Consider the following 72,089-nt stretch of genomic DNA (forward strand, 5'->3'; position numbering starts at 1 on the left):
TCATAACAAGATTGGATCGATTCTTGATGTTGTTGTTTGTTTTTGGATAAATTGCACATTGATTCGTGTTAAGTGTTGGTGGATCTTCATGAATGTGTGTTTAATTTTCATTTCTGGGCTTGTTGGATTTTTCTGGAGATTTCGCGCATGAAGATCATGAAGATCTTCATGCTTTTCATGAACTGCACATTACCTGCGGATTCACTTGCGGCCTTCATGAGCTGGCTGCGACTTTTCCTGCGGATTTCTGGACTAGGGTTTTTTGCACGAATTTGTTACTGTGCCATTGCCTCAACCAATCACAACATTTCCTTTCCCTGGCCAAAACGCTGCGTTTTGGTTAAGTGACCTGGGAATTACAAGTTTGCCATTCCCGTGCCCCCATGTCCCATTAAATTCATGTTGTTTTATTTATTTATTTCATTTGATTGCTCCATCTTGCAAAAATCATAACATCTTCATTTCAAATCCAAATTTCATGGGAATTTTTGCATTGTGTTCATTTGATCTCTACTTTTTTATCATGATTTTTGCTGATTTTTTGGATGAGTGGATTTTAAATGGTAGTAGGGTTTGTGACATGTATGCATATTTTGTACACTTTGCCAAAACATTTGTGAAATGGTGATACTTTATCCAATGGCTCCCAAATTTTTTGTGCTTAAACTAGACACACTCATGGTGATTTTGGTGTAGAGTTTGTGAATTTATCATTGCTGGTTTGTGAGTTATGATTTTTTGAATTAGGGTGTGACAATTTGTGTCACACCATTGATGTGCAACTTGTTGATTTTCATTACCATGCTTCTTGAACTCAAATTGGTTTGAATTTTTGCATGAATGTACTCTTGTATGTCTAGTTTACATATGAATTTTCTTGGATTTATTTGTGGCATTTCCTAATTGTTTGGGATTTTCTCCCCTGTTTGGTCTTATGTTGACTTTTTGTGATACATGTTCCCATATCCTTTGTGAAATTCTCATACTTTATTGGATGAACATGAAATTTGACATGTGATTAGTAGACATCTTAAGGTTCATCATGGTTTTAGTCCCATTCATTTCTCATTTGCCATCACTGATTTATGATTTATTCAAGTTGATGCATGTTTGGTTGACTTCTTTGAGCATGTTTAAACTTGCCTTGCCTTTCTGATTTTCATTGACTATCTTCTACTTGTCCAAATGAGATGAAATTTGACATGCTTACCATGCTGTGGGTTGTGATTGATCATGATTTATTTGATGATTTTTGGAAATGTTTGAGATTGGTTTTGATGCAAGTCTTGCTGTTGACTTCTTTGAGCTTCTAAATGCCATGTTTTGACCTAAATTGTTCATGAAATGATGATAGTGATTGATACGAATGTGAACCCAATTGGTATTGATTCTTGATTGCTTGAACATGATTTTGGTTGTTTGCCCTTTGCTGTTTTGACTTTTTCATCCCTTTTTGACCCTAGGCTTGTCCTAGTGGTCCTGTTACTCACCTTTGAGCTCATGTTTTCAGGTTGACCAACAAATGACCAATGAGACCAATTCTTTTGATTGAGCTTGCTTGAATATCATTGTTTAACTTGTTTGTTTTGTAGGTGGCTTGGCTCACATGCCCTAAGCCTTGTGCCTTGCACATCCATTTGCCTCTAATTAACTGTTGATGTCTGTTTCCTTTTACTTTGTCTTGAAGTTGCATACTAATGTCTGCTTGACTATTTCAGGTGCTTTTAGTTGCTCAGTTCCTTGTGAACTTTTGCTTTGCTTTGCTTGTATAAGCAATTTGCATTGAGGTATACTTCTAATCTTCATGTAGTCTGGAAGACCTGGCCTGTTACTTGGCCAGGCAACTGTCTGAAGTCCTCCTTAAGAGGCAATGTTTGTGACTGTTTGCATTTGTCCTTGTATAGAGTCAAAGACCTCCTAAGTGAAGAGGCAATTGGCAGAACCCAAGGGATATGCAATCTATCCCCTGCTATTCTGTGTGTCATCTGCTTTGCTCACACCACTGTGTTGATGCATTGCAGATACAAACCCAAGATCTTGTACAATGGTACAGTTGAGTCAGTATCAAATGTGTAGAAGGGTTCCCACTTTCTGAACCCACACATTCTTGTCTTAAGCTCTCCCAGGCCAGGGATAAGAGCTGTGAAGTCTCATCTTCACTCACCTTTCATCTGCTTCACCTTAGCCCCTCAATGGCAAGGTTAAGAGCACATTCACCCAGTTCCAGAGGTTTGTTTGTTGAGGTTGATATGACCCCTCGACTAAAACCTAGCCTTGTTTGAGCCCCCTTGTTTGTATATAGTGTGTGCTACCTGTGCTTGTATGTTTGTTTGACTTGCTTCCTGTGCAAGTTAGGTTTAGTTTAGACTTGCTTCCTGTGCAAGTTAGGTTTTGCTTGGCTTGCTTCCTGTGCAAGTTAAGTATAGGTGTGGCTTGCTTCCTGTGCAAGTCATGATTAGGATAGGCTTGCTTCCCGTGCAAGTTAGTTAGAAACCTTAACTTAGGGATGATTTTGCATGACAACATCTAGGCTCGAGTCGTAGTCTCCCTAGTTGTGTCCCCCTCTGTTATCTGGTTAGGCTAGTCCTTTATCCCTCCGTAGGGGAACTACGTCGCCCTGATCCTCATACCAGATGAGGTACGTAGGCAGGAGATGAGCTGATCTCTCCGGGCGCCTGTGTCTTTGTTTTGTCTTGTTGTGTGCTTGGAAGCTGATGTAAGTCCATCGAGTGGCATTTGGGTTCCAGTGTGGGTTTGTTGGTTCGGATGCTGATGTAAGTCCAGTGATTGGCATTCAGGCTCCACGTTTGCCTCTTTGTGTGTGTTTTGGTTCGGATGCTGATGTAAGTCCAGTGATTGGCATTCAGGCTCCACGTTTGCCTTCGCCAGTGTTTGTTTGTGTGCGTGTCAGCCGAGCTACGAATGCTCTGATTCTCTTTCGTCCAAGGAGATACGTATGCATAGGATGCGATATCCTAGCGAGCATGTGCCGTTTCCCCAGTCCGAACTACTTCGACTCTGATGTCTATGCCTGATAGACTAAGTAGGCCCAGGATGCGATATCCTGCCGAGTCAGTTTCAGTCTTGTTTGTTTTCTTGTGTCTCTTTCAGCCAGTGTGTGTGTTTGAGCAGTGTTTAGCAACCATTTTCCTTCCTATTGTGCGTGGATCCCGTCGAGTACGACGGATGCGTAGGGGTGCTAATACCTTCCCTTCGCATAACCGACTCTCGATCCCATTCTCTTTGGTCGCGAGACCATGTTCTTTCCAGGTTTACTCTGAGCGTTTCCTTTCCCTCTTTTGGGATAAATAACGCACGGTGGCGGCTCTGTTGTTCTTGTTTTCCCGCCGGTTTTTCGCGTGATGCGACAACCCCCTGTGCAAGTTAGCTAGCAACCTTGACTTAGGGATGATTATGCATGATAACATCTAGGCTTGAGTCGTAGTCTCCCTAGTTGTGTCTCCCTCTGTTATCTGGTTAGGCTAATCCTGTGTCCCTTCGTAGGGGAACTACGTCGCCCTGATCCTCATACCAGATGAGGTACGTAGGCAGGAGATGAGCTGATCTCTCCGAGCGCCCGTTTTGTTTTGTCTTTGCGTGTGTTAGGAGATGGATGTAAGCCCAGCGATTGGCATTCCGTATCCTCTTGTTGTGTGCTTGGAGTCCGGTATAAGTCCATCAAGTGGAATCTGGTTTCCAGTGTGCGTGTGTTTGGTTCGGAGTCTGATGTAAGTCCAACGATTGGCATTCGGATTCCATGTTTGCCTGGTTGTGTGGAGTTTGACGTAAGTCCAGCGATTGGCAGTCGATTTCCCGTGTTTGTTTGTTTGGCGTGCGTTAGCCGAGCTACGGATGCTCTGATTCTTCTTAGTCCAAGAAGATACGTATGCATAGAATGCGACATCCTAGCGAGCATGTTTTCCCCCAGTCCGAACTACTTTGACTCTGATGTCTATGCTTGATAGACTAAGTAGGCCCAGGATGCGATATCCTGCCGAGTCAGTCTTGTTTGTTTTCTTGTGTCTCTTTCAGCCAGTATTTGTTTGTTTGTGAGCAGTGTTTTAGCAACCATTTTTCCTTCCTATTGTGCGTGGATCCCGTCGAGTACGACGGATGCGTAGGGGTGCTAATACCTTCCCTTCGCATAACCGACTCCCGATCCCATTCTCTTTGGTCGCGAGACCATGTCTTTTCCAGGTTTACTTCGAGCGTTTCCTTTCCCTCTTTGGGATAAATAACGCACGGTGGCGGCTCTGTTGTTCTTGTTTTCCCGTCGGTTTTTCGCGTAATGCGACAGTTGGAGACTCTGCTGGGGACTAAGAGAAGTTGACCTCTTGCTGGTCCATCTTCCCTAAGCGAGTCTCTCCTAGCGCTCTCTAGGTTAGGGCTGTGGTTGCTTTGTGCTGCTTTATTTATTGCATTCATTTGTATATATGTGCATTTATTGTTTGCATTTATGTGTGCATTAATGTTTGCATTCATTCATATTCATTTGCTGGCTGTGCTGTGTTTCTCTGTTTGGGGTGGGAGTTACTCGAGGTAAAAGGCCCAATACCCAGGCTATGAGTGAAATCTAGGAAACCTAGGGATAGAGTGATTCATGGGAAGCGGGTGGTATGCGCCACTTAGCGGAACATTGATATCACGAGCAGTTCAGACTCTGATGGGGTATTATCGGTGCATACATCGGGTGTGCACAGGATGATATTCTTGAAAGGGTTGTTTGTCATGCGTTTCTCTTGACCTTACCCTGGCCTAGACGACACCCGTGAGAGGGGAGGGAATGATCATTTTAACAGGTACAGTTGGTGACCGGTTGGTGACTAGTTGGTGACTTGTGGTCCTATTGGTGACTCAGTTCTTCCGGTTCAGATGACAGTTGATCAGATGACTTTGGGTTTCAGATGGATTGTGGTTCTGAGTTCGAGCCGAAGCTTCGATCCTGTGTTCTGAGATGCACAACTGGCCAGTCGTGTCTGCATCATGTGCATCATAGCATGTTTATTTCTCAAAAGAAATGCAATAAAAAATTGTAAAAAAAAAAAAAAAAAAAAAAAAGAAGAAAAAGAAAAAACTAATCTCTGCATGCATATCATTTCTCAGGTACATTCCATAGTCTGTTCATTGATAGAGATGGCAACAGTCCCAGAGCCGAAGCGGAAGACTTGTTCCTACATTTTTCACCGTGAGCCTTTGACATCGCTGATAGAGTTGAGTAACCTGGTGACCAGTGATCATCTGAGGGGGTTCGTGGATCAGTATGGGGACATTCTGACACTGTTAAAGATGGTAGTTGACCCAGTGCCGTTGCAGACTCTTCTTCAGTTCTACGACCCAGAGCTTCGTTGTTTCACTTTCCAGGATTATCAGTTGGCGCCTACTCTCGAGGAGTACTCCATCTTACTGAGTGTCCCGATTCGGCATCAGGTTCCTTTCTTGGACGTACCGAAGGATGTTGATTTCAGGGTTATTGCTAGAGCTTTGCATCTGGGTATCAAGGAGGTCAGTAATAATTGGAAGTCCAGTTGGGATGTTGTGGGTATACCTTTGAAGTTTCTGATGAGGGTAGCTAGAGAAGAAGCCAAGAAGGGGAATTGGAAAGCGTTTCATGCCCAGTTAGCTGTTATGATCTATGGGATCGTCCTGTTTCCGAGTATGCCCAACTTTGTTGACTACGCTGCAGTCAGTATCTTTATTGGAGGGAATCCGGTTCCTACTCTGTTAGCTGACACTTACTATGCTATCCACAGTAGGCATGGTAAGGGTGGAGCTATCAGATGTTGTCTCCCACTCTTGCTCAGATGGTTCATGTCTCTCCTGCCAGTCACTGGACCTTTTGTTGATGCTCAGAGCACTTATAGGTGGACTCAGAGGGTCATGTCTCTTACTTCATATGATATCAGATGGCAGTCATACCGGATGGATGTGCGTGATGTTATTATGAGTTGTGGAGAATTCCGGAACGTGCCACTTGTGGGGACTAGGGGTTGCATCAATTACAACCCAGTTCTTTCTCTTCGCCAGTTGGGGTTCGTGATGAATGGAAGACCACTTGAAGCTGAGATAGCTGAGAGTGTGTATTTTGAGAAGCGAAGCGACCCTGTTAGATTGGAGAAGATAGGGAGAGCTTGGAAGTCCATTGGTGTCAGAGATGGAGCTGTCTTGGGGAAGAAGTTCGCCATCGCTATGCCTGATTACACTGATTGGGTGAAGAAGAGAGTGGAGACTTTGTTGTTGCCCTATGATAGGATGAACCCGTTGCAAGTGCAACCACCCTTGATTCTTGCTGAGAGTGTACCTACTAAGCAGTACAAGCAAGCCCTGATGGAGAATCGCCGATTGAAGGAGAAAGAGCAAGATGCCCAGATGGAATTGTATCAAGCCAAAGCTGATAGGTTGAACTTGACTCATCAACTCAGAGGTGCCCAGAGTGCAGATGTTGGTGGAGTAAGGAGCAAGAAGAGATCTTATGCAGAGATGGAGAACTTGCTAGATGCAGAGCACCGAGAGTGTTTGAGATTGCAGAGGGCTGAAGCCAGTTATCTAAAGAAGATCAGAGACTTGGAGAAACAACTCAGAGACAAAGATATCCTGTTGAAGAAGGAAGTCGACCAAAGACTGGCATCAGAAGATCAACTTGGAGCAGAAGTTGTCGAGCTTAGAAGACAGTTGAAGGAGAAGATTACTCCCTTGCCAGAATGTTCAGAGTGTGAACTGTTGATAGACCAGTGTCATTACTTGAAGACGCTCATTCCTGGAAGTCATTTGTCTTAGCTTATATTTTCTGATGTTTATGTTGAGAATCACCCCCAGGCTTGTTGGGTGGGATTCGTTTGTTGTACTTCGTTGGATCTTTGAATCATTGTTGTATGATCTTGTTGCTCATTTATAGATGAGATTGTTGGCTTTACTCTGTACCCTTTGCTCTTGTATGTTGTTTTTGTGCTTCCTGCGTTGTTCTTGTTGCAGGTTGTCATCTTTTGAAGATGAGTCAAGCTCTTTGAATGCCTGAGAAATGAACATTTCATGTGCATCATATGCATTAGCATCATACTCATATCATTTTGCATAACAGGTATTCTTGAGCACGACTTCTCACTCTGGTTCCTGTGTCAGGCAGGATAGCTGATCGAAGACCGCACCGGTATTCTACCAGACTTAATCAACAGAGAAGTATGGATCAGGTCCAGACTGAGTTGGCTGAGATGAGGGCGAACATGGCCCAGTTTATGACAATGATGCAAGGGGTTGCTCAAGGTCAGGAGGAGCTTCGAGATTTGGTTCAGAGACAAGAGACGGTTATTCAGGCGTCTAACCGTGGTTCACCTGCTGGTATTCCTGTGATAGAGAATGTTGTTGCTGCTCCCGTTCATAACTATGCTGTGGGGGATGAACTCAGAGGAATAAGAATTAATGGACAGTGTCATACCCCAAAATTTGCCCATTAATATTTCAAGGCATTTTTCAGGGCACTCCGACTCATTTTTATGACACTGACCTTAAAGGAACGAAGGCCCAGCTCACGAATGACCCAAACTGGCCTGTTCGCTACACGCTCGCCTAGTGATAACATGAAATTATGTCATATTTTAGGACTTAATTCAATTAAATTTTATCATTATTTATTTCAGTTCACTTTATATTATTAGATATTACGCGGTATTTTCTTCCTATTTGTCTCAGGTGGCTTATTTGGAAGCACAAGTAAAAATGGAGGAAAAGAGGTGCAAAAAGGAGAGAAAACGAACCAAATAGCAAAGCCCAGCCCAAAGTACAACACCGGTGTTGCACCTGTGACGAGCGTCACAGAGGCTGTGACGAGCGTCACGCCTTGCACACCCCTGTGACGGACGTCACACATGGTGTGACGAACGTCACACCATCCCCCTACTTTTTGGGCGCAAGTAACGCCTCAGAGACTTGAAGAGACGTTGAGGAGTGTTGGGCCCTATATCCACGCCATGCAATTAGCCACGTTGAAGACCTTTTGGCAGCAGGCAGTTACTTAATGACACCAATATAAATAGCCACTTTGAAAACCTAAAGCGGGAGAGGCTTTTCCACATTTTTTTTTTCTTTGCCGTTTTCACTTTTGCATATTTTCCTTTCCAGCAGCTCAGGCATCGTTTTTCCTACGAGTTCTACACTATTTCCCTTGCAATTTCCTATTTCCTTTTAGCATTTAGTTAATTCCTTTTCGCACAATAGTTTCTACAACGGAAACTATTGTGTACCTTTTTACCGGATCTAACCTTACGTTAGGATCTAGTTTATTTCCTTCGTTTTAATTTGTTGTTTAGTTGAAGAATCCAGGAACAAACCCTACCGGCTTGTGGTGGAGTGTTCAGGACTACTGTTTAACTTATTCCAAGTAACCCTAAAGGAAACCCTGAAGGAAAAGCCGGCGGCACCGCTCAATTCGATCCGATCGGCCAATTCAAGATTGCAATTCAATTGCAAACAGGTTTGCGTTACTATCGCCGCTTTATGTTCCGAATTCACATGTGATACCATAATTGAATGCATAAATATATTTGAGGTTTTGCATGTGGACTTAAGTATGCCTGGATACCTTGAATTGTTGTAATGGATGCCGTTGTTTTTTCGCTCTGTTTTGATCTTTGCCCAACTGACCTGTTTTATCATAACCATGCTCTGTTTACCTGATACTATTACTGCTTTGGTGCAACTCTTGATTGCATCCTGATTGGTATTCTAACCCGTTTGCTGAATTTTGTAAAGGCTCACATATCCCAGGAAAAGATTGCTGTTTAGGTCTTCCACTTTATTTGTGGGATACCCTTATGAAGATCCACCCTAAATTGCTTAATTAATTTTAATGTATTAATTTTAATGTATTAATTTTAATGTATTGATTTTAATGTGGAGATTCATCCTAATCACCTAATTGACTTTAAAATATGACCTTTAAATATGTGATCTTGGACCTCTCTTTTGCCTTACGATATTACGGTATTACGGTCATGTCCCGCGAATGTGGGGATACCCTTAGCAAAGACCCCTCGATTAAATCATCATGTCCCTTTAAAATAAATCATAGTCCCTCGGATGTTGCCTTCGAATATATGATTTTGTCCCTCGATGACCCTTCGGTGTAGCCTACGGTTAAATGATGATCGTCCCTTCGAATGCTAAGGTATCCTTACAACTGTTGCCTTCAATGACCTATCGATGACCCTACGATGACCCTTTTACATCCAAAGGATAAAACTACTTACTTCTCAATAGTGTCGCGGCGCGAAAAATACCCAAGCGTAAGGAACGCTCGAAATATAAACAAAACAGAGTCGCCACCGAACTTTATTTATTCCCAAAGAGGGAAAGGGGAAATATCGATAAAACCCACAAAATCAAAAAGAAATGGTCGTCGCAACCAAATCGGGTTCGGGAGTCGGTTATGCAAGGGGAAGGTATTAGCACCCCTCACATCCATCGTACTCGATGGGACCCATCTAGTTAGTTTCGTGTTAGAGTGTTAGCGTGATATCGTTTGCGATCTTCTACTTATCGGGTGAGGAAAGAGAAAGAAAGAAAGAAAGGAAAGACTTAGGGTTTTTAATGTTAATGTGCCTGACAAGATTTCGCAATCCTGCTCCTACGTATCTCCAGGTGCTATGAAGAACTCAAGGCATACGTAGTTCTACCCAAAGAGAACTACTGGGTGGATTGCTTTTAAAGAGAGTGATGCTTGGATCATATTTGAGCGATTAAACCTTTACTTGTTGCTCGCTCTTGGAGGCTGAAGTCTTTGTTTGTTTCGCATCAAAATGGATGTTGCATACTCTTTTCTGAAAATGTTTTCGGAGTCGCACAAGGGCGGAAAATAAGTTTGATGAGTTTGAGTTGATTTTAAGCGGAGACAAGCATCTAAGCAGGGAGCTCTACTGCAGTACTCAGAATGCCCGAAAAGGAAAAGGCCTAAGCCTAATCACTCTCTTTTCATCCAAAAGTTTATTTATGAAAATGTGTGGCAAATTAGGTCAAAGTTCATTAACGGAAGACGATTAATCAGACATAGAGCTCTACAGCAGTGTCCAAATAATCAGGAAAGAGAAGGTCGATACCCAATCAGTCTTTTTCTTCTATAAGAGAAATGACCTAATTCTAGTAATTATTGTATTTTAATATGGAAGACGAATGTTTGAACATTGAGCTCTACAGCAGTATCCTAACATCCGAAACAGAGAAAGTCTAAACTTAATCAGTTTCTTCCATTTTTATTGTGAAAAGCTTTTGAAAATAGGGGGACGACTTGACATTGGATCAAGTGTCAGAAGTTGACTTGTGAAAATAATTTGGATGTGGCGGGGGTAGTGCTCGACTTTGCAATCAATTTGGATTTGATTTAGGAAAGAAAAGACTCGACGTTGGATCGAGTGTTTATTTTTTGTTCTTTTCTGAAAGGGTTGATTTTAATCTTTTATTATTAATCAACTGATACAGTAAAGTAAATGAAAGCGGTAAATTTATTACACATTTTTGGGACTGGGGGTACAGTTTGTCGAATGGGGATACAATACGATAATTAAATGATATAAGTTTTGAAAGACAGTTAAAAATAAATAAATAAAAGAATCTCGTTGTAAGAAGGCCCAAGAGAAAGCCAAGGGACTCGAAGTAAAACTCAGAAATTGAACTACATAATTTAGCGTAATGTTAATCAATCGTAAAGTGATTCATGTAGGAATCATCCTATCTGAGGCCGGTCAACAAAACTCTATCTATGTGTGTAAGCATTTTTGAATTTTAAATTGAATTTTTAACTTCAAAATTGCTACGCATATGTGGAAAACCAATCGGGACAAAGTAAATCGAATTTTTCTCTATTTAATAATTAAAAAGTAATAATTAATCAATCAATAAGTAAATATCACAAATAATAAACAATAATCGTAATTATCAATAATAATCAATATTAGTAATGACAATAATTACAAATGACAATAATAAAAAAAAAATAATGATAAAAAAAATGTAAAATGTAAATATTTAATTAACCATAATAATAAACAATAATAATAATAATCAATAAAATAATTAATAATAATAATCAACAAAATAAATAATAATAATAATTAGTGAATAAATAATAATCAATAATAATAATAAACAAGGGTGAATTAGAAGGTAATAATAAAAATAATAGTAATAATAACAAATGATAATTGATTAAAAACAATAACGACAATAAATAATATTGATATTAATAAATGATAATAACTATTAGTGATAGTACATAATAATATATAATAACATAATATTAATAGTTATAGTAATAATTAATAATAATAATAATAATAATAATATAATAAACATAATTAAAATAAAATAAAAAAAATAAGAATAAGAAAAAGAAAAAAAAGACGTGATCCTGACATAATAGAGAAAGGATATATATATATTTTTTATTTATATAAAAGAAATCCTCCACCCCTTGCCTGACACGTGGCAGGGGTTTAAAAATAATATAAATATAAAAAAAATCTTTCATGTCATATTAGTATTAAAAGGAACATCTATCATGTGCTATCTTCAATTTCTCTCACTCATAAGCTTCAAATAAAGAAAATAGCAACCACTAAAACTCATTCTTCATAGCCATTTCAGCAAACAACAGTGAAAAATAAAAGTGAAACAAAACTTGATGCACTTATTTATTTACTACTTAAACACAAATTCAAACAACAATTAAACGAGGAATAAATCCTGACATAAACTTGTCTCTCTCACATTAATACACCAACATATACATGCATATACTGAATTTAAATGCAAATTAAAATGAAATTCATGATGAAAACAATCAATGCATAACTCAATGAAAAATTTAACTAAGCATGCGACAAAAATATATACAATCCATTAACGGTAGTCTATCCGAACTCAAGTCCATCGATTACCAACAACCGTTCGGCTCAAATCGCATACTCATGGAATTATAACAAAACGAAGTGAAAGCTAAACTTGTCATCAATGAATCAACAACACACAATAACACACCGTTAAAGAATCAATACAAGTTATGGAAAATGAAAATGATGGATTTGTACCTTTTGCCGAAGGAAGAACTTTGAATCACAACACAACAATATGAATACATAAAGGTAGCAGCACAAGATAATGAAACAACGCCGCTCAAACCGAAATAGCTTTGGACCGGTGGTTCGTTGTTGGAGTGGAAGAAGAAGTGGAGTAAGGTTTGTGAGTGTGGGAGTATGGTGAAGTTTTTTAGAGAGGAAAAAGAGAGTTTTTTTTTCTTAAGATGGATGGGAGTGTTGTCCTTTAATGAGTTATGATGAGTGATGATATATTGGGTGAAGTGTTGTTTTGACAATATGTGAAAGGTGATGAAGCATTGTCCTTTTTTGTTATTGGGAAAGAGTGATGAGGAAGATGATGATGGTCCTAGTTCGTTTTGGACTTTCTGTACTTGGGAAAGAATATACAGAACTATGTTAAAAGTGTATTTTCTTTCATTATGTAGTAAAGAGAGGATTGGTTTTCAAGTGAAGAAAAAGTTGAGATGGTGACGTTTCTTTTTTTCTCTCTGTCACAAATCATGAGAAAATCTTCCTTCTTAGAAGAAAACTAAAACTCTTATTATCTTTCTTTTTTTATTAAAAACCCAAACATGAGAAGTACATCTCCATAAGAGGCGCCACATGTGCTTTAGTGAATCAGTACACTTAATCTCTTCATCAGTCTAAACATAAATAATTTACAAATAAGGGTTAATTGGAATTAAACTAAGGTCCAAAAAAAAATGTCCTTTGTGGTTTTGAAATGTAATAAAAATGAGATAAATGTACATAACTAACAAAAAAATTAAATAGTCAAAATTAACACAAAATGAAACCATAGATAATTTTAAATATTTATTTCAAATTTTTTGACAAAGAAATAAAAAATAAAAAGATTTTAGATGAATAATAAAAAAAATGGGTGAAAAAATGCTCGAAAAAAACAAATTGACCGTACTAAAATTATCAATGTGAAATAAACTTCTAAAAAATATACAGTTTTTTTTTTGATAAAAATTTTGAAATAAAAATTGACCGGTTAAAAGGCTCAAGCTGATTGGAATGCGTCCGAAAAAATAGTAAAAATAAAATATAAAATAAAATGAGTTATCAAGGTTGAACTATGCGAAACATAGATTAATTAAACTGACGTCTGCAAGTTCAATTTTGAAATTCTTCATCCGCTAATTGGATGCACAGTTGAGAAACGATTTGACCGGTCTGTCTGTAGATCTGAAAAATTTATCTAGCGATATTTTAAGCACTACACTGAATGAAATACATGTCATGATAAGTATAAAAATGCAGATATCTTGTAAATGAATTAAATTGCTGATTGAAGAATCATTAACAGATAACCAGATGCAAATGAATCGCTCTTGTACAATTTGCTGTTGATTCTCAAGCACAAACAAAACCTACAAAGATTCAGACGACGACAATTACTCTTGATTATCACATTCCGAACCTCTAAAATACGATGCAATAAAAGTAAGCGATGCAACGAGATTGAGAAATCAAGTCCTTTGACTTCTTAATCAACAGACGACTGAATGAGTATTATCAAAGTCAGATAAAATGTCAGAATTCCTGACTTTTTACCTGAACCCTGATGAATGCTTTAAACTGATGAAATACACGACAAAAATGGATTGATTTATGCTGGTGATGCGAGTGAAAACTCAGGGTAAAATTTAGGGTATGACAGCTGCCCCTATTTAAATATCTTTAACAGGAGGATATGAAGAACTCTTGTCTTCAAATTATCATGGTGAAAGATAGTTTAAATACCAAGACAGACCCAAATTTTGCCCTTCTATGCGAAAGAAAGATATGTTTATGGTTATGACCGAATGCACTTGGACTTAAGAAGTACTCTTAATTTCTTAATTAGCAGATGGTAATGCAAATGAAAGCAAGGATATTTAGAAAATACTCTTGATTTCCTAATCATATGGTGATATGGTTGCAATGAAGGTTTAAGAAGTACTCTTGATTTCTTAATATGAATGCAAATGAATTAAGAAATTCTCTTGATCTCTTAATCATCATATGGCTGAATGAAAATGCAGATGAATTGAGAAATGCTCTTGATCTCTTAATCATCGGATGATAAATGATATGAGAAATGCTCATGTTTTCTTAAATTCTATGAAGATGAGTTAAGAAATACTCTTGATTCCTTAATCGTGAATGAAAATGAATTGAGAAATGCTCTTGATTTCTCAAATTCTATGAAGATGAGTTAAGAAATACTCTTGATTCCTTAATCATGAATGAAAATGAATTGAGAAATGCTCTTGATTTCTTAGATGACATGCAGATGAGTTAAGAAATACTCTTGATTCCTTAATCACGAATATAAATGAATTGAGAAATGCTCTTGACTTCTCGGATGACATACAAATGAATTAAGAAATACTATTGATTCCTTAATCATGAATGTGAATGAATTTAGAAATGATCTTGACTTCTGCAATGATATGCAGATAAATTAAGAAATACTCTTGATTCCTTAATCATGACTATAAATGAACTGAGAAGTGCTCTTGATTTCTCAGATGATATGAATGTGAGTTAAGAAATACTCTTGATTTCTTAATCATGAATGTAAATGAAATATGAATAAGTTAAGAAATACTCTTGATTTCTTAATCATGAATGTAAATGAACTGGGAAATACTCTTGATTTCTCAGATGACATGCAAATGAGTTAAGAAATACTCTTGATTCCTTAATCACGAATATAAATGAATTGAGAAATGCTCTTGACTTCTCGGATGACATACAAATGAATTAAGAAATACTCTTGATTCCTTAATCATGAATGTGAATGAATTTAGAAATGATCTTGACTTCTGCAATGATATGCAGATAAATTAAGAAATACTCTTGATTCCTTAATCATGATTATAAATGAACTGAGAAGTGCTCTTGATTTCTCAGATGATATGAATGTGAGTTAAGAAATACTCTTGATTTCTTAATCATGAATGTAAATGAAATATGAATAAGTTAAGAAATACTCTTGATTTCTCAGATGACATGCAAATGTCTGGGGATGAGAGCATCATGTTCAGTTGCTCTTGACTGACATTTGGTCTCTGGGATGGATCTGTTATAAGGTAACATGCTCGACTGGTCTTCAGACGTTCTTCGTTGAAGGCAGACACTCCTGGGGGAATAAATGATCATATTCAGCTGCTTTTGGCTAAAGATGTCATATTCAACAACTCTTGGCTGAAACTGATGCATTCAATGACTCTTGGTTGAAGCAAAAACTGTAAAATAAAATAGTGTTCAACTGCTCTTGGCTGAAACTACTGCACAGAATAAAATGGTGTCCAACTGCTCTTGGCTTAAACTAATGCATTCAACTGCTCTTGGTTGAAGCAAATTGCTGGGAAATACACAAAATGCTTCCTTTGGGGAATAACTGCATGTTCAACTGCTCTTGGCTGACAGAAGACTCTTTTGGGGAATGAGAAGATCCTAGAGACTTGCTGGGGAGTTCATGAAATTTTGCTGGAGAAAATACAATGTTGGAGAAACTTTGTGTGGAGTTATCTACTGGGGAAACCAAGCAGAAGTTCCGTTGACACCAGAGTTCCAATGGGAGAACATCAATCACCTTACATCTTGGTCTGTTGAGGATTACACTGAACTTTCTTGAGAGGTTGCTGAATCCGGCTGAGGTTTCTGCATGATCTGTTTTTGTACATGATATGCAAAATGAATGTGAATGCATGAATATATTAGTTTATGCATTTTGTGGGTATCAAGCTCGGATTCCCCAACACCTTGTCTTGGATAGTTTTGACACCATGAAATAATAAATTTTATTTGTTGTGAAAAAAACCTGATTTCTGCTTTTCCGCCAAGCGGGCTTCAATGAGGACTTCTTGCTTCTGGAAGAAAATCCATTTCAAACTTGCCTTAGATTACAATGATCCAGAAAATGCCCCACGTCTTGTGAACCAGATGCATTATTGTAAACCAACAAAAATTCCTTTTATACTTTCAAAATCAAAACAAATTAAGGTTTTCAAAAGCTTTGTCGTTTCCATTTATTTTAATGTTTTTATCTTATCAAAAATAAAAAGCGACATTAAGCAGAAAAACAGAAACAATTGGCAAAGCAATGTTCAACTGAACAATTTTATTTGATGAGAAGAATAACTCATACATGGTGAAGATGTAAACCCCTCTAAGAGGAGATTACTGAGAAAGAAAGCAAGTAAATGGCAACAAAAATTTTAACTGATTTTCCAACGAAATACAACTTTGCTACTTTCCCCTATGTCCTCTAGTCCTTATTACTTTGCTTCTAGAGATGGTAATTGGACTGTTTTCTTCCATCTGAGCTTTGTTGTAGTGTTGACTTGTGTCGCTGCAATATTATGCCTTTGAATATTCCCTAATTTTTGCGTGAACTGCTCCTTAAGAGTTTCAGTTCACCGGGAGATTTTACCCTTTTTTGCTTAAATCGCCCTTTCGGGTTTTCGACTTACCGGGCTTAATTTTTTTGGTTATCCCTAATTTTTGCCTGAGCCGCCCTTTCGGGTTTTCAACTCACCGGGATGCTCATCATTTTTTTTGCCTAAGTCGCCCTTTCGGGTTTTCAACTTAGCGAGCTTTTATTATCCATCTCTTTTTCTTAGGCATAATACTTTCTGACTGCATCAGAATTGACGGGGTGTATCAACTCTTCTCCGTCCATGTTCGTGAGAACTAAAGCTCCACCAGAGAAAGCTTTCTTCACCACAAATGGTCCTTCATAGTTTGGAATCCACTTGCCACGTGAATCCTTATGGAGGGAGATTATCTTTTTCAAAACTAGTTCACCTACATTAAACTCTCGAGGTCGAACCTTCTTGTCAAATGCCCGCTTGAGCCTCCTCTGATATAACTGACCATGACACAACGCTGTCATCCTCTTTTCTTCGATTAGATTGAGCTGGTCAAATCTGGTTTGGATCCATTCCGCTTCTTCTAATTCTGTCTCCATCAGGACCCTCAACGAGGGGATCTCCACTTCTATCGGTAGCACAGCCTCCATGCCATAGACTAGTGAGAAAGGGGTTGCCCCTGTTGAAGTGCGAACAGCTGTTCGATATCCGTACAAAGCAAAGGGTAGCATCTCATGCCAATCTTTATAAGTTTTCACCATCTTCTGAATGATCTTCTTGATATTCTTGTTAGCTGCCTCTACAGCTCCGTTCATCTTTGGCCTATAAGGTGACGAGTTATGATGTTCAATCTTGAAATTCTCGCACAACTCCTTCATCATCTTATTATTCAGATTTGATCCATTATCAGTGATAATCTTGCTAGGAGTTCCGTAGCGACAAATGATCTCTTTCTTGATAAACCGAGTGACGACTTGCTTTGTCACATTGGCATAAGAAGCTGCTTCTACCCACTTAGTGAAGTAGTCAATGGCAACCAGAATGAACCGATGTCCGTTTCCAGCTTTAGGCTCAATCATACCAATCATGTCTATTCCCCACATTGAGAATGGCCATGGAGCTGATAAAACATTCAAAGGAGTAGGTGGCATGTGCACCTTGTCAGCATAAATTTGGCACTTGTAGCATTTCCTAGCATAGTGGTAACAGTCTGTTTCCATTGTCAACCAATAATAACCAGCTCTAAGGATTTTCTTCGCCATTGCATGTCCGTTTGCATGAATGCCGAAAGAACCTTCATGGATTTCTTTGATGAGTAGGTCGGCTTCGTGTCTATCCACGCATCTGAGCAGAACTAAATCAAAGTTTCTTTTGTATAGAACACCACCACTTAGGAAGAAATTGGCTGATAACTTTCTTAAGGTCTTTTTGTCTGTGATGGATACATCATTTGGATACTCGTGCTTCTCAAGATATCGTTTGATGTCATAAAACCATGGCTTGCCATCTGTTTCTGCTTCAACTGCCAAGCAATGTACTGGCTCGTCTAGACGTTGAATTGTAATAACAGGTGATTCATTAGCCCACTTGACCTTGAACATAGATGACAGAGTAGCCAAGGCATCGGCTAGCTGATTCTCCTCCCTAGGAATATGATGGAAATTAATCTCATCAAAGTAGGGGATTAGCTTCATGACATGCTCTCGGTATGGGATCAAATTGGGATGCCGGGTCTCCCAATCTCCTTTGATTTGATAGATGACAAGTGCTGAGTCTCCATACACCTCAAGAATCTTGATTCGTAGGTCAATAGCTGCTTCAATTCCCAAGATACATGCTTCATACTCCGCCATGTTATTGGTGCATTGGAAACATAACCTTGCCGTGAAGGGAAGATGAAAATCCTTTGGAGAAGTTATAACAGCCCCAATTCCGTTACCCAATGCATTTGAGGCACCATCGAACACGAGCGTCCACCGCGATCCTGGTTCGGGTCCTTCTTTCGAGCCTGGAATCTCGTAGTCTCTTATGTACATGACGTCTTCATCTGGGAAGTCAAGTCTCATCGATTGATAATCCTCCACTGGCTGGTGCGCAAGGTACTCTGATAACACACTACCCTTAATGGCCTTCTGAGTTACATATTGAATGTCATATTCTGATAACAACATTTGCCAGCGAGCGATTCTGCCAGTTAATCCAGGTTTCTCGAAGATGTACTTGATGGGATCCATCTTGGATATTAACATTGTTGTATGACAAATCATATACTGTCTCAGACGACGAGCAGCCCATGCTAATGCGCAACAAGTCTTTTCTGGCGTGGAGTACCTGATTTCACATTCTGTAAACTTCTTGCTCAGGTAGTAGATAGCATGCTCTTTTCTACCTGTCTCATCGTGTTGCCCCAGTACACATCCCATGGATTCGTCGAGTACTGTCAAATACATAATGAGAGGCCTTCCTGGAACTGGTGGCACTAATATTGGTGGTTCTTGCAGATACTGTTTGATTTTATCGAATGCACTCTGGCAATCATCGTTCCACTTAACGGCTTGATCTTTTCTTAACAACTTGAATATTGGCTCGCAAGTGGATGTCAGATGCGAGATGAATCTGGAAATATAGTTCAATCTGCCCAAGAAACCACGGACTTGCTTCTCTGTCCGAGGTGCTGGCATCTCTTGAATAGCTTTGACTTTGTCAGGATCAACTTCTATGCCTCTCTGGCTCACAATAAATCCTAGAAGCTTTCCAGATCTGACTCCAAAAGTGCATTTAGCAGGGTTTAAGCGCAATCTGTATTTCCTCAATCTTACAAACAACTTCTTCAGATGAATAACATGCTCCTCTTCTGTCTGAGACTTAGCAATCATGTCATCCACATAGACTTCAATCTCCTTGTGCATCATATCATGGAAAAGAGTTACCATGGCCCTTTGATAGGTTGCCCCGGCATTTTTCAGGCCGAAAGGCATTACCTTATAACAGAAAGTGCCCCATGGTGTAATGAAAGTTGTTTTCTCCATATCTTCGGGAGACATTTTAATCTGATTATATCCTGAGAATCCGTCCATGAAGGAGAATACAGAGAACTGAGCTGTGTTATCTACCAATACATCAATGTGAGGTAAAGGAAAATCATCTTTGGGACTAGCTCTATTCAGGTCTCTGTAGTCTACACACATTCGAACTTTTCCATCTTTCTTCGGAACTGGCACAATATTAGCAATCCACTGCGGATAAGTTGCAACAGCTAGAAAACCTGCATCAAACTACTTCTTGACCTCTTCTCTGATCTTGACAGCCATGTCTGGTCGAGTTCTTCTCAACTTCTGCTTGATGGGCGGGCATTCCGGCTTTAACGGCAGCTTGTGCACAACTATGTCGGTGTCGAGTCCTGGCATATCCTGATATGACCAAGCAAACACATCCACATATTCATGTAGTAGCTTGACTAGTTCTTCCTTCACATTTTTTTTCAAAGCAGTTCCGACCTTGACTTCCTTTCTATCCTCCTCAGTCCCCAGATTGATCACATCCATTGGTTCCTGATGAGGCTGAATCATCTTTTCCTCTTGTTTCAAAAGTCTGGTCAACTCTTCTGGGAGTTCGCAGTCTTCCTTACCATCCTCTTCAGCTTGGTTAATCGGGAGGTCGAAGTCATAGGGAATTATAGCATTGTCGTGTTCAATGGATCCAGTTATTAATGATCTGCATGGAAATGATTTTTCTTTTTAGAGGAAGATTTTGAAAAATGAAAGTGATGTGAAATAAAAATTGCCATTTTTTTTGTTGTTTATTTGTTTGTAAAAAAAATAAATAAATTAAAAAGATGAAAGACAGGGATCTCAAAAAATGTGCTTTGTATTGATGATAAGGCTTAAATATTGACACAAAATGGGCCCTACAAAGCTATCCATATGCCTTGGGAATGACATTGGATGTTTTAGAAAACAGTAAATTACTTTGAACAAGAAACTATATCCGGAACATCTGTTGCCTTCCAGTTAGTGAGAGCAGCATCCGGAGGTCCACAAAATACCATTTTGGACAAATCTAGATCTTCATCTTCAAGAGCATTCACTTGATCATCACTTCGGAAACCAGCTTTGGAGAATATTTCCTGGATGCTAGGAACCTTCCCCTGATGTATATTCTGATCTTTGAAAAGTTCAATAGACGGCTGATATCCTAATCCACACTTGTCTTTCTTCTCTGGTAGTTCAATCACTGTTCCCCAACTTCCAGGGCAACCAGCTTCAATTGCAGCTTTCACACTCTTCCACGAGGTCATGACCCCCTTGGGTTCTTCAACAAGTTTCGGCTTAGTCTGGACCACATTGACCACTTCAAGGGCTTGGAGAGGAGTTTCAACAATGTCTTCACCTACTTCAATGTATCTGAAAGAAGTCAAATGGCTGACGAAAATATCTTCCTCTCCGGATACTGATATCAGCTTACCAGAAGTAACAAACTTCAGCTTCTGGTGAAGTGTCGAGGTGACAGCTCCAGCAGCATGAATCCAAGGTCTACCTAATAGACAACTATAGGCAGGCTTAATATCCATTACCTGAAAGGTAATACGGAAAGTTTGAGGGCCAATCAGGATTGGGAGGTCAATCTCCCCAATAACTGTTCGCTTAGACCCATCAAAAGCTTTAACTATCAAAGCACTGGGTCTCATCTGCACCCCTTCAATATTCAATTGTGCCAGGGTAGTCTTAGGTAACACATTCAAGGATGAACCTGTATCCACAAGTACTCGAGCCAAAGTGACATCTGTACACTGAACGGAGATATGAAGCGCCATATTATGTTCTCGCCCATTAGGGGGTAAATCATCATCAGTGAACATCAAACAACTAGTAGCATTGAGATTAGCAACCACATTATCAAACTGAATAACACTGATGTCTTCTGCCACATAAGCTTCGTTCAAGAACTTCAATAGAGCAGTCCTATGAGCCTCAGAACTCATAAGTAGAGAAAGAATTGAGATTTTTGAAGGAGTCTGGTTGAGCTGATCTACGACCTTGTAATCACTCTTCTTGATAATCTTCAAGAATTCTCTATCCTCTTCAGTAGTCACTGCTTTCTTAGATGAGCCTTCTCCTTCTTCTGGAGGATTTACCTCTTTCCCCTTTGTTGGTTCAACTGTTGGTGCACTTTCTTTGTTTGGGATCACTTCAGGAGCGAAAACCCTTCCACTTCGAGTCACACCACTAGCTCCAGCGATGTTAGTCACGTCTGGCTCTTTCAAGATTACTGGTTTGTTACCCACATAAACTACAGGCTCATAGTTCCAAGGCACGGCTTTGGTACTGTCAAATGAGAATGGAGCAGGAGCATGGATAACCATATGCTCAATCTTTTTCACTGGCTCTAGGTCAACATTTCTCTGATAAGGGACCACAAAAGGCTTTGGAAGCCTCTCTTGATCAAATATAGGCACAATCACAGCAACATCCTCATCAATCTTTGCTCTGGTGAACTGAATAACCCTCTGATCCATCAAACGTTGAAGACAAATTTTGAATTCAACACACTGATCAGGGTTGGACGAACACACCACACAATTATCATGTACTCCATTCATCATTTCTGCTTCCATTAATCTAGCATGGACCACTGTTAAAAGAGTCTTCAACTTGGACACATCCTTTATCAATCCATCATCAGTTGAACTTTCTATAGCATTGACACCTGAACCATCATGCTTAGGCAAAGGATTGTTCCCCACATTTGGAACATCAGCAAAAGACAATATTTTCTGATCTATCAACTCTTGGACCCGGAGCTTGAACACTTTGCAGTTCTCTGTTGTATGACCCTCTGAATTAGCATGAAAGGCACATCTAGCATTCTCATCATACCAAGGCTTATGCGGCTTCGGCATTGGAGGTAGTGCCCTTGGCACGACAGTCCCATTCTGAATCAGATACGGTAGCAATTGAGTGTAAGTCATTGGGATAGGAGTGGTGTTCACATTATTGTACTGTTGATATGGCCTCTGTTGATTTGGCCGTTGCTGTTGAACTGGACGTGGTTGATTATTCTGTTGATTTCTCTGTTGATGTTGAGGTGGAGGAGCCTGGAACTGAGGTTGTGGAGCTTGATATTGAGGAACTGGAACTTGATAGTGAGGTACCGGAGCTGGAATAGGAACAGGAGAAATTGGACGGTAAGGCATGGTTGGATATTGGACAGCCGCTACGTAAGGGTACTGATAATAAGGCAGAGGAGCAGGAGCCCTGGGTGGTACCCTCCGCTGAGAAGAAATGGCACTAGTCTCACCCTCCTTCCTCTTGAATCCGTTGAAAGGCTTCTTCAAGATTGGTTGACTGCTGGAACCTCCCTGGATTTTACCACTCTTCAGTCCTTCTTCTACTCTTTCTCCCACGATCACCATGTCAGAAAATCCTGTGGACACACTACTTATCAATCTTTCATAATATTGGCCCTGCAAGGTTCCCATGAAAATGTCAATTAATTCACGATCAACCAGCGGCGGGTGCACCCTTGCAGCCAATTCTCTCCAGCGTTGTGCGTATTCTTTAAAAGATTCATTGTCTTTTGGGCCATACTCTGAAGCTGAGTACGGTTTGGTGCCATGTCAGTATTATATTTGTATTGCTTTGCGAATGCTTCAGCCAACTCATCCCAAGTGTGGATGTTGCTACATTCCAACTGCATGTACCAGTCCAAAGATGCCCCAGTTAGACTGTCTTGAAAGCAATGGATCATGAGTTTATCATCTCTGGCATAGGCAGCCATTTTTCTGCAATACATTTTCAAATGTATGTTAGGACATGTGAGTCCTTTGTATTTTTCAAATTCAGGCGCTTTGAATTTTGGAGGAATCACCACGTCTGGGACTAGACACATTTCCAAGGCACTTAAACGGGTTGAGTTATGTCCTTCCAAGATTCTTAGCTTTTCGGCCAGAGCACGACACATCAAGATAGCCTCAGAATCTTGGGCAGCAGTAGGCATGGCCACTGGAGTAGCTCCATTGTAATTCTGCATTTCAAACTCGTCCTGGAGCTCTTCATCAGTGCGGGGCATGACTACTTGATTGACTATCGGAGGTCCTTGCACAGGGACTCCATCGGCTACTCCAGAAGTATGCGCAGGTGGAGGCACATGATTTCTTTCAGGTGGTGGAACAAAGCCTGGGGGAAGACCATAGATAACGGGATTTGGAATAGGAACTGAAGGTCCGGACTGAAGAGCAACCCCTTGAACTAGAGCATCGTTCCTTGCAGCAGCGGCAACACGAGCCTCTTCTTCTCTTCTAGCCAGAGCTTGTATAGCCTCAAAGATCTGTTCGATCTTACTTTTGACAGAGTCCATCTCCTCTCTGAAGGCAACTTGTTCTTCTCTAACTACATCCATGATTCTTCTTGTGTTGGAGCGAGTAGCGTATGCACGTTGAGGAATCAGCTTGAACTACTGGACACGAGGAAAAATGGAATGAGTTTTTGTTCTGAGAAATGAAATGCATGATGCATATGTTAATGCACGTGGATTTAAAAATGTCTTTTATGCTTATGTTCAATTTTATTTTCAGGGAACCGTGTTAGATTCCTTGTAACTTAGCAAGCATTCAAAGAGATCACGGGGAATAAAACAAGAATGGAACCAAACTTTTTTGTACAAAAGAAACTCAAAAATCCTTCATTCATTCAATTCAAAATAGAGTACAAGGATTGAGTACAAAATATTCTTTCAAACATAAAGGAAAGTACAACATAAAAAAAAAGGTCAAACTGCAGGCTTCTGTTTGTTGAGATCTTCCAACTCTCCTTTGAACCTTTTTATCATGTCTTCACAAAGATAAATAAATTCAGTCACTGAACGAGGGATGTTGTCATTGTCTATGTCTTCCAAAGCACATCTTAGCATCAAAGGCACATTTGTAGCCATGCCATTACAGAAGTCTATCAAACTGGCAAACTTGTCTCGATACTCATTTCTTTGTTCATGTAAAAACTGGATGGTTTCCTCGAAGGCTGCCAAACTAGCATTCACATTTGCCCTTGCGTTCATCCAATCTTCACCTTCTTGTAGCAAAGAGTCATGTCGGCCTTTCCAGTATCGTTCCCACTCATTAGCATTTTCAGCCTCCTGGCACTTTCCATTCCATATTTCAGGTGTAACCTGAGTAGCAGCCATAGCACTCTCTTTACTGCGGCGTTCTCGTTCTTCCCTTTCTTTTGATTCACGGAGTGAAACACTGAGGTTGGCTATCTCAGCCTCAAGTGTCTCTCTTATCTCCTTCTTTTGTTTTGTGGCGAGCTTCCACCATTTCTCTTTCTCACGACAATCCCTCTCAGCCTCTTTCAGTTGGCTTTTGACGGTATTCAAACAGCTCTCAGCCTGATCTAACCCCTGTTTGACTCTTTTTCTCTTATATTCCTCCTTATCAGTCCTTTCCACATTTGCTTGAAGTTGTGTTTTCTTCCGCCCAAGCTCCCACTTATGATTATCCCTTTCTTCAGTAATCCGGAGAAGGTTCAACCGTAGCTCTTCATTCTCTTTTTCCAAACTTTGGATGACAACTTTGAGCTCTTTAGCTTCCTCCATAGTGACGTGAGTAGGTTCTGGAGGATTTATATGCATTGGAGGCTCATAAGGGTATGGTAGTTTGTCTTGAGAAGCTCTGGCTTGGACCCAACTTGTATATGGCCCTCTAGCTATACAATTCTTCTTTCCACGCTCCCTTTTTCCTTCTCTACGAACTTTAGTCCAGGCACGACCTATCCTCTTCACCAGATCAACGTCCTTCACTCCTTCTCCCAGCAAGAAACCTTCTAACAACTTGTCTTCTGGTTTGTCATTCATAGGAAACCCAAGTTGCCGCATAGCAAGCTCAGGATTGTAATTGATGCAACCTCGAGTTCCTATGAGTGGCACATTATGGAAGTTGCCACATTTGACGATTATGTCCATATCATCATAAACACGAGAGTACCAGGCGATGTCATTGGCAGTGAGAGACATGATTTTTTGAGACCACTTGAGGTTATCCTTGTTCTGAATAAAAGGCCCTTCGCTTGGTAAGTGAGATAAGAACCATTTATACAGTAAAGGAGCGCAACACTGGATCATCCCCCCCTTCTTCTCATTTCTCCAATGGATAGAGTGATAAACATCTGCAAGCAAGGTGGGAATGGGATTCTTGAGCAAGAAAATGCGTATAGCAGTCATGTCCACGAAGTCATCAATGTTCGGGAACAAGACAATCCCATAGAGTATCAAGGCTAACACAGCATTGAAAGCAACCCAATCTTCTTTACTTTTGAAATCTGAAGCTTTTCCCACTAAGAACTTCAAAGTGAAACCTGAAGTGCCTCCTTTTGGTCCAAGATTAGCTTTCACTTCCGCTTTATCTAGACGTATAGCTGAACCTATTTGTTGATGTGTAGGAAGTTCCCCTAGACCGGTGTAAGGGATTTCATCCTTGATACTAATGTTTGCTATATGTGAGAACTCTTCCAATGTTGGCGCCAACTGGAAGTCCTGGAATGTGAAACACCGCAAGGGAGGATCATAGAATTGTGCCAAAGTGAAAATGGCCCAAGCATCCACCTCGGTGTTCATGATAGTCAACAGGTCACCATACTCAACACAAAAGTTGTTCCTTCTGATTTTTTTCACATCTGAGATCAACCCCTTAATCAATCCTAGCTTTGGATTCCTGAACTTGAATGAATAAGTACTTTTTTGATTGCTACCCATGTCTTATGAATGCCTGCAATCAAACGAGTCTTTAGGTCCCTTGAAAATATGCACATGTCAAATGTGTTATGATTATGAAATGTTTTATGTTTATGTATGTATAGTTGGGTAGGTGATCATTGGAACATTCTGATTAATTACTTCGTGGAGGAAAGGTTCCAGGAATAGGAAAACCAAACACAGGTAGGCTCTAGGGTTTAAAAGGTTCCTAGAGTCATGGACCCAATTCAAGAATATTATTGCCAGAACGACTAACCGTAAGACAATAATATCTTAAAAAGGATCTATTCTAGGTGAGGTCTTTGTATTAACCCAATGAGTCCTAAGTCTCATAGGTCAATACTACACAACCATCGACTCCACGGTTCTAGACACGGTTCCCAGAGTCATGGATCACACCTGATAATATTATCGTCAGAACGACTACTCGCAAGACAATAATATCCTCAAAAATGATCTATTCTGAGTGAAGTCTTTGTATTAACCCAACGAGTCCTAAGTCTCATAGGTTAAAACTACACAACCATCGGTCCTAAAAGCCATAGGTTCAGGGTTCTACAAAAGGTCCTCAGAATCATAGATCGAGGTTGAAAGTATCACCGCCAAAACGACTAATCGTAAGACAATAATACTTTCAAGGGATCTCATCTGAGTGGGGTTCTCGCATCAACCTAACGAGTCCGATGTCTCGCAGGTCAATACTACACAACCACCATCCTAACTTAAGTTTTTCTCATAGCTCGGGTATAAAGCTTTTCCTCACATAAATGCCAATACTCCAGAAAGTTCCAATGATACCATATATCAATAATACAGTAATTGGAAATACAGATAATAAAGGCACATATAGATAAAATAAATAAGAAGTAAACAAACAGATAAAAGCAAAAACTCAAACACAAAACAAACTAAATTAGGGTTGACTCGCTTAGGAGAACTCTTACTCCCCAGCAGAGTCGCCAGCTGTCGCAGCGCGAAAAATACCCAAGCGTAAGGAACGCTCGAAATATAAACAAAACAGAGTCGCCACCGAACTTTATTTATTCCCAAAGAGGGAAAGGGGAAATATCGATAAAACCCACAAAATCAAAAAGAAATGGTCGTCGCAACCAAATCGGGTTCGGGAGTCGGTTATGCAAGGGGAAGGTATTAGCACCCCTCACATCCATCGTACTCGATGGGACCCATCTAGTTAGTTTCGTGTTAGAGTGTTAGCGTGATATCGTTTGCGATCTTCTACTTATCGGGTGAGGAAAGAGAAAGAAAGAAAGGAAAGACTTAGGGTTTTTAATGTTAATGTGCCTGACAAGATTTCGCAATCCTGCTCCTACGTATCTCCAGGTGCTATGAAGAACTCAAGGCATACGTAGTTCTACCCAAAGAGAACTACTGGGTGGATTGCTTTTAAAGAGAGTGATGCTTGGATCATATTTGAGCGATTAAACCTTTACTTGTTGCTCGCTCTTGGAGGCTGAAGTCTTTGTTTGTTTCGCATCAAAATGGATGTTGCATACTCTTTTCTGAAAATGTTTTCGGAGTCGCACAAGGGCGGAAAATAAGTTTGATGAGTTTGAGTTGATTTTAAGCGGAGACAAGCATCTAAGCAGGGAGCTCTACTGCAGTACTCAGAATGCCCGAAAAGGAAAAGGCCTAAGCCTAATCACTCTCTTTTCATCCAAAAGTTTATTTATGAAAATGTGTGGCAAATTAGGTCAAAGTTCATTAACGGAAGACGATTAATCAGACATAGAGCTCTACAGCAGTGTCCAAATAATCAGGAAAGAGAAGGTCGATACCCAATCAGTCTTTTTCTTCTATAAGAGAAATGACCTAATTCTAGTAATTATTGTATTTTAATATGGAAGACGAATGTTTGAACATTGAGCTCTACAGCAGTATCCTAACATCCGAAACAGAGAAAGTCTAAACTTAATCAGTTTCTTCCATTTTTATTGTGAAAAGCTTTTGAAAATAGGGGGACGACTTGACATTGGATCAAGTGTCAGAAGTTGACTTGTGAAAATAATTTGGATGTGGCGGGGGTAGTGCTCGACTTTGCAATCAATTTGGATTTGATTTAGGAAAGAAAAGACTCGACGTTGGATCGAGTGTTTATTTTTTGTTCTTTTCTGAAAGGGTTGATTTTAATCTTTTATTATTAATCAACTGATACAGTAAAGTAAATGAAAGCGGTAAATTTATTACACATTTTTGGGACTGGGGGTACAGTTTGTCGAATGGGGATACAATACGATAATTAAATGATATAAGTTTTGAAAGACAGTTAAAAATAAATAAATAAAAGAATCTCGTTGTAAGAAGGCCCAAGAGAAAGCCAAGGGACTCGAAGTAAAACTCAGAAATTGAACTACATAATTTAGCGTAATGTTAATCAATCGTAAAGTGATTCATGTAGGAATCATCCTATCTGAGGCCGGTCAACAAAACTCTATCTATGTGTGTAAGCATTTTTGAATTTTAAATTGAATTTTTAACTTCAAAATTGCTACGCATATGTGGAAAACCAATCGGGACAAAGTAAATCGAATTTTTCTCTATTTAATAATTAAAAAGTAATAATTAATCAATCAATAAGTAAATATCACAAATAATAAACAATAATCGTAATTATCAATAATAATCAATATTAGTAATGACAATAATTACAAATGACAATAATAAAAAAAAAATAATGATAAAAAAAATGTAAAATGTAAATATTTAATTAACCATAATAATAAACAATAATAATAATAATCAATAAAATAATTAATAATAATAATCAACAAAATAAATAATAATAATAATAATTAGTGAATAAATAATAATCAATAATAATAATAAACAAGGGTGAATTAGAAGGTAATAATAAAAATAATAGTAATAATAACAAATGATAATTGATTAAAAACAATAACGACAATAAATAATATTGATATTAATAAATGATAATAACTATTAGTGATAGTACATAATAATATATAATAACATAATATTAATAGTTATAGTAATAATTAATAATAATAATAATAATAATATAATAAACATAATTAAAATAAAATAAAAAAAATAAGAATAAGAAAAAGAAAAAAAAGACGTGATCCTGACATAATAGAGAAAGGATATATATATATTTTTTATTTATATAAAAGAAATCCTCCACCCCTTGCCTGACACGTGGCAGGGGTTTAAAAATAATATAAATATAAAAAAAATCTTTCATGTCATATTAGTATTAAAAGGAACATCTATCATGTGCTATCTTCAATTTCTCTCACTCATAAGCTTCAAATAAATAAAATAGCAACCACTAAAACTCATTCTTCATAGCCATTTCAGCAAACAACAGTGAAAAATAAAAGTGAAACAAAACTTGATGCACTTATTTATTTACTACTTAAACACAAATTCAAACAACAATTAAACGAGGAATAAATCCTGACATAAACTTGTCTCTCTCACATTAATACACCAACATATACATGCATATACTGAATTTAAATGCAAATTAAAATGAAATTCATGATGAAAACAATCAATGCATAACTCAATGAAAAATTTAACTAAGCATGCGACAAAAATATATACAATCCATTAACGGTAGTCTATCCGAACTCAAGTCCATCGATTACCAACAACCGTTCGGCTCAAATCGCATACTCATGGAATTATAACAAAACGAAGTGAAAGCTAAACTTGTCATCAATGAATCAACAACACACAATAACACACCGTTAAAGAATCAATACAAGTTATGGAAAATGAAAATGATGGATTTGTACCTTTTGCCGAAGGAAGAACTTTGAATCACAACACAACAATATGAATACATAAAGGTAGCAGCACAAGATAATGAAACAACGCCGCTCAAACCGAAATAGCTTTGGACCGGTGGTTCGTTGTTGGAGTGGAAGAAGAAGTGGAGTAAGGTTTGTGAGTGTGGGAGTATGGTGAAGTTTTTTAGAGAGGAAAAAGAGAGTTTTTTTTTCTTAAGATGGATGGGAGTGTTGTCCTTTAATGAGTTATGATGAGTGATGATATATTGGGTGAAGTGTTGTTTTGACAATATGTGAAAGGTGATGAAGCATTGTCCTTTTTTGTTATTGGGAAAGAGTGATGAGGAAGATGATGATGGTCCTAGTTCGTTTTGGACTTTCTGTACTTGGGAAAGAATATACAGAACTATGTTAAAAGTGTATTTTCTTTCATTATGTAGTAAAGAGAGGATTGGTTTTCAAGTGAAGAAAAAGTTGAGATGGTGACGTTTCTTTTTTTCTCTCTGTCACAAATCATGAGAAAATCTTCCTTCTTAGAAGAAAACTAAAACTCTTATTATCTTTCTTTTTTTATTAAAAACCCAAACATGAGAAGTACATCTCCATAAGAGGCGCCACATGTGCTTTAGTGAATCAGTACACTTAATCTCTTCATCAGTCTAAACATAAATAATTTACAAATAAGGGTTAATTGGAATTAAACTAAGGTCCAAAAAAAAATGTCCTTTGTGGTTTTGAAATGTAATAAAAATGAGATAAATGTACATAACTAACAAAAAAATTAAATAGTCAAAATTAACACAAAATGAAACCATAGATAATTTTAAATATTTATTTCAAATTTTTTGACAAAGAAATAAAAAATAAAAAGATTTTAGATGAATAATAAAAAAAAATGGGTGAAAAAATGCTCGAAAAAAACAAATTGACCGTACTAAAATTATCAATGTGAAATAAACTTCTAAAAAATATACAGTTTTTTTTTGATAAAAATTTTGAAATAAAAATTGACCGGTTAAAAGGCTCAAGCTGATTGGAATGCGTCCGAAAAAATAGTAAAAATAAAATATAAAATAAAATGAGTTATCAAGGTTGAACTATGCGAAACATAGATTAATTAAACTGACGTCTGCAAGTTCAATTTTGAAATTCTTCATCCGCTAATTGGATGCACAATTGAGAAACGATTTGACCGGTCTGTCTGTAGATCTGAAAAATTTATCTAGCGATATTTTAAGCACTACACTGAATGAAATACATGTCATGATAAGTATAAAAATGCAGATATCTTGTAAATGAATTAAATTGTTGATTGAAGAATCATTAACAGATAACCAGATGCAAATGAATCGCTCTTGTACAATTTGCTGTTGATTCTCAAGCACAAACAAAACCTACAAAGATTCAGACGACGACAATTACTCTTGATTATCACATTCCGAACCTCTAAAATACGATGCAATAAAAGTAAGCGATGCAACGAGATTGAGAAATCAAGTCCTTTGACTTCTTAATCAACAGACGAGTGAATGAGTATTATCAAAGTCAGATAAAATGTCAGAATTCCTGACTTTTTACCTGAACCCTGATGAATGCTTTAAACTGATGAAATACACGACAAAAATGGATTGGTTTATGCTGGTGATGCGAGTGAAAACTCAGGGTAAAATTTAGGGTATGACAAATAGTAAGGACAGTTTTACCCTCACAAGGATAGGAAATGCCCATAACGACCTTAGGAAGGTATAACTCTCAATTACTGGATCATAACCTAAAACATTTTCCACCCTCACACTTTGCAAGTCCTAGAAAATCACCACTTGGTATACATTCATACTAGAATCATTACCAAGTTATATTTTTCTAAACTGTTTTCCAAAATCAAACGAGATAAATACTTTGTATACATTCATACGAGAATCATTACAAAGTTGAACTCTCTTTTCGAAACATTTTTAAACAATTCACCAACACTTTTCAGACAAAAATATAAGTGATCCAGCAATTAAGAGCCCATGGATAACCATGGATACAAAGGGTGCTAACACCTTCCCTTTGTATAATGTACCTCCCGAACCCAAAATCTTTTGAGGTCTTTCCTGTTCTTTTCCACCTTTCCTTATTGGATAAAAGAAAAGTCGGTGGCGACTCTTGCTATCCGCGACATTGCGATAAAAAGCAAAACACCCCAAGTCAGTTCACCGTATGACAGAACTGGCGACTCTGCTGGGGAGTACTTTAAAAAGAGAGGTTACCTTAAAAACAAGATCACTTATTTAAAACTGTCTGATTTACTTTCAAGGGATTGCTTGGGTATTTTTGAGTGAAAGATCCTACACCCGGATCTAGTGCACCTTAGGTAAGTAGCAATAGATCATCGCGACTATCCGGCGTATACTGGAATGGTTAAAATGATGGCTACGGTTAATGTGACACTTTGGTTGTCCTGATGTTCCTCATGTTACTTGAGGAAAAATTTGGCTTCCGCGTGGTGTCATTAAAGCATTAACCAGACCTTTAGAACCCTAATTGACTCATCCTGGCCATTAGAAAGTAGTGAGGTAACTGACTTCGGTTCCGACTGGGGTTGGTTGAGACTCGATACTACACTCCTTGAGATTGGACTTTAGGGAAGCTTCGGTCAACCACTTGGTGTTGCACTGAAGTGGACTTGAAGGAAGGTCAATGATTGGAGATCCTTTTAGAACCCGGTTACTATTCTAGGACAGATTGAACCAACCAAACTTCAGTGGGGAGGGTACTTACCTATGGAACTCATGCAAGCCTCAAAACTTAGGAATGATGGTTGTGTGACTTGTTTGTGCTTGTTATTTATTTAACCTCATAACATCATAACATCATGACATCATAACATTGTACTAACCATTTCAAGGACTTAGGGATTTAACTTTGCTCTGTTTTGTAAAGCTATGGCTCCCAGGAAGACCATCCGGATTAATCTTGTAGCAATCTCTCCTCAACTCAAGGATTTAGTGTCAGAACTTCCCGATCATGCGCAGTTCATCAAGAGACATGGTTCTCTTCTCAATTTAGTTACCACTGGGTTCAAAGATGATATGATGAGAGTTTTATTCCAGTTCTTCGACCCTAAACATCATTGCTTCACATTCCCAGATTATCAGTTGGTACCCACATTGGAAGAATTCTCCGGACTGCTTGGCATACCTATCCTTGAGCAACTACCGTTCAGTGGTTTAGAAAAGGTTCTGAAGTCTGAAGAAGTTGCCGCAGCTTTACACATGACGAAGTCCGACATTGAAGCTAATTGGGTAACAAGGAGTGGAGTTAAGGGTTTACTTGCCAAATTCCTGACAAATAAGGCCCAAGAATTCTTAAAAGTTATGAATGTCCGTGCTTTTGAAGACATCCTGGCATTGCTAATCTATGGCTTGGTGTTATTCCCTAATCCAGACCAATTCATAGACATGAATGCTATTAAGATATTTCTCACTCATAACCCTGTACCTACCTTGCTAGGAGACATTTTGCATTCCCTTCACACTCGTACTATGAAAAGGCAAGGGACTCTCATGTGCTGCATACCTTTGTTGTCTAGGTGGTTTATTTCGCACATTCCTCAATCAGTCTTGAAGAACGAGCAGAATTTGAAATGGTCTCAAAGGATAATGTCGCTCTCCCACCCAGACATCTGTTGGTGTCCTTAGTTCAAGGAAAATGATACCATCATTGACCGTTGTGGCGAGTTCCCTAATGTACCACTCCTAGGAATAAGAGGAGGTATTACTTATAATCCTGCTTTAGCTCTGCGACAGTTTGGTTGTGCTCGAAGAGATGGTCCACATGAAATGATCATCGAAGGCACTGTGTTTGACTATGACAACGATTCCCAAGGTCTTCGCCAAAGGTTTGTACGAGCTTGGGGCATGGTGAAAAGAAGTACTTTAGGACAGAAAAATTCCATTCCTATGGAACCTTATCTCAGATGGGTACGCGCCAGAGCTCGTGAACTTGTCATGCCATATCTTGCAATCGGACCTCAGATTGTCGAACCTGAAGCTGAAGGAGGTGCTCCTCAGATCATTCCTTATCCAGATATGCCTACCAACGTTGAGGAACTAAAGAGATCCTGGATCCAGTTGAGAGAAGAAAGGGATACTTTCGAGGCTCAGTTCGTCGCAGAAAGGAAGAAAGTGTTAGAACTTACCAGTCAGCTTAATGAGGAACGAAGACTCAATGCGTATCTTCGCCAAAAAAGAAGCCGCCCCTGGGAGACTTGAGCTTTCATTGTATTTTTATTATTATTCCTTTTGTAATGAACATTGATCAAAGAAATTAGCAATAAACATTTCTCTCTTGTTGGTGATTTACGCAAAGTTAAATTCCAAAAGTCCTTGAAAACATTTCATACATTGCATAGCATAACATAACACTGCATAACAGGTATTCTACAAGTTCAATGTTCTCACGGTCTTCATTGCAAACAGAAAAATGGATCTCGAACAAACTGTCAAAGATCTCCAGACTCAGAATGCTCAATTCAAGGAGATGATGCTAAGCTTATCCAAGGGGCAGGAGGAACTGAAGGCTTTTTTGCTCGAAAAGAAGAAAGACAAGAAAGCTGTGAGTTTCATTAACCCGGGAAGAAGGCGTAAAGGACAGGCCGCAGGAGTCAAGTTTGGAATCCCGAATGGTCCAGAAGAGGGGGCGGAGAATGACTCAGAGGAAGAAAATGCTGATTTCTCCAACCCTGAGGATGACGATGAGAACTATGAAAATGAACAGTACTCTCCGAGAGATGATAAGTACAAGTTGCTGGAGGAACGCATGCTAGCCATGGAGGGTCAGAAGGCGCCTGGTCTAGATTTCGAAAGTTTAGGTCTGGTCTCCGACGTGACCATTCCCCGCAAATTCAAAATCCCCACTTTCACTAAGTACGATGGTGCATCCTGTCCTCAGATGCATCTAAGGGCTTATGTGAGAAAGATTCAGCCGCATACCACTGATAAGAAACTGTGGATCCATTTCTTCCAAGAAAGTCTGTCTGGCACTCAATTGGAATGGTATTATCAGCTCGAGAGCTCTGACATCCGCACCTGGACTGATTTAGCAACGGCTTTCTATAAGCAGTACCAGTACAATTCTGAATTAGCGCCTACTCGGCTACAGTTGCAGAATATGACTATGGGATCTAAAGAAAGCTTTAAAGAATATGCTCAGAAGTGGAGAGATTTGGCTGGCAGAGTCAAACCCCCTATGACTGACAGAGAATTGGTGGATATGTTCATGGGCACACTGACCGGCCCATTCTACAGCCATTTACTGGGAAGTTCTTCATCAGGTTTCACTGAACTTATATTAACATGTGAACGTGTTGAAAGCGGCATCCGAAGTGGAAAGATACAGGCGGCTACCTCTGCAAGCACCAAAAGGTCCTATCAGGGGAGGAACGAATCAAATGCTGTGTACGGTCAAAAGGGTCGTAACAAGAAAAACCGTGACCACGACATTGGAGCAGTTACGATTGCAGCACCACCATCTCAAAACTTCCAGCCCAAACAAGACAGGCCAAGAAGGCAGTTCACCAGGATCAATATGACCTTGGCACAGGCACTGCAGGGAATGCTAAAGGCAAATTTGATCACCCTCAGAGATCCTCCTACGAATCCCAACACTACTTCTTCTCGTTATAACCCTAATGCCAGGTGTGCATATCACTCCGATAGCCCCGGGCATGATACAAACGATTGCTGGTCATTGAAGAATAAGATTCAGGATATGATCGAAGCTGGAGAAATTGAGTTTGAGCCTCCGGAGACTCCTAATGTCATCACTGCTCCTATGCCTAACCATGACAAGACTGTTAATGCTATGGATGACGACTCTCACATTTCCAATGTGGCGGACTTAACATCTCCTCTCCCGATCATAAAGAGGAATTTATGGCAAGCTGGTTTATTTCCAGGTTGTGCTGAAGATTGCAATCTCTGCATGCTCCAACCAGATGATTGTTGGGATTTGAAGAGTGGTATTCAACGGCTGATGGATGATCGTACAGTTCTCTTCGAAAGGATACCTAAGGCGGAAAACCCTATTGAAGAAATATCTGTGATTGCTAGGTCCAAAATGCCAGTGAAGATTACCGCTACCAGGGCGCCTGTGAAGATTACTGCCGAGCCCAGGGTTGCTCCCCTCATCATCACTGCACCTGGCCCGATCCCGTATTCCTCAAGCAAAGCTATTCCGTGGAATTATGGCGGTGATGTTTACGTCCATGGTGTGAAACAAGTGGATAATGCTGCTAATACTAGTGGCATTGTTGGGACTAGTAAAATTACTCGAAGCGGAAGGATATTCTCTCCAGAAATCTCACCTCCTGTCCTTGAAACTCGAGGAAAGGAACCAGTCAATCCTTCTCAGTCAGAGACACCGGTCGAAGTTACTCCCGAAGATGTTGCCAAACAAGAAATGGAAGAAGTGCTGAAAATCATTCGCAAGAGTGATTTTGATGTTGTAGAACAGTTGGGGCATACCCCGTCTAAGATCTCGATGTTATCCTTGCTGTTATCTTCTGAATCTCATGCCAATGCATTGATAAAATTCTTGAAGACTGCTCATGTGCCTCAGGAAACATCCGTCGATCAGTTCGAACATTATGTTGCTCACTTGGCTGTTGACAATGGCCTAGGCTTTTCCGACGCTGATCTGACACCAGCAGGAAAGAATCACAATAAAGCCCTGCATATCTCCATTGAGTGTAGGGGAATCACTTTGTCTCATGTGTTGATCGATAATGGCTCTTCCTTGAATGTGCTGCCGACAGCTGTGCTGGATAAGCTGGATTGTAAAAGCATTGAACTGAAACCTAGTGACATTGTGGTACGTGCTTACGATGGTGCGAAGAGTGTTGTCCATGGCGAAGTAGTCCTTCCTATCAAGATAGGACCTCAAGTCTTCAACACTACCTTCCATGTAATGAACATTCGTCCTGCCTATTCCTGCTTACTGGGACGCCCTTGGATTCATGGGGCAGGCGCTGTAGCCTCGTCTCTCCATCAAAAGTTGAGGTATCCCACAAAGGGCAAAATTGTCACCGTGTGTGGAGAAGAAGAGTACATTGTCAGTAGTGTGCATACCTTCAGATACGTCGAGATGGATGGTGAATTCATTGAGACTCCTTGTCAGTCATTTGAAGTAGTTCCTCCGACCAATCCTGTCCTTAAGCCAACTTCCGGTGTGCCCAAGGTTATTCGGACTCCTCCTGCTATGATTTCCCTGAAGGACGCTCAAGCTGTGGTTGAAGATGGTGGCTGTACTGGCTGGGGTCAACTGATCGACGTACCGTACAAGTCTGACAAATTTGGCCTGGGGTTTAGCTCTGAGAAGGTAGCCAAGAGTCAAATTAATGCTGTAGAAGACGCTGACAGCGATTGTGACCTGGATAGCTGGATTTTCCCAACAATTGGTGACGGACTCAATAATTGGAAGGCTGAAGACACTATCCCGATTTCCTTTAGTCAGGAGTAATTGTTATTGTCTATTTTGGTGTTGCAAATTTTTGTTTTTACAATTGAACTTCTCCAAGCGTTGTGTCTATGCCCGGGGCACAATAGCTAATTTGTTAAGGGTTTTTTCATTTTCATAAGCATATTCATATTCAATAAATCAATGGACTTTTTGCATTCAAATATTGCGCTCTTTATCTTTTCTGTCATCTTCCAAACGAGCTATGTTTTCTTACACACACTCACGTAACGAATTGCAGATCCATACCCACTCTGGATCCTGTTGACAATAGTTCTACTACTGTTCATTATGACTTTGAAAATCCGATCTACCAAGCCGAGGATGGAAGTGAGGAGGATTGTGAAGTACCTGGAGAACTTGCCAGACTGTTACTGCAGGAAGAAAGGACTATACAGCCACACGAGGAGTCAGTTGAGACTGTAAATCTGGGTACTGAAGTAGACAAGAAAGAAGTCAAAATAGGAGCAGATTTGGAAAACAGTGTAAAAGAAAGATTGATTCAGATGTTACACGACTATGTAGAGGTTTTCGCCTGGTCTTATGAAGACATGCCCGGGTTGGATACTGATATAGTGGTGCATCGGCTGCCTACGAAGGAAGACTGCCGTCCTGTCAAGCAAAAGGTTCGCCGCATGCGTCCCGAAATGTCTGAGAAAATCAAAGCCGAGGTTATGAAACAATTCAATGCCGGTTTCCTAGCCGTTACTTCTTATCCTCAATGGGTTGCTAATGTGGTGCCAGTGCCAAAGAAGGATGGTAAGGTGCGAATGTGCGTAGATTACAGAGATTTGAATAAAGCGAGTCCCAAAGATGACTTTCCACTCCCGCACATTGATGTTCTGGTAGATAACACCGCTCAACACAAAGTGTTCTCATTCATGGATGGATTCTCAGGTTACAACCAGATTAAGATGGCGCCTGAGGACATGGAGAAAACTACGTTTGTGACACAATGGGGCACGTTCTGTTATAAAGTAATGCCATTTGGTTTAAAGAATGCAGGGGCAACGTATCAGCGTGCTATGGTGGTTTTGTTCCATGATATGATTCATCATGAGATAGAAGTATATGTGGATGACATGATAGCTAGATCTCATACTGAAGAAGAACATCTCGATCATTTATACAAACTGTTCGAGAGGTTGAAGAAGTACAAGTTGAGATTGAATCCAAACAAATGCACTTTTGGAGTAAGATCCGGTAAACTCTTGGGCTTTATTGTCAGCGGTAAAGGAATTGAGGTTGACCCGGCTAAAGTGAGAGCTATTCAAGAAATGCCAGTTCCCCGTACGGAGAAAGAAGTCAGAGGTTTCTTGGGACGCTTGAACTACATTGCTCGATTTATCTCCCACTTGACCGCTACTTGCAAACCCATCTTCAAGCTACTGAGGAAAAATCAAGAGATGATATGGAATGAGGAATGTCAAGAAGCTTTTGACAAAATCAAGAAATATCTCCAAGAACCTCCAATTCTGGTACCGCCCGTTGAAGGAAGACCTCTAATCATGTATTTGACCGTGTTAGAAAATTCAATGGGGTGTGTGTTGGGGCAACATGACGAGTCTGGTCGAAAAGAGCATGCCATATACTACCTTAGCAAAAAGTTTACCGACTGTGAAACAAGATACTCACTGCTCGAGAGAACTTGCTGTGCTTTGGCCTGGGCTGCTCGCCGACTAAGACAGTATATGTTGAATCATACCACTTTGTTGATTTCTAAGATGGATCCCATCAAATACATATTCGAGAAACCTGCCCTCTCCGGAAGAATAGCAAGATGGCAGATGATCTTAACAGAGTACGATATCCAGTATACTACCCAGAAAGCAATCAAAGGAAGCGTGCTAGCTGATCATCTGGCTCATCAAGCGGTGGACGAGTACCAATCTATGAATTTTGAGTTTCCAGATGAGGATGTCATGCTTGTCACTGATTATGAAAAACCTAGACCGGATGAAGGACCCGAATGGGGATCCCGATGGACGATGGTTTTTGATGGGTCTTCTAATGCATTGGGCAATGGTGTTGGTGTGGTAATCATTTCTCCCGAGGGTTACCATACGCCTTTCACTGCTAGACTATGTTTTCATTGTACCAATAATATGGCTGAGTATGAAGCATGTATTTTGGGACTCAAGGCTGCTATAGACCGGCGGGTCAGATTTTTGAGTGTGTACGGAGACTCAGCATTAGTAATCAGTCAGATCAAAGGAGAATGGGACACTAAGCATCCGAATCTCATCCCTTACCGAGAACTGGTGATGACATTAATCCCATACTTTGAAGAGATAACATTCGAACATATCCCACGAGAAGAGAACCAGTTGGCAGACGCATTAGCTACCATGTCATCTATGTTCAGAGTCAGATGGGACAATGAAGCTCCCAGGATCACCATTGGACGGTTAGATGAACCAGCATACTGTTATGAACTTAACACTGAGAAGGTACCGGAGAAACCTTGGTTCCACGACGTAAGAAGATATTTAGAAGCTCAGGAATACCCTGAAGGGGCATCCATCAATGACAGAAAATTCCTGAGGAAGTTCTCCGCTAAATTCTTTCTGAGTAACGGAGTATTATACAAACGTAATCATGATTCGACTCTGCTTCGCTGTGTGGATAAAAAGGAAGCAGAAAGGATTATGGAAGACATGCATGACGGTATTTTTGGGACTCATTCTAATGGACATACAATGGCCAAGAAGATTCTGAGATCAGGGTATTATTGGTCTACCATGGAAGCGGATTGCCACCATCACTCCAGAACCTGTCACAAGTGTCAGATCTATGCGGACAAAGTACATGTGCCTCCTGCTCCATTGAACGTGTTGACAGCTCCTTGGCCCTTTGCAATGTGGGGCATCGATATGATCGGAGAGATTAAACCTACGGCTTCTAATGGACATCGCTTCATTCTCGTCGCTATTGATTACTTCACAAAGTGGGTAGAGGCAGCCTCATTCGCTTCTGTCACCAAGAATGTGGTGGCACGGTTCATCAAGAATAGTCTTATTTGTCGATATGGCATCCCTGAAAGAATTATCACTGATAATGGTACTAATTTGAACAACAAGATGATTACTGAACTCTGCACGCAGTTCAAAATTAAGCACCATAACTCCTCTCCGTACCGGCCAAAGATGAATGGCGCCGTAGAGGCTGCTAATAAGAACATCAAGAAGATCATACAAAAGATGACAGTAACGTACAAAGACTGGCATGAGATGTTACCGTTTGCTCTTCACGGTTATCGCACTTCAGTACGCACTTCGACAGGGGCAACTCCTTTCTCTTTAGTCTACGGAATGGAAACCGTTTTACCAGTGGAAGTTCAGATTCCCTCCCTAAGGATCATGAAAGAGGCGGGTTTAGGCGAGGATGAATGGATTCAGACTCGGCTCGATCAGATAAATTTGATTGATGAGAAGAGACTTGCGGCTGTTTGTCACGGGCAGATATATCAGAAACGCATGACCCAGGCGTTTAACAAAAGAGTCAAGAGACAGGTGTATCAAATTGGCGACTTGGTGGTAAAGCGCATCATTCTACCACAAGGTGATCCCAGAGGCAAATGGACTCCCACATACGAAGGGTCATTTGTAGTTAAGAAGGTATTCTCTGGTGGAGCCATGATACTTGCTACGATGGATGGCGAAGACTTCCCACATCCCGTGAACGCAGACATAGTTAAAAAATACTACGCATAAAAGAGACCCGCTAGGTCGACGTACCTAGGCAAAAGTAAGGGCATCCCGGCGAACCAAAAAGGTTCGGGCAAAAATTAGGGATAAACATATAAAAATGTACACCCGGCAAGTCGAAAACCTGAAAAGGCGGCTTGGGCAAAAAAGGGTATCCTGGTGGACTGAAAACCTGAAAAGGCGGTCCAGGCAAAAATTAGGGATTAAAGCGTATGACTATGTCCCATTCTCAGACAGCTTCATCCAAGTTCAAGGGGCTGAACAAGCCAATCACTTCTATCCGACAGCAGGAGATGAGATGCTTGAAGACATAATGACAGTAGTGGAATTAGAATCGATAGGACTTTTTCTGCATAGCTTTCTCTTTGTTTGCCTGACGATTTCCTCTTACTAGGATTTCTGTCTCCTTGTATACAAATTGCCTGTTTATAGGCCCTCTTTCAAATCAATATAATTTTGTTTCCAAAAAGATGATTTCATTTTTACTTTTCTGTTTTGTTTGCATAAGCGTCCATTGATTTAATTTGAATTGATTTATGCATTTGAATATGATCAAGGTTTACAAAAAAAAATGCGTGCATAAAATAGAAATAGCGATTACTATCAGGCTTCAGGATCGAGGAGAAGGTCTAATCATGCTTTCCAATGAATCTGTTGCTAATCCTATCCCCCAGCAAAGCCAGTCATTCCCAGAAGAGAGTGGCATTACTAGACAAATGGGTCATCTCTTCCACCCCCAGCCAGGCTTCTGTTGAACATTTCTGCCATCAGACAGAAATCAAGTATCCCCCCAGCTAAGAAAGGATCATCAATACAAATATCTCCGACCAGAAGACTGAGATTTATTTCCCCAATAGAGTCCCCTGGAAGAACGTTTCAGACACATAGTGCATTCATTACATCATTTCACATTGCATACCTACATACAATTTTCATTCCGCATCATATACATTACATCATTTCATAACATGCACATGTATACAATGCTCTCATTTATTCCAGACGCATAATTCACTCATTTCATCACTTCACAGCACACGCATGCATACAACATTTGCATCTCATGCATCATGACATGGCATGAAGCTAACTTTATTCTTCCAGGTTAATTATCCTCTTGATACAATCAAAACAAAGGTCCATTCAGACGGACATCTTTATCAATTACATTCAAGATTTAACTATATCCCTCAGATACTGCCTAGCGTACGGTATATTCCGAGGTGTAGTCTAGCATACGACTACTTTCTTCTTCAGATACATCTTTCAGATATACTCCATGTCAACATCCATTCTGACATCCTCCTAACAATGGCATCTGTGAGCCCATCCCAGACATTTATTGCAAATACAGCATACACAAATACTATCAGAGTCAGCCTAACGTACGGTTCATTCTGGTTCAGCTCAACATATAACTCCTTCCCCTCAGATACGATCTAACGGACGATCCATTCTGATCTTCAAATAACTCAAAGACAGTCTAATGTACGACCAAGTTAGACCTTCAAATCTTCAAATACCACTCAAAGACAGTCTAATGTACGACCAAGTTAGACCTTCAAATCCTCAGATTCTGCTTAGAGATAGTCTAATGTACGACCAAGTTAGACCTTCAAGTCAGATTCTGCAGTGACAGTCTAATGTACGACCAAGTTAGACCTTCAAGTCAGATTCTGCAAAGATAGTCTAATGTACGACCAAGTTAGACCTTCAAGTCAGATTCTGCAGTGACAGTCTAATGTACGACCAAGTTAGACCTTCAAGTCAGATTCTGCAAATACAGTCTAATGTACGACCAAGTTAGACCTTCCAGTCATCAAATACAGTCTAATGTACGACCAAGTTAGACCTTCCAGTCATCAAATACAGTCTAATGTACGACCAAGTTAGACCTTCCAGTCATCAAATACAGTCTAATGTACGACCAAGTTAGACCTTCCAGTCATCAGATACAGTCTAATGTACAACCAAGTTAGACCAGATTCTGCTCAGTGACAGTCTAATGTACGACCAAGTTAGACCGTCAAGTCTTCGGATTCTGCCCAGATACAGTCTAATGTACGACCAAGTTAGACCAGATTCTGCTCAGTGACAGTCTAATGTACGACCAAGTTAGACCGTTAAGTCCTTGGATTCTGCCCGAATACAGTACGACCAAGTTAGACCTTCATCTCCTCAGATGCTACCTAGTGACAGGTACATTTCTGAATTGTAGTCTAGCGTACGACTACCCCCCTTTTATCATCAAATTCAGCCTAATGGATGACTCATTCTGCTCAGATACAGTCTAATGTACGACCCAGTTAGATCTTCATCTCCTCAGATGCTACCTAGTGTACGGTACATTTCTGAAGTGTAGTCTAGCACACGACTACACCCTTTCATCATCAGACACAGCCTAACGGACGACTCATCCTACAACTCCAATACGGTCTAGCATAAGACCCATTTGGATCTTCAACTCAGATACGATCTAGCATACGATCCGGTCTGATCTTCCATCCCCAGTGAAATCACCCGCTTAATGGAGGCTCATTCCGCAACTTGGATAAGATCTAGTGTACGATCCATTCTGATCTTTCCTCCCCAGCAAGGTCATCCGCCTAATGAGCAACTCACTCTGGTATTCAGATACGGTCTAGCGTGTGATCCATTCTGATTCTTTATCCCCAGCAGCGTATAACACACTCTGACTCCCCGGCGAAGTCGACAGCATAATGGAGGACTCACTATACGGTCTAACATACGACCCGGTATGACACCCACGTCTTCAGATATCGTCTAATGAACGACGCACCCTGAAGTTCTCATCATCAAATTCCCTGGATGGCATCTTTAAGCCCATCTCCATCAAGACTAGCTCCTGATTGACAAGCGCAAATTTTTGGGCATTTTAGTGTTCAATAATCTTCCACCTCCAGACCACGAATGGCGTACATACCATTCTGACTCTCTCGGTTCAAGAATATTGAATAGGGGCAGCTGTCATACCCCAAAATTTGCCCATTAATATTTCAAGGCATTTTTCAGGGCACTCCGACTCATTTTTATGACACTGACCTTAAAGGAACGAAGGCCCAGCTCACGAATGACCCAAACTGGCCTGTTCGCTACACGCTCGCCTAGTGATAACATGAAATTATGTCATATTTTAGGACTTAATTCAATTAAATTTTATCATTATTTATTTCAGTTCACTTTATATTATTAGATATTACGCGGTATTTTCTTCCTATTTGTCTCAGGTGGCTTCTTTGGAAGCACAAGTAAAAATGGAGGAAAAGAGGTGCAAAAAGGAGAGAAAACGAACCAAATAGCAAAGTCCAGCCCAAAGTACAACACCGGTGTTGCACCTGTGACGAGCGTCACAGAGGCTGTGACGAGCGTCACGCCTTGCACACCCCTGTGACGGACGACACACATGGTGTGACGAACGTCACACCATCCCCCTACTTTTTGGGCGCAAGTAACGCCTCAGAGACTTGAAGAGACGTTGAGGAGTGTTGGGCCCTATATCCACGCCATGCAATTAGCCACGTTGAAGACCTTTTGGCAGCAGGCAGTTACTTAATGACACCAATATAAATAGCCACTTTGAAAACCTAAAGCGGGAGAGGCTTTTCCACATTTTTTTTTCTTTGCCGTTTTCACTTTTGCATATTTTCCTTTCCAGCAGCTCAGGCATCGTTTTTCCTACGAGTTCTACACTATTTCCCTTGCAATTTCCTATTTCCTTTTAGCATTTAGTTAATTCCTTTTCGCACAATAGTTTCTACAACGGAAACTATTGTGTACCTTTTTACCGGATCTAACCTTACGTTAGGATCTAGTTTATTTCCTTCGTTTTAATTTGTTGTTTAGTTGAAGAATCCAGGAACAAACCCTACCGGCTTGTGGTGGAGTGTTCAGGACTACTGTTTAACTTATTCCAAGTAACCCTAAAGGAAACCCTGAAGGAAAAGCCGGCGGCACCGCTCAATTCGATCCGATCGGCCAATTCAAGATTGCAATTCAATTGCAAACAGGTTTGCGTTACTATCGCCGCTTTATGTTCCGAATTCACATGTGATACCATAATTGAATGCATAAATATATTTGAGGTTTTCCATGTGGACTTAAGTATGCCTGGATACCTTGAATTGTTGTAATGGATGCCGTTGTTTTTTCGCTCTGTTTTGATCTTTGCCCAACTGACCTGTTTTATCATAACCATGCTCTGTTTACCTGATACTATTACTGCTTTGGTGCAACTCTTGATTGCATCCTGATTGGTATTCTAACCCGTTTGCTGAATTTTGTAAAGGCTCACATATCCCAGGAAAAGATTGTTGTTTAGGTCTTCCACTTTATTTGTGGGATACCCTTATGAAGATCCACCCTAAATTGCTTAATTAATTTTAATGTATTAATTTTAATGTATTAATTTTAATGTATTGATTTTAATGTGGAGATTCATCCTAATCACCTAATTGACTTTAAAATATGACCTTTAAATATGTGATCTTGGACCTCTCTTTTGCCTTACGATATTACGGTATTACGGTCATGTCCCGCGAATGTGGGGATACCCTTAGCAAAGACCCCTCGATTAAATCATCATGTCCCTTTAAAATAAATCATAGTCCCTCGGATGTTGCCTTCGAATATATGATTTTGTCCCTCGATGACCCTTCGGTGTAGCCTACGGTTAAATGATGATCGTCCCTTCGAATGCTAAGGTATCCTTACAACTGTTGCCTTCAATGACCTATCGATGACCCTACGATGACCCTTTTACATCCAAAGGATAAAACTACTTACTTCTCAATAGTAAGGACAGTTTTACCCTCACAAGGATAGGAAATGCCCATAACGACCTTAGGAAGGTATAACTCTCAATTACTGGATCATAACCTAAAACATTTTCCACCCTCACACTTTGCAAGTCCTAGAAAATCACCACTTGGTATACATTCATACTAGAATCATTACCAAGTTATATTTTTCTAAACTGTTTTCCAAAATCAAACGAGATAAATACTTTGTATACATTCATACGAGAATCATTACAAAGTTGAACTCTCTTTTCGAAACATTTTTAAACAATTCACCAACACTTTTCAGACAAAAATATAAGTGATCCAGCAATTAAGAGCCCATGGATAACCATGGATACAAAGGGTGCTAACACCTTCCCTTTGTATAATGTACCTCCCGAACCCAAAATCTTTTGAGGTCTTTCCTGTTCTTTTCCACCTTTCCTTATTGGATAAAAGAAAAGTCGGTGGCGACTCTTGCTATCCGCGACATTGCGATAAAAAGCAAAACACCCCAAGTCAGTTCACCGTATGACAGACAGCCTCTTGCTGCAGAGACTGTCAATGTTAGAGCTACCCGGGCTCCGGTTTGTCATCCAGCTCCGATTGTCGACAGACAAGAGGACATGTTCACGTTGCTGAGTGAAGATGATGGGGATGTTGGTAGAGTTGAGGATAGGGATCGTAAGGTTGATGCCCTGGCTGAGAAGATAAGAGCAATGGAGTGCCAGAATTCCCTTGGGTTCGATGTGACAAATATGGGGTTAGTTGAAGGTTTGAGAATCCCATACAAATTCAAAGCACCATCCTTCGACAAGTATAATGGTACTTCCTGCCCTCGCACCCACGTGCAGGCGTATTATCGGAAAATCTCTGCGTACACTGATGATGAAAAGATGTGGATGTACTTTTTCCAAGATAGTCTATCTGGGGCTTCTTTGGATTGGTATATGGAATTGAAGAGAGATTCTATCCGCTGTTGGAGGGATCTGGGAGAAGCCTTCTTGAGGCAATATAAGCATAACATGGGTATGGCACCGAGCCGGACTCAGCTGCAGAGTCTTTGTCAGAAATCCGGTGAAAGTTTCAAGGAGTACGCCCAGAGGTGGCGCGAGCTGGCTGCGAGAGTCCAACCCTCTATGCTGGAAAGGGAGTTGACTGACATGTTTATCAGTACTCTTCAAGGTGTGTTTATGGACCGAATGGGGAGTTGCCCATTTGGAAGCTTCTCTGATGTAGTCATTTGCGGAGAGAGGACTGAGAGTTTGATCAAGGCTGGCAAGATCAATGATGCTGGTTCCTCTTCTTCAAAGAAACCGTTCTCTGGGGCACCTCGCCGAAGAGAGGGTGATACTAATGTTGTTCAACACCGTCGAGGTCAGAACAGAAGTCAGTACCGTCAGGTTGCCGCAATGACCATTCCTGCACCTCAACAACATCAACCACCGCAACAACAGAGGGTTCAACAACAAATGCCACAACAACAACAACAGCAACGTCCGTATCAGCCGAGGCAGAGGATGCCTGATAGACGTTTCGATCCCCTACCCATGACCTATGCTGAATTACTGCCGGAGTTACTCAGACTAGGATTTGTTGAATTGAGGACGATGGCGCCATTGACAAAAATACCACCTGGGTATGATGCCAATGTGCGTTGTGACTTTCATTCTGGTGCGCCTGGCCACCATATAGAGAATTGCAGGGCTTTCCACCATAAAGTCCAGGACTTGATTGATGCTAAGACAATCAATTTCGCTCCTGTACCGAATGTGGTGAATAACCCTATGCCTGCGCATGGTGCTCACCGGGTGAACTGTATTGAAGGGGGAGAAGCTGAAGATTTGGTTGTCAGGGTTGATGATGTTCAGACTTCTCTGTTGGTTGTCAAGGGCCGTTTGTTAGATGAGGGTGTCTGCCCGGGTTGTGATAAAGACTGTGTTGCATGTGCAGAATCAGACAATGGTTGTATGTAGTTGCGGGCCGGTATTCAGAAGTTGATAGATGAGGGTTGTGTCCAGTTTGGTCGGGCTGATAATAGAGATCATGGGGCAGTGTCAACTGTCACTATATTTTTCAAACCGTCTGAAGGACGTGGGCCGAGGACTGTCAGTAGTGCGCCTACAACAAGTGGTAATCCAGTTACCATCTCTGCACCAGTTTCTGCCAACAATCCAACTACAAGCATCGCTCCGGTCAGAAGGGCTGAGAATAGTAAGGTTGTGCCTTGGAGATACGACAATGCCTACCGGAATAACAGAAGGGCTGAGAATCGGGTCAGGCCGACCAATCAAGCACCTGTAACTATTGCGGCACCTAGTAGAGTTCCGGCAGTTGTGAGTCCAGTTGTGGACAATGTCGGTGGACCGGGAGGCTTTACTAGAAGTGGACGGTTGTTTGCGCCTCAACCGTTGAGGGATGCCAATGCTGAGGCATCTGCCAGAGCGAAGGGTAAACAGGCAGTGGTTGAAGAGGAACCTGCTCAGACAAATGTGCCTGGTGGCTCGTTTGAAAAGGACGTGGAGGAATTCATGAGAATCATTAAGAAGAGTGACTACAAGATCGTAGATCAACTCAACCAGACTCCATCCAAGATCTCGATACTCTCTTTGCTATTGTGTTCTGAGGAACATCGCAACGCCTTGTTGAAAATGTTGAATATGGCGTATGTACCTCAGGAGATCTCTGTCAACCAGCTTGAAGGGGTGATTGCTAATGTGAGCACCAGGCATGGCTTGGGGTTCACTGATCTCGATTTGACACCAGAGGGGCGAAACCATAATAAGGCCTTGCACATCACCATGGAGTGCAAGGGGGCTGTTTTGTCACATGTGCTGGTCGACACCGGGTCTTCTCTGAATGTCTTGCCGAAGCAAATTCTAAAGAAGATATCTGTTGAAGGGGTTGTGCTTACTCCTAGTGACCTGATAGTTCGTGCATTTGACGGATCCAAACGTTCTGTGTTTGGTGAAGTTACTTTGCCTGTGAAGATAGGTCCTGAGGTGTTTGAGATCATCTTCTACGTGATGGACATTCAGCCCGCCTACAGTTGTCTGTTGGGGCGTCCATGGATTCATGCAGCAGGGGCAGTCTCGTCGACTCTCCATCAGAAGCTCAAGTATGTCTGGAACGGTAAGATTGTGACCGTGTGTGGCGAAGAGGATATTCTGGTGAGTCACCTATCCTCGTTCAAGTATGTCGAGGTGGATGGCGAGATCCATGAAACTTTATGTCAGGCATTTGAGACTGTTGCTCTCGAGGGGGTGGCATGTGCTGATCAGAGAAGGTCGGGTGCTTCGATTGCTTCATACAAGCAGGCCAAAGAGGTTGTTGACTCGGGCAAAGCTGAAGGCTGGGGCAAGATGGTGGACTTGCCGGTCAAAGAAGATAAATTTGGCATTGGTTATAAGCCTCTCCAAGCAGAGCAGGGTATGCAGACAGGTCCTAGTATCTTTACCAGCGCTGGGCTGATGAATCACGGTGATGTCTTCGCAGCTGATGTTGAAGATAGTGAGAGTGATTATGATCTCGACTGCTGGGTTCGCCCGTGTGCGCCAGGGGAGATTATCAACAACTGGACAGCAGAGGATGTAGTCCAAGTTACTCTTCAAACAGAGTAATTTTCTTTTGTTTTTTTCATTCTGCACAAAACCCTACGTTCTGCCCAAGACGTAGTGGTTCATTGTAGGGCCACATCATGTTTTACAATTTTTATCATTAATAAAGGACGTTTTGCAAACAATTTTGTGATCCCTGTCTTTCTTTTTTGTCTTTCATTTTTCAAAAATAAAAATGGCAATGTTTTTGTTTTGTGACTTTATTGAAATCTTTTTCTAAAACAAAGCATTAAACATGAAGAAGTGATCTTATGGCATCCACTATGAACAAATCTGTTATGGCTCAGTATGATTTCGACAATCCCATCTACCAAGCTGAAGAGGAGAGTGAGGAAAACGGTGAACTCCCGAAAGAATTGGTTAGATTGTTGAAGCAGGAGGAAAGGGTCATCCAACCTCATCAGGAGGAGTTGGAGATTGTGAATCTTGGTACTGAGGACGCCAGAAGAGACATTAAGATCGGGGCTGCTTTGAAGCCAGATGTCAAGAGCAGGCTGATTGAGATGCTGAGAGAGTACGTGGAGATATTCGCCTGGTCTTATCAAGATATGCCCGGGCTGAATACTGATATTGTGGTTCATAGACTACCTCTCAGAGATAATTGTCCTTCGGTCAAACAGAAGCTTCGTAGAACGAGTCCTGATATGGCAGTTAAAATCAAGGAAGAAGTTCAGAAGCAGTTCGATGCGGGTTTCTTGTCAGTGACAACTTATCCCCCGTGGGTGGCCAACATCGTTCCCGTGCCGAAGAAAGATGGCAAAGTTAGGATGTGTGTCGATTACCGGGATCTGAACAGGGCGAGTCCGAAAGATGATTTCCCACTACCTCACATTGATGTATTGGTGGATAATACGGCTCAATCCTCGGTTTTCTCTTTCATGGATGGATTCTCTGGCTACAATCAGATTAAGATGGCGCCAGAGGACATGGAAAAGACGACATTCATTACACCTTGGGGCACGTTCTGCTATAAGGTGATGCCATTTGGGCTGAAGAATGTCAATGCTACCTATCAGAGGGCAATGACGACTCTCTTTCATGACATGATGCACAAAGAGATTGAAGTGTACGTGGATGACATGATTGCGAAGTCGCAGACAGAAGAGGAGCACCTGGTTAATTTGCAGAAGTTGTTTGACAGATTGGTAAAGTTCAAACTGAGGCTGAATCCAAACAAGTGTACGTTTGGTGTGAGATCTGGGAAGCTGTTAGGCTTCATTGTCAGTGAGAAAGGGATTGAGGTTGATCCAGCAAAAGTCAAAGCTATTCAAGAGATGCCTGAACCGAAAACAGAGAAGCAGGTTCGTGGGTTTTTAGGGAGATTGAACTACATTGCAAGGTTTATATCTCACCTAACTGCCACGTGTGAACCGATATTCAAATTGCTTAGAAAGAATCAAGCAATCAGGTGGAATGATGATTGTCAGAAAGCTTTTGACAAGATAAAAGAGTATTTACAGAAACCTCCAATCCTGATTCCTCCAGTTCCAGGGAGACCACTGATAATGTACTTGTCAGTAACCGAGAATTCGATGGGGTGTGTATTGGGACAGCATGACGAGTCTGGTCGAAAAGAGCATGTCATATACTACCTTAGCAAAAAGTTTACCGACTGTGAAATCAAATATTCACAGCTTGAGAAAACTTGTTGTGCTTTGGCCTGGGCTGCTCGCCGATTGAGGCAGTATATGTTGAACCATACTACCTTGTTGATTTCTAAGATGGATCCAGTAAAATACATCTTTGAGAAGCCGGCTCTCACCGGACGTGTTGCCCGTTGGCAGATGATCTTAACTGAATATGATATCCAGTACACGTCGCAAAAGGCCATCAAAGGTAGTATTTTGTCAGACTATCTCGCTGAGCAACCGATCGACGACTATCAGCCGATGATGTTTGAATTCCCAGATGAGGACATCATGTATCTTAAGATGAAATATTGTGAAGAGCCTCTTGTCGAGGAAGGACCGGATCCTGATGACAAGTGGACACTGATGTTTGATGGGGCTGTGAACGTGAATGGTAACGGTGTTGGTGCAGTGCTGATCAATCCGAAAGGTGCTCATATACCCTTTTCTGCCAGATTGACGTTTGATGTCACCAACAACGAAGCTGAGTATGAGGCTTGTATCATGGGGATAGAAGAAGCCATTGATTTGAGGATCAAAACGCTTGACATTTATGGAGATTCCGCTCTAGTGATCAATCAGGTCAATGGAGATTGGAATACGAACCAGCCACATTTGATTCCTTATAGAGATTACACCCGAAGAATACTGACGTTCTTCAAGAAGGTGAAGTTGTATCATGTCCCCCGGGATGAGAATCAAATGGCTGATGCTTTGGCTACTTTATCCTCTATGATCAAAGTTCATTGGTGGAATCATGTGCCACATGTTGCGGTGAATCGACTCGAGAGGCCTGCGTATGTGTTTGCAGCCGAGTCTGTTGTGATTGATGAGAAGCCGTGGTACTATGATATCAAGAACTTCCTCAAGAACCAGGAGTATCCTGAAGGTGCGTCAAAGAATGACAAGAAAACCCTGAGAAGGCTAGCTGGAAGCTTTTATTTGAATCAGGATGATGTGCTGTATAAGAGGAATTTTGACATGGTCTTGCTCAGATGCGTGGATAGACACGAAGCAGACATGTTGATGCAAGAAGTGCATGAGGGTTCGTTTGGTACCCATGCTGGTGGTCATGCAATGTCGAAGAAATTGTTGAGAGCCGGTTATTACTGGATGACTATGGAATCCGATTGTTTCAAGTACGCTCGGAAATGCCATAAGTGTCAAATTTATGCTGATAAGGTCCATGTACCACCAAGCTCGTTGAATGTCATGAACTCGCCTTGGCCGTTTGCCATGTGGGGCATTGACATGATTGGGAAGATTGAGCCTACTGCTTCGAATGGACATCGCTTCATCTTGGTCGCGATTGACTACTTCACCAAGTGGGTGGAAGCAGCTTCCTATGCTAACGTTACCAAACAAGTGGTTGCCCGGTTCATCAAGAAGGAAATCATCTGTCGTTATGGAGTTCCTGAGAGAATCATCACTGACAATGGTTCGAATCTCAATAACAAGATGATGAAAGAGCTTTGCAAAGATTTCAAGATTGAACATCACAATTCTTCTCCTTACATACCGAAGATGAATGGTGCTGTAGAGGCGGCAAACAAGAATATCAAGAAGATTGTGCAGAAGATGGTCGTGACGTACAAGGATTGGCATGAGATACTGCCTTTCGCTTTGCATGGGTACCGTACCTCAGTACGTACGTCGACCGGGGCAACCCCGTACTCCCTTGTGTATGGTATGGAAGCAGTCCTACCAGTTGAAGTGGAGATCCCTTCTCTGAGAGTTTTGTTGGATGTCAAGTTGGATGAAGCCAAGTGGATTCGAACAAGGTTTAACGAGTTAAGCCTTATCGAAGAGAGACGGCTAGCCGCTGTGTGCCATGGGCAGTTGTATCAGAGAAGGATGAAGCGAGCCTTTGATCAGAAAGTGCGTCCTCGGAGCTATCAGATCGGTGATCTAGTTCTGAAGAGAATCCTTCCTCCCGGTACAGATAACAGGGGCAAGTGGACTCCTAATTATGAAGGTCCATATGTTGTGAAGAAGGTTTTCTCCGGTGGAGCCTTGATGCTTACAACTATGGATGGTGAAGATTTTCCGTCCCCTGTTAACTCAGATGTAGTCAAAAAATACTTCGCATGAATTGACCCGCTGGACAAAAAGAATAAAAGAGTCCATGCAAAAAAGGGCATCCCGGCGAACCAAAAAACAGAAAGAAAAGGTTCGGGCAAAAATTAGGGATAAAAATGAAAAGAATTTGTACACCCGGTAAGTCGAAAACCCGCAAGGGCGGCTTAGGCAAAAATGGGTATCCCGGTGGATTGAAAACCCGAAAGGGCGATCCAGCCAAAAGAGGGATTAAAGCGAAGACTACAGTCTGAGTTATCTGTACCTCACCACGCTTTGTCGTCTGCCATCTCGAAAGATGTGATCAGTCCAGTCATTCTGCTCAGAAAGCAAGGAGTTGGGAGGAAAACTGATGATCTGTGAGTTATAACAGAATTGGGAAATAGTGGATGTCGTGTTCACATTGCCATTAGGATAGATTTTTCCTTTTGTGCGCAATTACCTCTTTCTAGGAATTGCTTCCCAATGTATTCGCCTTTTCAGGCACATTTTTCAATCAATAAAAGTCGTTATTCAGATAAATAGCTCTCTTGTTTTATTTTTACTGTTTTGTTTGCAAAAACGTCCGAATTTTTGATAAACATTGCATGAAAAAACATGAAGGCTAAACAATAACTTGCAGAAAGATAAAACATTTGAAAATCATTTTGAATGTTGAGGACACTTGAGCATATCTTGTCCATGCAACCCCTGGGGCATTTTGTTGTGCTGTTTTGCAGGTTGTCATCTGTAGGGATGTTCCCACAGCAGATATTTCCCAAGCAAGTTGAGAGCTATCAGAGCTATGTTCCCCTGCAGAGATGTCGGTGGATAGTGCCTTCTTTCCCCAGCAGGCCTGAAAGTGGGTTATTCCCCAGCGAATATTTCCCCAGTTGAGATCCCCCGTTGAGTGCCTAGCAGGTGTATTCCCCAGGAGAGTTCCCCACTGAGTTGGAAGGATGTTATGTCCCCGACGGAGTGTCAGTGGAGGGTTGTTCCCCAGCAGTCGGGTTTGTAATACTGTTATCCCCGGCGTGGTCGTGAGCGCTCGTTCCCCAGCAGGGTTGTGGATATTTCTCCCCAACACAGAGTCTGGTGTATTACGTTCCTCACCAGAGTTTTGCTCTTCCTCAGCAGAGGTTGGTGTGATATCCCCGACAAAGTTATTTTCCCCAGCTAGTCCCCGAGTGGAGCGAGTTCAATGAAATTTATCTCCAGCAGCTATCCTACCTGTGGATTGGATGAGTTTCCTGTAGGGGAACGATATCTGCATCCCTCAGCTGAATCTATCCTACCTGTGGATTTGACGGGTCGTCCCCAGCGGAGTAGCAGTTATTCCCCAAAGCAGAGTTTATCCTATTCGTGGATTGGTTGGCTCTCCCCAGTGAAGTCGCCTGGTTGTCCCTAGCAAAGTCTTGTTACTCCCCAGAGAGTTGCTTTGTTTGATTTCCCAGTGGAGCTGTATTGAGGGTTCCTCAGCACAATCACTTTGGTTAATCTTTAGCATAGTCGCCGTTGGGTAATCCTCAGCAAAGTTGTATTGGTTGCTTTCCCAAGCGGAGTCCCCGAGTGGATTGGGTCTGTGAAGGATGTCCCCGGACGGAGTCTATCCTTTCCCCAGCAACAGTATTGTTTCTCCAGCATGAGTGAGAAGTCGGCGATGCTCTCCCCGCAGAGTATTCCTCAAGCAGAGTCTCCCTACAGAGTTGGAGTATCTGATCAGTTTTGGCTCCCCAGCCAAAGTTCAGTTTTGCATTTTGCATATAGTAATCATTGCATCCTCAAAAATGCGTAGCATTTCCGTTCATAATGGAGCATTACGCCATAGAAAAATTCAAAACATATGCATTCATGTGTTCGAAACCCATCAGACCGTATCCCCGGCAGAGGCGGATCGTTGTTCAACATCTGTACAGCATGTTTGCTACAGTTGCTCTTTATGGCATTCAGGATTGATACCCCCCAGAGAGGTTTATTTCCCCATCCGTTGGTGAAAGGAAAGCCTGTTTCTCCCCAGTGAGACCCCCTGCAAGTGTGTAGCCTTGCCCAGACATGTAGATGTCATTATCCTATCAACACCCGCGTGTGTTATTTCTTTGGTGTCGGTAAACACCATCTTTCGGTGCTTTCCCAGTCATGCGTAGTGTTTGGTCTTCTTTTGATGTCGGTAAACATCATCTTTCGATGTTCGTAACGTCGTCCTCCTTCCCTAGTGAAGCAGTCCTCCTCTCCGTTGGTGTCGATAAACGTCGAGTTTTTCCTGGTCGTCCGTTGACGGTTGGTTGTGATCATTATCCCCGCAGGGTCATTATCCCCACAGAGTTACCTCTCCGTTGGTTTCGATAAACGCCGAGTTTTTCCTATGCGTCCGTTGATGTATAGTTGCTTATTCCCCACAGATCATTTGGTAATACCATATGATTCCCCTCAGAGTTTCCTCCTCTCCGTTGGTGTCGATAAACGTCGAGTTTTTCCTAGTCGTCCGATGACGTCTAGTTGTACCCTTCCCCATGCGGATCTACCTCTCCGTTGGTTTCGATAAACGTTGAGTTTTTCTCAGTCGTCCGTTGACGTCTGATTGTATACCCTATTCCCCAGTCATTCTTTAATGTCTGGTTAATTCCCAGCCAGATTCCCCAATAGAGTCGTCGGTGGACGTCCTATTCAGTTTCCGGTTGTCATCCCCATTCCTTAGTGAAGTGGCTTCACCTCTCCGTTGGTTTCGATAAACGTCGAGTTTTTCCTATTCGTCCGATGATGTCTAGTTGTATCTTTCCCCATGCAGAGCTACCTCTCCGTTGGTTTCGGTAAACGTCGAGTTTTTCCTAGTTGTCCGGTGACATCTAGATGTATTGCTTTCTTCCTAGTTCATTCGTCGTCCGTTGATGTCTGGTCTCCTCTCCGTTGGTGTCGATAAACGTCGAGCTTCTCCCGTTCGTCCGTTGACGTCTGGTCGAGTTTTCTCCTTCTTCGTTGGTGTCGATAAACGTCGAGCTTCTCCCGTTCGTCCGTTGACGTCTGGTCGAGTTTTCTCCTTCTCCGTTGGTGTCGATAAACGTCGAGCTTCTCCCGTTCGTCCGTTGACGTCTGGTCGAGTTTTCTCCTTCTCCATTGGTGTCGATAAACGTCGAGCTTCTCCCGTTCGTCCGTTGACGTCTGGTCGAGTCTTCCCAGTTCATTCGTCGTCCGTTGATGTCTGGTTACCTCTCCGTTGGTCTTGGTAAACGTCGAGTTTTTCCTGGCCGTCCCCTGTAGAGTTACCTCTCCGTTGGTTTTGGTAAACGTCGAGTTTTTCCCACTGCGTCCGTTAACGTATGGTTGTATCTCTTTCCCAGTCATTCGTTAATGTCTGGTTACCTCTCCGTTGGTCTCGGTAAACGTTGAGTTTTGCCTAGTTGTCTGTTGGCATCTAGTTGTGATTTCTATTCCCATTCATCGTCCTTCGATGTCTGGATGTGACGGTACCTTTGAAAAATCAAAATCCCTAGTAATAAATATCGGATCCCAGTGGACGTTTCCGTTGGTGGATCCCAGCATTGTGCAAATTTCTACGGTTCTTGGTATTCAATCCCTGTTTACCCTGAAAGTCTGACAGCCGTTGCTCTCATCCGTTCGGGTTCCCAGTTGATTGAATAGGGGCAGCTGTAGCACCTCAAATTTGCACCTCCCATTGTGTACATTCATTTTTATATTAGGTCATTAACATAACATAGTCCACTGCATAACATTGCATTGTCATTTGCCCAAGTGCAAGCCATCAGACAAGATTAGGTCAATTGGTCAGGAGATCCAGTCAAGCAAGCAAGCAAGTGCAAATCCTATTGAAGCAAAGCCCTATGGTTGGTTCATCAAGTTCATATGACCTAGAGATCCTTTTGAAGAGGTTTGGCCAAAGATTGGATGCTCAGAAGTCAACAGTCAAGCTGAATTTCGTATGAAACCCTAGAAAGTCAATTGTGGTCAACTGTGCCTGAATTCATGGGTTTGAAGGTGGGAGATGGGTTGAAAGGTTTCATTCATGTCCATACAAGTCTCATTTGACATTACAAAGATCAAGATTGAAGAATTTAAGGTCAGATGAAAAGTTTCCAAAAATAGTAAGTGACCTGTAATTTCAAACTGCCAAAAATGGAAAGGTCTTCTCCTCAAATTTACATCATCATACAAGATTCAAATGAAATTTTGTCCAACATGAAAGTTGAAGATCTTTCTCTCACCTTTCCAAAAAGTCCAAGAACATCCATTTCTCATTTATGGTTGGCAAGTTATGATCAAATCATTGTCAAGAAAAGTTGAACTTCAAGGAGGCATAACTTTCACACCATTTGGCCAATTCATGTGATTCTTTTTTGAGAAAACTCCATTTGACATGCTTTATCATAATCCATCATCACATTTCATCAAAAATCATCACATAAAAGTCCATTTTTCAAGTGAATCAATTTGAATTTTGGTGGGAAAAAAGGTGAATTTGAAAAGTATGCACAATTTTCATGCCAAACCAATTAACATTGCCTTAAAACAGAAATTTGGATTTGCTGCAAGTGAAATTTTACTGTTCCATTGGTCATTTTTGCATAAGGGCACTTTGGCCAATTTCCATTAACATGCTTAATTCACTAATCCACTTCATTTTGCCTAATCATGTTTAACAAGCTGGATTAACAGAAGTATAAAGCCTTAATTGTAACAGAATTCTGCATTAATAATTCATTCTCTCAGATCCAAACTAAAATTCACCAAAATTCTCTCAAATTTGTTCAAACTTTTTCAACTTTCTTCCATCGGATTTCATCATTCTTTTGGCTTGTGCTTGTGTTGATCATCATCTGCAGGTATAATTGAACATCTGTTGAAGCAAACATTGGAAGATCATTGAAGAATCACATCTGTTGAAGCCTTGCACCTTCCATGGCATTTTGAGATTTCTTCGAACCTGAGCATTGTTGAGCTGCATACTTGACTTCATTCATCTTCTGCATCATCATAGAAGTTCTGTTTTCACAATCCAGGCCTTGAAGCTCAAGATTCCAGCTCTGCACTTCAAACAAGGTTGGAATTCGAATCCTCTAATTGTTGAAATTAGGTTAGGAATTTGATAGATCTGCTGTTGCTGAGCATGTTGAAACTTGAATCGTGCAATTTCATTGAGTTTTGAAGAAGATATACTGATTTGAATCTTTGATTGTGAAACTTCTTTGAATCGGTTCTTTTGCTATGAGTAAAATTAGGTTAAATAAATGGTAGATTAGTGATCTATGTTGAATGCTGGTTCGATTGGTATAAGGTTCATAAATTTCTGTGATGAAATGTTCATGTTGAGGATGAACAGCAAGAACACGATGAAGATGCTTCAATTTTCGTTTCCAAATCCTTTTTGATCTTGCCTGGCTTGAATTTGCATGTTTTTTCTTGTTTGAGCGCCATGTAACCAATCACCATATGCCACCTCATTTAGTGAAACGCGGCGTTTCATTAAATGGCGCCAGTTTTAAAATGTTACACGGTTCGAATCCGGATTCCACCAAAATGCAATTGCCTTGCCTCATTTTTTTCACTTATGCTTGCTTCATGTTCATGCATTCCATTTCACATTTTTTATTTTTTTTCCACAATCAAAAAATCATAACTCATTCATTAATAATCCAAATCACATGCAATTTTTTCTACCATGTTCATCATGATGTGCTTTATTTTTTGATGATTTTTATGAAATTTGTGCACGTGTAGAAAAAATAAATGCCTAGGGTTTGTTTTCACATGCCATTTCTTGCACAATGCTTGCTATTTCTTTCATGAAATCTTGATGCTTAATTGGAAATTCTTGAAATTTTACATGTGTGTTCTAGACACCTTAAGGAGCATTTTGATATATGGTTTGTGATTTTTGAGTTTCTGGATTGTGAGATATGCTATGATCTTTAGAGGTGTGACAATTTGTGTCACACCATTTCATGTCCAACTTCTTGATTTTATTTTCCATTCTTATTGAACATGAAATGAGCTGGATTTTTGCATGAGGATACTTATGAATGTTGAGAATGCTTGTGAATTTTCCTGGAATTTTTTAGTGCAATTTCCTATTTGTTTGATTATTTCTCCCCTGTTTGACCAATTGTGGATCTTTTGTGAGTCATGATTTCATTTGATTTATGAAATTCTTGTGGTTTATTGGATGGACTTGAAATTTGGCATGTGTGTTATAGACATCTTGAAGTTTGTCATGGCTTTGATTTGGCTCATTTATCATGTTTGGTTTCTGTTTTATGATTGCTTGAAGTTGATGCATGTTTTGATGCCTTGTATGAGCTTGTTTGAACTTATGTTGACTTGATGAATTTAAATGACTTGCTTCCCTTGGTCCAAATGACTTGAAATTTGGTATGATTGTCATGTTATGAAATCTGTTTAACCATGAATTTTTTGAGGATTTATTGAAATGTTTGTGAGTTGATTTGAATTGGATCTTTCTGTTTGGTCCTATGAGGTTCTAAATTGCATGCTTTGTACTCTTTGCCTCATGAAATGATAATGGTTGATGATATGAATGTGAAACCACTTGGATTTGTTTCCTAATTGATTGATATTGATTTTTGATAAGTTGCATGTTCTGTTTTGGTTTATTGCTCCCATTTTGACCCTAGTCTTGTACTAGTGGTTAGTGCTTAATGTTTGAGCTTTGTTTCAGGTCAAAGAGCACAATTGCTTATACTTGATGATGTGCACTCAATTGGAGTTGACCCATAGCTTGTTTATGACTAACTTTGAGTTTGTTTTGTAGGCATTGAGACTTGTGCTTATGCCTTGTGGCTTGCACCTTTGTGCATTGATACTTGTTATGTGTTTGTGCTGTGGACTTGTAATTTTCTGTTTAACTTGTGTTTGTCTGGTATACTGATTATGTTGGATTGATTTCAGGTACCTTAGTTGCTATAGTTCCCTTGTGAACTTATGTTTGCTTTGCTTGCTAGCTTGAGCATTGAGGTATAATGATCTCTTCTCCATGTAGTCTGGAAGACCTGGCCTGTTACTTGGCCAGGCACCTGTCTGAATTCCTCCTTAAGAGGCAATGCTTGTGCTTGTTTATTTTTCGTCCCCAAGCAGGAAAAGACCTTTGATAAGGCAATTGGCAGATACAAGAGATGTGCAATCCATCTCCTGCTATTCTGTTGAGTCGTCCCTTTGCTCACACAACTGGTGTTGATGCATTGTGGACATTAACCCAAGATCCTTGTACAGTTGTACAGTTGAGTCAGTGTCATAAGTGTAGAAGGGTTCCCACTTTCTGAACCCACACTTCATTTGTCTGAAAGCTCTCCCAGGCCAGGGATAAGAGTTGTGAAGTCTCATTTTCACTCACCTTTCATCAGCTTCACCCTAACTCTCAATGTTAGGATTAAGAGCTAACATCACCTTGATACAGTTGTGTTGCTTTTGCAACTTAACCCTTGTTTGAGCCCCACTTGGTGTGTATATAGTGTGTGCTATCTGTGATTGTTTGCCTTGCTATTGCCTGTGCTTTAGGATAGCTTGCCCCCTGTGCAAGTTAGCTAGCAACCTTGACTTAGGGATGATTATGCATGATAACATCTAGGCTCGAGTCGTAGTCTCCCTAGTTGTGTCTCCCTCTGTTATCTGGTTAGGCTAGTCCTGTGTCCCTTCGTAGGGGAACTACGTCGCCCTGATCCTCATACCAGATGAGGTACGTAGGCAGGAGATGAGCTGATCTCTCCGAGCGCCCGTTTTGTTTTGTCTCTGCGTGTGTTAGGAGACGGATGTAAGCCCAGCGATTGGCATTCCGTATCCTCTTGTTGTGTGCTTGGAGTCCGGTATAAGTCCATCAAGTGGCATCTGGTTTCCAGTGTGCGTGTGTTTGGTTCGGAGTCTGATGTAAGTCCAGCGATTGGCATTCGGATTCCATGTTTGCCTGGTTGTGTGGAGTTTGACGTAAGTCCAGCGATTGGCAGTCGATTTCCCGTGTTTGTTTGTTTGGCGTGCGTTAGCCGAGCTACGGATGCTCTGATTCTTCTTAGTCCAAGAAGATACGTATGCATAGGATGCGACATCCTAGCGAGCATGTTTTCCCCCAGTCCGAACTACTTTGACTCTGATGTCTATGCTTGATAGACTAAGTAGGCCCAGGATGCGATATCCTGCCGAGTCAGTCTTGTTTGTTTTCTTGTGTCTCTTTTAGCCAGTATTTGTTTGTTTGTGAGCAGTGTTTTAGCAACCATTTTTCCTTCCTATTGTGCGTGGATCCCGTCGAGTACGACGGATGCGTAGGGGTGCTAATACCTTCCCTTTGCATAACCGACTCCCGATCCCATTCTCTTTGGTCGCGAGACCATGTCTTTTCCAGGTTTACTTCGAGCGTTTCCTTTCCCTCTTTGGGATAAATAACGCACGGTGGCGGCTCTGTTGTTCTTGTTTTCCCGCCGGTTTTTCGCGTAATGCGACAGCATGATAAACAAAAACAAAGTCAGTTCCCGTCTGGGATCTTAATCCTTTTCACCAGTTCTTATCTGGTAACTTATCCTTCAAGTTTTGTTCTCATCTGGTATTACACCTTCAAAGTCCAAATTCATTGGCAATCAAAAATAAAACCCTACAAAAATCCAATTACCTAGTTGCATTCCCTCACACAGTGCATTCATGCATGACTTCCCCACTTAAATGGGAAGTTTCAAAAATACAATCATATCAATCACCAGCATACTTATGCATAGCCTTATACAAAATCAAAAAAAAAAATCACATTCCTACATGCATATTTAAATATCCCCAGCAATTGCATCCCTTCATACCTCTCATGCATCATCCATGCATGGTATTTCCATATAAAATGGAGCATCATACAAAAAACATAACATAATTCAGGATCCATGGTCAATCATATGTATCCCGAGCATTCCTCATTTAAGTCAATAGAATTATTACCATGCATGTTCTAATTAAATCATTTCCCAACAAGTCATTCTTCAACTTTATGATTGATAATGATATTCCCCGACATTTTTGATATTGCTCCCCAAGTAGATGTTACCTTAAAAGTCTCTTATGAGTTTTTCCCTTGTAGATATTTGCTAGTAAGTCTCCTCCAAAGGGATTCTTTTCTGAACTATTTCCCCCAACAGACGGACGTTTGAGATACTGCTTCATTTATCTGAAGAATCTCATTTATGTGTTTGAGATACTGCTTCATTCATCTAAAGAATCTCATTTATCTGTTTGAGACACTACTTCATTTATCTGAAGAATCTCATTTATCTGTTTGAGATATTGCTTCATTTATCTAAAGAATCTCATTTATATGTTTGAGATACTGTTTCATTTATCTAAAGAATCTCATTTATTTGTTTGAGATATTACTTCATTTATCTAAAGAATCTCATTTATTGCTTGAGATACTGCTTCATTTATATGAAAAATCTCATTTGTTGCTTTAGATACTGCTATAGTATCCTTGGAGAATCTTAGATATGGTTGAGGTATCATTCCCTTATCGGAATATCTCAACTATATCATATAAGGTATTGCTTCGTTGATCCTCGGGGAGTATCATGTGTTCAATTCAAGACACTGCTTTGTTAATGTTCAGGAAATCTTAGATGCAGTTGAGGTATCATTCCCTAGTTAGAATATCCCAATTATGTCATCCAAGATACTGTTCTGACGATGCTTAGAGAGTCTTGATTGTTTCATTTACCTTATAATAACTTTTCTCACTGAATTTCCCACTGTATTTTCTTTCCGCATTTCATCCTTGCATCTCAAAGGACAAAATTCAGGCCTTTTTCATATTTAATTATCTTTCACCACAAATGTATGAAAATTGTTGTTATACATACCTTATAGTTCAAGGTAATTAAATAGGGGCAGCTGTCATACCCCAATTTTGTCTGGGCATTTTTAAAACTTGCATACATTCGACGTTATTTTTAGTTTGCATCACCTGCATAGTATATAATGCATTTCATCATGAATAACGCCTAGAATGTCATCCAGAATAAATACTCGAACATACAGACATACCGGTTGAAGCATTTCACAAATATGTATAAAATCAGCAAGTAAAAAGTTTCGAAATCAAGCTTGCAAACGTCAGTATTATTAACCTATGATTCACGTAGTTTAATTTGGTGTACTTTTTTTTATTTTTTCGATGACTTTTTTAGTTACATTTTGATCCGTCTGAGCTGAAGGAGAATAGCGATCCAAAATACAGCGGAATTTAAATTTTTTCTCCTTTAGCGATCCTTACGATTGGGCATGATCAGTGATATAATCGTTACCTCTTGTGGCAATTGAAACCTTTGATGCAGATCTAAGGAGTGATAACGAACGTTGAATGGTGACAACGCCTCTACTCAGTCCACACGAACGGATTCCTTCAATCTCAGTGCTAGCGCTATGAATGAAGATTTTGAGAGAGAGAGAGAGAAAGAAACGAAATTTCATCTACTCTAATGCTTCTGCACAGGGTTATATTTATAGAACCACTTGTGTGGGATGCAATCTAAAAAGCCTACTTAAGTGTATGTGGCCTATATCTTATGATATACCAAAATCACTTAAGTGCGTGGTACCTTACCATATTTCGTATTCTACTTAAGTGTACCGTACCTTACGATGTTCTACAATTCACTTAAGTGCATTGTATCTTACGGTGTTCCTTATTTACTCTATCTCTCATCAATCTGTCCTTTTGTATGTGATCTTGTAGGTTCTCGCGGAATTGGTAATTATATTAAATCACGTATTTAACATAATAAACAACAAGCGGTATCTAGTAACACATCACTTCTATCCAAGACACAAAAATGTCATGTGATCTGACCAATCCTTTTGTGATAATACTTATGTGTACAATTACCCTTTTGCCCTTATGTTTATATTGAACACAAGGCATAAATCGTGTCATCCTTGTCCATTTAAATATTGGGCCCGTAGACATTTATCCTGTTACGCAGGATGGGAAAATTCCATCTATGTCACTCATGTCCCTCAGCATGATTCGTGGAGTACCCATCAACTGTCTTTATGGTCATCCAATTACGGATAATGTTTGATCAGCAATAAGGCACTCGACTCTACATCTAAGGTACATAGTACTTTCAGGTCGAAGGGTGGTATACACCATTATCACCATGAGAATAACTTATGACACTTTGCATAACATTCTATATAGTATTCTCATAACGGGTCAATCCAGTATAAATATTACTCTTAATATTCATACCTACGTTTAAGACTTGATAACTCCTTATCCATGATCCATGAGATGTGATCATCAACCTATATACATAATAGTCTTAATGCTTTAATATTATCCCACTTCACAATAAAGCTTGACTACATATACTTTAAGAATAGTGTCCTTATGTTTAATGGGATCTCATGATCAAGTCACACTTGATACATTAAACAGACTAACTATTCTAGGGACTTTATTAAACAAACATAATAAAGAAAAAAGACTTTTATTATTAATAGATAATTCGATACAAGTACCAAAAGTATTGGCCTCTAGGGCTTACACCAATAATCTCCCACTAGCACTAGAGCCAATCAGGCATACCATTAATGCCCATAGATCTAGTATGGCCATCATGCTTCTGTTGCACAAGAGGCTTTGTCAGTGGGTCAGCAATATTGTCAAGTGTAGGTACTCTGCATATTTTCATATCTCCTCTATCTATTATCTTTCAAATGAGATGATAACGCTTAAGTATGTGTTTGGATCGTTGGTGAGATATAGGCTCCTTAGCTTTTGCGACAGCACCATTGTTATCACAATAGAGATCAATGGGATCCACAATGCTAGGAACTATGCCAAGTTCACTAATGAACTTTTTTATCCAAACAACTTTATTTGCTGCACTTGAGGCATCATTATACTCGGCCTCGGTTGTAGAATCAACAATTGTATCTTGCTTTGAACTTTTCCAGCTCACATCGCCACCGTTTAAGCAAAACACATAACCAGATTGCGATCTAAAGTCATCCTTATCTGTCTGGAAGCTAGCATCAGTGTATCCAATTACAGAAAGCTCTTCCTGACTTCCATATATCAAGAACAAGTCCTTAGTCCTTCTCAAATACTTAAGGATATTCTTGACAGCTACCCAATGAGCATCACCGAGATCAGATTGGTACATACTCGTTGCACTTAAAGCATATGAGACATCTGGTCGAGTACATAACATGATATACATGATAGATCATATTGAATATGCATATGGAATCTTATTCATGCGATCCCTTTCTTCCTTAGTTGAAGAGGATTGTGTTTTTGACAGACACGGACCATGTTGCATATGTATGAATCCTTTCTTGGAATCATGCATATTAAAGCGTCTCAGCACTTTGTCTATGTATGTACTCTGACATAAGCCAAGCAGTTTTGTGATCTATCTCTATAGATCCTGATTCCTAATATATAGGCTGCTTCACCTAGGTCCTTCATAGAAAAGCATTTCCCCAGCCAAGACTTTACTTGTTGTAGGGTAGCGACATCGTTTCCAATGAGTAATATGTCATCTACATATAATACCAGGAATACGATCATGCTCCCACTAACCTTCTTGGAGACACAAGGCTCATCTTCATTCTTGATGAATCCATATTATTTTATTGCTTCATCAAAACAAAGATTCCAGCTTCTGGGAGCTTGCTTCAATCCATAGATTGATCTTTGTAACTTACATATCTTTTGGGCTTCTTCTAGTATGTCAAATCCTTCAGGTTGTGTCATGTACACATCCTCAAGAGGATTCCCATTAAGGAAAGAAGTTTTGACATCCATCTGCTATATTTCATAATCATGATATGCAACGATAACAAGTAAAATACGAACAAATTTAAGCATTGCAATTGGTGAAAAGGTTTCATCATAGTCAACCCCATGAATTTGTTTATATCCTTTTGTAACCAATCTTGCCTTATAGGTGTGTACCTTACCATCCATGCCAGTCTTCTTTATGAAGACCCACTTGCATCCTATAGGGTTAACTCCTACATGAGGCTCTACCAAGGTCCAAACCTGGTTTGTGTACATGGAATCCATTTCATATTTCATGGCTTCTAGCCACTTCTCAGAATCGGGACCAGTTATGGCCTCTTGATAGGTCACAGGCTCATCTTGATCCATGAGTAATACATCCCTTGACTAGTTATGAGATATCCATATCTCTCAGGTAGGTGACGTATCCTGCTTGACCTACGCTGGTCTTGTTCTACTTGAGCAGGTTGCTCTTCCATAACTACTTGTGCTTCCTGCTCTAATTCCTCCATAGGTGTATCAATGCTTTGTGATTCTTGAATTTCTTCAAGCTTTACTTTCCTCCCATCGATTCCTTTGGAAATAAAATCCTTTTCTAGGAAAACTCCAGTTCGAGCGACAAACACTTTGCCCTCAGAAGGATTGTAGAAGTAATACCCTCTTGTTTCTTTAGGATACCCCACAAATAAGCATTTGTCAGATTTGGGCTCAAGCTTAGTTGAAATTTGTCATTTCACATAAACTTCGCAACCCCAAACATTCATGTAAGACATATGTGGTTTCTTACCACTCCACATCTCATATGGTGTCTTTTCAACCTTTTTGGATGGAACGCAATTAAGTGTGTAAGCTTTTGCCAATAGTGCATATCCCCAAAAGGAGTTTGGAAGATCGGCGTGACTCATCATGGATCGGACCATGTCTAATAAGGTTTGATTTCTTCTCTTAGATATATCGTTCCATTAGGGTGTTCCAGGAGGAGTAAGTTAGGATAGAATCCCACACTCTTTCAGATGGTCATCAAACTCCAAGCTTAAATATTTACCACCTCGATCTGATCGAAGAGTTTTAATATTCTTACCTAGTTGGTTTTGTACTTCATTCTTGAATTCCTTGAACTTTTCAAAGGACTCTGATTTGTGTTTCATTAAATACACATAACCATATTGTAGTGGGAAATTCATGATCATCAAGCTATTGACAAGCTAGAAATCAATTAACAAGAGTCGCCACCGCGCTTTTATTGTTTCCAAGGGAAAAGGGAAAAAGTACGAACAAAACCCAATAAGTAAGAAGTTTTCAAATAAAAACTAATAAAAATTAGAGATCACAGGTAAGGGGGTTGGTTACACAGAGGGAAGGTGTTAGCACCCAAAGTGTCTTAGGTACTCCTAGGGAGCCTTTTTATAAAGTGATGTTTACAAACAAATAGAATGGGGGGCTGAGAAAAGAATTCATTAATTATATTTTTGTGTTTGACAAGACCTTCGGACTTGTGCCTATGTACCAACATAAAAATGAGGGATCAAAACCTCGTAGTTTGTGATACAAATTTCAAAATGGATGCATTGTTTTTAACAAAATTTAAGTTTGAAAGGCACAAAGGCCTAAAATGGTTTGAATGAGTTAGTTCTTTTTGGATTTTTGAAAGTTTAGGTCAAGTATAGTTAAGTTTATTCACAAGTTTGATTTAAGAAAATAAGTTTGAAAATGCAATGGCATAAGACCAAAGTTTCTATCTTTTTTTGCAAAAGTGGTCAAAGTTTTAGAAGAAAAATAGTTCACACAAAGAAGATTTTGAAAATGGAGGGAGAGATTTTAAAATTAAAGAAAAGGGGAGAATATGAAGAGACTATCCTAAGTACAAAATTTAAAAGTTTAGAGTTGAAAAGATCTGACCAAATGGGTAGCAATCCAATAGACAAAAATGTCAATAGAAACCCAGAATTCCCTTGGACTCTTAGAATAAAGCCCATGTAACAGATGAATTCCATAAGTCATAGGTTCAAAATAACAGCTTCACAATGATCATGTTGCAGATGAATCCTAGAGAGGTCTTCAAAGATGTATCAGATGAATTTCAAATTACAAGCACTTGGTTCTTCAACAAGTTGACATTGGCCAAGTCCTTTAGCTTAGGAAGGTTGCCTAGATTCTAAGCTCATTTGCTCAAGATCAAGCCAACAGTCTACTCAAAAGTTTTTTAGGATTTTTATGATTATTATGTACATTAATGGTCAAAGACCATACAAACAAACAAAGTAACATAAACAAAGTATATCACACAATATGGTCCAAATGGACAAAGTGAAAATTATATTAACATAAACAATTAGAATGATATATACAATGGCAAATGAAATAAAGTGCAAAAAGTAAATTGCTTTAAAGTAAAAGCTTGAAATTAAAAGTTAGTAGTTAGTAGGTTAGAAGTTAGTTTTGTTTTGCTTTTGCTTTCCAAGACATTCTTTGGAGAACACTCAACCCACTTATCACAAGCATGGATCCTTGAACCAAAACATCTTCCAAAGGAAGGAAAGAAGGCCAAGTTTCCACACAATACCATGAAAGAGGGGAGACTTACAATCTCACTAACTAGAATGATTATGCCTTTTATGTCACAAATTTAGCGCTATGTTAAGCAATCGTAATTGGACTTATGTAGAAGTCACAACTATTTGAGGTCGGGCAATAGAATTTTGGTGTTAATGCATGTTAGAGACATAGTATAATGGACTATGCTCATGAAACATACCACACACAAAAAAGAATATGCAAAAGGTATGGCCTAATCTCATCCATACTCATGTTAATTTTTCAATCAACTAGCATTAGGACTTTGAGATGTCATAGGCCAAATGGAATGAATGAATTAAGAAGAGGAATAAGATGAAGTGGGAAGGGGATGAATGGAATCACAAATTGGTCAAAGGAGGACTTTTACCAAATTAATATCATTCATTCATTTTGGGAGATGGAATGTACATTCCATCAATCCCCTAAATCCAATGATATTAATTTGACAAAGTCAAATCAACCTTGACCAAGGCCCAACAACAATATGCCAACTCAAACAAGTCAATACAAATGGTCAACAAAAATAATTGGCATTTATTCAATTAAAAATAATAAAATAGTGCATTTAAATCAAATATGTTTCGTCCAATTCCTAAAATCTCATCAAAACACCAAAGAAATTGCCATGAGATTTATCATAGGTCAAACAAGGTCAAAGGACCTTGGAGAAAAAAATTCATAATTTTTGGACATTTAAAAATATTTTTAAACAATTAAAAACAAATGAAAAACCAATTAATTCATGAAAAATATTAATAATGATCCAAAAAATAATTTTGATTCAGAATATGAAAGAGAAAAATATTTGAATTTTTTTGGTGAAAGTCCCATATTTTTTGGATCAATATTGAATTTAATATGAATTATTGAAAATAATACAATTAAAATAAAAATTCAGAAAATAAAAAATACGTGGACCATCAGATCTCCCTCATTAATTGAGGTGGCAGATCAGATGGTCCCTAGCGTGCGTTCCACATGGACTTGAGTCAACAACGCTGCATAGGTGGTATTTAAAACCAACGATCAAGATTAAAACGTAACGGATGAATCATGTGGTTCAGAGCCTTGCCAACTCATCGCCGGAGCCAGAGCTCCGGTCATCTTCTCCGGTGGACCTCACCGGACTGGTCCATCATGAACCATCACCAAAATGAAAAATAAGGACATGATCTTGAAGAAAAAATGGCACTGAGCTCAAATATGACCTCCATTCACTCCAACTCCAAATATATTGAGAGATACATGGAGTTGAAATTTGAGGTACATGAACTGAGTTGCTTCGATTTGACCTTAAAGCAACTCAATCTTCTTGCCTACATTAGTAGGACTTCAGACAACCAAAGAATCAATAGAATTGAGCAAGAATTTGAGAGAATAGAAGAGTTTAAAATTTCTGGAAAATACCTTCAATGGAGGTTTGGGTTCAATTGATCTTGATCTTGCTTGTGCTTGATCTCACTCCACTTGCTTGCAGGAGAAGGATTGAATTGTTAAGAAGCTATGGATTCCTGGAGAATTTAATTTCAAAATAGTGGAAATTCAAGCTCAAATTCAAGAGAATTTTTCAGGCTTATCCTTTGCAAAGTGGGGGTTTGGAATGGGGGATCAAAGCTAGCTCGAAGGTCTTCTCATTTCTGAGCAATTGAAGCTCTATTTATAGCTGAAATGGTTGATAATTGCACACTCCCATTCACTTTCCATTTTTGGCAAATGGTGATGCAAGTGTGCATGGGCGTGCATAAGCCCATGAAATGATTGCTTGAGGTCCACAAATGAATATCAGATGCTCTGAACTAATCTTGGATTGCAAGGCAAATGCACATTGATGTTTGAAGCTTGATCCTTGCCAAGTGATGTCACCCTGTTTAAGTCATGTGCAACCTATGCATTTCTTGTCCAAAATGAATGAATTTGAGCTCTTTGGAAAGGTGAAATCAAGAGTAACAACTTTCATGTTCAACACTTTTTCATTTGGAGCTTGGAACTTGGAGAAATTTTAGGTGGAAGTTTGGATATCGTTGACATATCAAAAATGTTCTAAGTGTCAAGCCATATGTCTCAATATTCCACCTTGCTTAACTTTTTATATGAGCTTCAAATTAGAAAAGTGTCTTCACAAAAGTTGTAGCTCTCTCAAAGATCTTAAAAATGGTCACCAATTTCATTTCATTTGGATTTGAAATGATAGATTTATGCATTTTTGAAGTTTGGAAAAATCACTTGATCAATGGTATAGGTCAAAAGTGACCTATAATGTAGCCTCATATCACATGCTCAAAAAAGTTGAATTAGCTCCCACTCCAAACATAAAAGTTGAAGTATACACATTGAATTTGATTGTTCAACTTGGAAATCTTTTATATCATAAATATTGAGCAAGTTATGGCCTTGAGAAGTTGACTTTCAAATTAGAGTTTAGACAAAATGACCTATAATGTTTCAACATAGAAAATGATTTTACAAGCAAAAATAGCTCTAGGTATCAACATGAAAGTTTTTTGTAATGTCATTTATAGTAAGTTTTATCTTGGAATCACTTTCATATGGTGAAAATTGTAGGAGATAGGGTCTAGGGAGACCCAGTTTTGATCAGATGAATTCATCTGGCCAACCACCATCAACCAACTTGCTAATTTACAATTCTCTTGACTTTATTGGTTCATGGTAGATGATATATGCATAATATGATGAATTTTGAAGTCCCCTTTGAGAAATTTGATCAATTGGTGGGATAGCTTGTTGGAGAAGTTACTCAAGATACCTAGTCAAACTAGGGTTTCCAATGCAAATCACCCTCAAACTCTTGAAGAAAACTTGATCCATATAACATGTAGAGATCATTGGGACTCATATATGATGTTCATAACCATTCTTGAATCAATTCTTGGTTGTGCTCTTTGTTCATGAGGGTCTCAAACCCTAGATGTGAACTTGATGAATCAATGAGATCATGCCATACCTACAAAAGAGTTAGGCAAATGCAAAGACATATTTTTGGTATTTTAGTTAGTAAAATGATAATATACAAGTATGATATAATCACAAAGTGCTTGGTTATCTCTCCCAAAACAAACCCAATGAAAGAGGGGTAAGGAGAATGCCAAGACATGATCCCAGTGCTAATGCTTATGATGGAATTGCATGAGGGATCTTAGGGTCAAAATTGGGGTCTTACACATATCTACTGAAATCATCAGTAAATATGATGAAGTACTGAAAACCTCCTTTGGATGGTATGTTTAATGGTCCACATACATCGGTATGTATGAAGGCCAAAAGATCATTAGCTCTTTCACCTTTTTCTATGAATGGAGACTTTGTCATCTTTCCAATTAAACAAGATCTGCATGTCTCATATGATTCATAATCAAAAGAGTCCAAGAGTCCATCTTTATGGAGTTTGGAAATGTGTTTCTCATTTATGTAGCCTAATCGACAATACCAAAGGT

This window comes from Lathyrus oleraceus, chromosome 3 (assembly GCF_024323335.1).
Source record: "Lathyrus oleraceus cultivar Zhongwan6 chromosome 3, CAAS_Psat_ZW6_1.0, whole genome shotgun sequence".
Lineage (NCBI taxonomy): Eukaryota > Viridiplantae > Streptophyta > Magnoliopsida > Fabales > Fabaceae > Lathyrus > Lathyrus oleraceus.